Consider the following 60,948-nt stretch of genomic DNA (forward strand, 5'->3'; position numbering starts at 1 on the left):
TTACTTAAAAATATAAATTAGGATAACATGTCAAAACACTGCCAGGTAAAATGGAGGGAAATCCAAATACATTTTATAAGTATATTAGGAGCTAGAAGATAACGGCGGCTCGGTGGTTAGCACTGCAGCCTCACAGCGCCAGGGATCCGGGTTCGATTCCTGCCTTGGGTGACTGTCTGTGTGGAGTTTGCACATTCTCCCCATGGCTGCGTGGGTTTCCTCCGGGTGCTCCGGTTTCCTCCCACAGTCCAAAAATGTGCAGGATAGGTGGATTGGCTATGCCAAATTGCCCGTAGTGTTCAGCGGTGTTTGGGTTATAGGGGAATTGGTCTGGGTGGGATGCTTCAAGCGGTGGTGTGGACTTGTTGGGCCGAAGGGCCTGTTTCCACACTGTAGGTTACTTAATAAGACCCATTTGGGACATAGGTGGGGGTGTGTGTGCAGCGTTCGTATGTGAGTGTATTTTGAATCTGTATTCATTACTGAGAAGGACGATGTAGGTATAGACATCAGGAAGGGAGAATGTAACATACTTTATCAAATTAGCATTGAGAGGGAAGAGGCACTAGCAATCCAGCAGGCTTGATGTGGATAAATCCCCAGACCCAGATGAGATGTGCAGTGATTGTAATGAGGTCAGCCACATGGAACTCCTGGAACATGAGTTCCTGATTGGATCAGATTAACAGCCCCAATCAAGCAGCTCTAGCTGACAAATACAAATAGGAGAGTCAGACATCCTATTATCTGTGAGTCAGATCCTGTTCACCCTGAGATCTGAATCAGTGGTCAATGACTACTGACCACATGAAGAGTAGACTCGGTGACAGGATATGGGCCTCTGTGGACTTATATCAAGATGTATCCCAGGCTGCAGTGGGAGGCAAGGGAGGAGAATACAACGGCTCTGACATCAATTTTCAAATCCTATTTGCTACAGGATAAGTGCTGGCTGACTAGAGGGTAGGTCACATAGTACCATAATTACATAATAATTTTAGGGATAAACCAGGAAACTATAGGCCTGTGAGTCTAATACCAGTCAAAGGGAAATTAATGAAAACCATTCTGAGGGATGGAATAAATCTCCAGTTGGAGAGGCAAGGATTAATCAAAGACAGTCAGCATAGCTTTGTGAGTGAGAGATCATGTCGTTCAAATTTGACTGACCTTTTCAAGCAGTGGACTTGGATGTGTAGTTGGGGCCAGTGCAGTGCACATACTCTTCATGAATTTCAATAAGGCCCCATATGGGAGACTGGTCAGGAAGGCAATAGCCCATGAGATCCAAGGAAATTCGGATCTAAAACTGGCTTGTTGATGGGAGGTAGATGGTGATAACCAGTGTCCAATAGAATAATGCAGGGTTCAGTGCCGAGTCCTTTTGCTGTTCGTTGCACACATTAATGATCAAGACAAAAGTTTAGGAGGTATGGTCAGTAAGTTCACAGACATCTTGAAAATTAATATTGTGGAAAATAGAAAGGAGGAAAGCCTGCAACTGCACAACTGACTGGTCAGACAGCCTGAACAGGGGAAAATGGAATTCAACTCTGAAAGTGCAAGATGATGTATTATGGGAGGAATAACAGATCAAGAGAACATACATTGAATGGCATGACCCTAGGAGGGACTGACAGTCAGATTGACCTTGATGCACATGTCCATAGATCCTTGAAAGATAGGTAGATAAACTGGGAGAGGAGGCATATGGGATAGTTACCTCCATTATGGATTGAATACAAGAGCAGGTAAATTATGATGGACCTGGAGAGAGTGTCAGTTAGGTTACAGCTAGAGTCCTGATCATTGACATAAGAACAACATGATTGCACTAGAAAAGATGCAGAGGAGATTCACCAAGATGATGCCTGGGCTGAAACATTTTGGTTTCATTTCAAAAACTTTGACCTCCTGATATCTATTAGTAGATCAGAATGTAGTTAAATTGTTTTAAAATCTCAGCATAGATTGCAACCAAAGTTCCCAAAGGGTTAAATGTACAGCTCTTTAATCCAGAGGTATACTTTGTAGCAGATTAATGGTTCTTGATTCTTGGCTTCCCAGAGGCTCATCTATTTAATTATTCATCCACTGGGTCGCCAATGCACCCTCATTATTCAGTTACTACTGGAGTCCTGCCAATGTAAATGTAATTCAAATTCCCTTCAAACTGTCCTAAACTAGTACATCAGTACAAACATGAATGGATTCTGACATAACCAGCTTGCCAAGAAACATTGTATTTGACTTATGTTTTTGCCAACTGATGATAAAATTAAAACTGGCAAATTTGTAATATTCACAACTTGGCATCAGTTCAATAATGTATGCTTACAAAATAGTCTAAATTACTCAGTAAATTGTATGAATCGTTTTACTATTAGAGAACCCATTGCATAATGGAGGATTTAATGCTATTCAGACAATTCTACATACACAGCAAGAAGAGGAGGAATATTTTTTAATCAGGATCAGGAATCCTATTCCACTGCATGTGGTTGGTTTCATTGAAATGTTACACAATGAGAGTGAATGGAGGGCAATTTTCGATATTGAAATTCTCTACACTGAGAGTTATTGCTTTGATTGGTGTTTAATGTAATAGAAATTAAAATAGAGAAACAACTTAATCACTTATTTCCCGCCTTTGTTCACTTTTGCATCACTCTTTCCTCTGGGTCATGAGTTCGAGCCCCAAACCAGAACCAAGTTCAGACTCAAGACAATTATACCAGTACTAAGCCTACGTAAAGTGTGCAGGAAACCATGAGCAGTTTCTGCTGTACAGGTTGAGTTAAAATTAGTGTTGTCATATCTGAAGCTGTTTGGAAGGCTTTAGCCATGATGTGGCAATGCCAATGTTGGATTGGGGTGGGCAAAGTCAACATTAACACAACACCAGCTTACAGTCTAACAGAAATATTTAAAATCACAAGCTTTCGGAGTGCTGCTTCTTTGTCGTGGGACTTAAAATAAATCCATTAGACTCTAACTTGGTGTCGTGTGACTTTTGAAAATGCTTTAGAGTTGTGATAAAGTTGAAAAACAAGGTTTTTGCTTTTATTGATGAGGTGGCGATGACTTTCCTTTTCCATCTGCATCAACTCTCAGCACAGCGTGCACAGGGAATGCTATCCGAGAAAAAGCAGCTTACAGGGCCTGCGGCTACCTGTTGGTCAGAATAGCCAAAGCTATCAATCAAGTGTCAGCCTCTTTTTACATAATGTAGTTTCACTGGTTGACAAATGTTGTCTTCTTGTTTCAGCTTTCCAGTAAGGTTAAATACAAGGGCACAAAGGTCACAGTCCTGAGCAAAATATTGGGAGTCATTTGCAAGGGTCAAAAATTCCCTTTAATAATTCAGCAGCTGTGGTTGCATTAAATAGTCTTTGGATTTTATTTAAATATATGCTACTATTAACAGTGTTATATCCAGCTTTGAAAAATTCAGTGAATGAAGGGGTTAGCCAGTTATGTCAGCGTCTCTGTCCAGAAGTTGAATGACATTCACCCAGATAGCTGAGAATTTATGATACTTCATGTTCCATGTCTTCCATATTCCATTCTGTCTACTAGATTATGGTTTTGCAATAAGAAACAATATTTTTTGGAATACATTGATTCCAGTCTAACAGATTATAAACAAAACTGGTTGTGGCTGTTTTTTTTAAATTCACTCATGGGATGAAGGCATTGCTGGCTGGACCAGCAATTATTGCTCTTCCTTATTTGCCTTTGGGAAGGTGGTGGTGAGGTGCCTCCTTGAGGAACTTCAGTCCATTTGGAGTGGGTCATCCACCATGCCGTTAGGAAGAGAGAATTCCAGGATATTGACAATACTGTAGCTAAAATTATACATTTCCCAAATCAGAATGGTGAGTGGTTTGGAAGGGGACCTGCAGGTGGTTGTGTTCCCATGTATCTGCCACTTTTGTCCTTCTAGATGTAAGTGGTCATAGCTTTGGAAGGTGCTCTCTAAGGAGCCTTGGTTAATTTCTACAATACATCTGAAAGCGGGTACCCACTGCTGCAACTGTGCGCTGGAGGAGGAGGAAGTGGAGTTTTTTGGATGTGGTGCCAATCATGCAAGCTTCTCTGTCCCAAATGGTGTCAAGCTCCTTGAGTGTTGTTAGAGCCGCACATCCAAGCAAGTGGGGAGCATTTCATCTCACCCTTGATTTGTGCCTTGTTGATGATGGGCAGGCTTTGAAATGTCAGGTGAGTCATTCGCTGCAGTGTTCCTAGCCTCTGATCTGCTCTTGTAGCCACTGTATTTATATGACTAGCCCATTTCAATTTCTGGTCAATGTTAATGCCCAGGGTATTGAGAGTGATGATAACACCATTGAATGTCAAGGGGCAATGGCTAAATTGTCTCTTATTGGAGATGTTCATGATCTGGCATTTGTGTGGCTCAAATATTACTTGCCACTTTTCAGTTCCAAGTTTGGACATTGTCCAGGTTTTGCTGCATTTGCACATGAACCGTTTCAGTATCTGAGGAGTCATGAATGGTGCTGAACATTGTGCAATCACTGGCAAATTTCCCCACTTCTGATGGAGGGAATGTCACTGATGACACAGCTGAAGATGATCGGGCCAAGGACACTGCCCTAAGGAATTTCTGGAGCAGAGATGACAGGTCTTCAACAATCATTACCATCTTCCTTTGTGCCAGATATGACTCCAACAAGCAGAGATGTTTGCCCCGATTGCTTAATAGGATTGGATAATATGGAGCCAATGTGGCAAGTAGAAGATCAAACTGCCTATGGTATGCAGCCTGCATATTTTGTTCAGTTTTATTATAAAATCAGGGTTATCCAAATGTTTAGGGGCAGGAACACTGGACATGGCCTGTCCGTCCCTGAGGTGGCATGAAAAGCAAATAATGGGAAGAGGTGCCTCTGGAAACTCATCCTCTTCTCTTCTCGCCACTTCACTAATTGAGGGTGAGGAGGTCTATTTGGGATTTTTTCAACTCCCTGGCAATTAAGACCTTAAGTGATTAATTAATGTGACGTAAAATGACCACATCCCCAAACTTCTGCCTCGGGGGTAGAAGGATGCAGTCTCTAAGATCAGGACCTGCCTACTGGGTTTGGACATCCTCCAGTAGCCCCAACCTAGAGTCTTCTGGAGGCATGAATAATGGGTAATGAGGAAGCTTCTGATAGTCACACCACCCCTGCTTGTTTCTGAACTCCTGACATCTCCCTCCCTGCAACCCTCACCTCAGGAAGAGAAAGAAACTTACCCATCATTGGGGGTGGCATGCTTGGAAAAATTATGGGAAAATTCCAAACTCCAATTGTAACTATTGCAGCATCCAGCTATTTCTTAAATCAGTCCAGAATCCCAACATCACCCACGGTTCCTGAAACAATGTTTCCAGTTGTTGGTAATTTGTTGGATAAAGGAATAATTCTGAAAATTTGTTCTAAAATTGCTCTTCACAGTCAGAACCCATGTCCTCCTGTCCCAAAATTTTTGAAAACAATGCACATTATTATCCTATTAAGTATCTTCCTGTCAGAGATGGCACTTTCTTTGGACAATTTGCTGTAGCCTACTATATGTTCAAACACCAGCTCACAGCGATAACTATGGATGTCCATTGAAACGAGAGTTTTTTGATGGCACTTCATGCATTTCACAACTTGTACATTTACCCTTTGCTATGGAAAGTGCCAAGTGAGTAATGCATGAACATATTTAACCCCATTAAGGAATTGAGATTAACAATTGACTTTCTGCAAGCTCTGGAGCCTGGTCAATGACACCATTGGAACCTTGAGCCCTACAAATTAAGCATTGGTATTGGCACACCAGTGAACGGTGTGACTAAATATCAAGCTGCCTCAACTAGCTAACGAAGGCTTGAGAGCACAACATCCACTAACATCCACTCCAAACACCTCCACTGCTCAGCAGTAGCTGCGCACACTATCTGTAAGACACAATGCAGAAATTCACCAAAGGTTCTCAGACAGCACATTCTAAACCCACAACCATTTCCATCTAGAAGGACAACGGCAGCTACACAGGAATATTATGGCTCAGCGGTTAGCACTGCTGCCTCACAGCACCAGGAACCTGGGTTCAATTTCACCCTCAGGCGACTGTCGTGTGGAGTTTGCACGTTCTCCCTGTGTCTGCGTGGGTTCCTCTGGATACTCCAGTTTCCTCCTACTGTCTAAAAATGTGCAGATTAGGTGGATTGGCCAGGCTAAATTACCCATAGTAGGTGGATTATAAAGGGATGGGTCTGGGTGGGATGCTCCAATTGTCGGTGTGGACTTGTTGGACTGAAAGTCCTGTTTCCACATTGTAGGGACTGTTGAGGTCCCCTCAAAGCCACTTATCATCCTGACTTGGAAATATATTGCCATTCCTTCAGTATTGTTGGGTCAAAATCCTGGAATTCCCTCCCTAATAGCATTGAGGGTCAACTCACAGCAGGTGGATTGCAGCGGTTCAAGAAGGCAGCTCACCACCACCTTCTCAAGGGGAAAGTAGGGACAGACAATAAATGCTGGCCAGGCAGCAATGCCCATATGCCATAAATGAATTTTAAAAAAGGTGACACAGCTACTGTATCACTTTAAAAAGCTCTGGGAGCCATGAGGACACCAATGCTACTCACCGGAGATACTTGGCCATTTTTTTTCCCTGAATGTCACTGCTTCTGTAGAATTGATAGAATGTTTTAGGTAATTATATCGGGGCCTAGAGCTCCCCAAACCTGGGATACAAGTCCCAAGGTTGATACCATCATTTTTGCAGAGGGTGACTGTTGAGGTGCTGCAGAATTCTGGGTCCTTAGAACCAAATGGAAAAGTCACAAGCTATATGCGTCATCATCTTGATGCTCACAGATTGGTAACCAATTGTGCCGTGTCCGTTCTGCTATATCACAGCTGATAAATGAGGTATCAAAACAGATTTACAATGGATTAAAAATATGCTTTATGTACAACAAAACAGCAGAGTGGGTTGAGCCATTTTATGAGGTTGTGGGAATTTGCTGCGACTGAGCAGTAGTTATTATGCCATTGTAGAGAATTATTATCTTTCTCAGAAGTTAATTTCTTAATGTAAAAGTCCTCAAGCACAAGCCTTAATTATTTATTCATTGTCAACCAGAATATGAAATACAGTAATTTCTTTATTCAAAAACAGGCACACTCATATACCTTGAACACACACATACACAACACGCGTACACAGACATATGCACACATGCGCACACGTTTATCCAAAGGAACCAGGTTTATGCAATGCTAGGAGTAAGGCAAGATTAGCAGTAAATTTTCTCTGAGAGATGGGCAAGTAATCCTGCAGGAATGTACAGCAGGTTGGAAAATAGCACAATGACCAAAGGTAAATTAATATAGATCACAAGCTCGGAAGGGAAATCTTCATTAGGTACGACACCACAAAAACAGTACTTCAACCGGATATTCGAAGCTGTGCACAATAGACCAAACTAGATGGTAACGAAATTAAGGAGTTGGGAGAGAATAAGGTTCAGGATTTTCACTTGTGAAAAGAAATCATGTGGAAGAGATTCTTTAAATCTCAGGCTCCTAGTGGCAATAGATGAATTGAAACTCAACAATATCCCTGGGATTGTGCAGAATTTTCACTTAAATCTGGAGAATAATCATGGAAATTTCCAACTTTGGGAAGACCAACTCAGGAGAAAGTTCCGAAACGGAAAGTCTAATTTTCATTCTCCAAGTTTGGCTGCCAGTGTTAGAATATGGAACAATATTGGTCAGGAACAGGCCCTTCGGCCCACCATGTCTACGCCAACCATGATGCCATTCTAAACTAATCTCATCAACCTGCATATGGTCCATATCCCTCCATTCCCTGCCTGTTATGTCTCTGTCTAAATGCCTATTAAACACTGCCATTGTATCAGCTTCTACCACCTCCCGTGACGGCACGTTCCAGGCACTTACCATGCTCTGTGTAAAAAAAAACTTGCCTTGCACACTTCCCTTAAAAACTTTCCCCTCTAATCTTAAACCTATGACCTATGATGCCTAGCATTTGATATTTCCACCCTGGGAAGAAGACTGACTATGCACCGATCTAGGCCTCTCATAATTTTATATATTTCTATCAGATCACTCCTCAGCCTCTCCTTATAGTTAATACACTGTGATCCAGACAATATTCTAGTAAACCTCTTTTGCACTATCTCCTTAGCCTCCACATCCTTCCTACTGTGTGGCAACAAGAACTGCACACCAGGCTTGATGACAAAGTCAGGAGTTAGATCTGACTGCATCTCGCCCAGATCCCCCATCCACCCTATCCTTGTAACCCTGTATTTCTCTTGGCTAACTCACCATCCTTCACATACATGGACACTATAGGAAATTCAGTATTGCCAATCCACCCAAACCTGCACATCTCTGGACTGCGGGAGGAAACTGGAGCACCTGGAGGAAACCCATGCAGACACAGGGAGAATGTGCAAACTCGACACAATCAGCCAAGGGTAGAATGGAACCCGGGTCCCTGGTGCTGTGAGGATTGGACCAGGGGAAGAAGACTGAGTCAAGATAGGAAGAGATGAGTTTGTGGGCCATGAGCAGGCTACCTGGACAGTCCTGTTGGTGGATTTTTGACAGGAGGTAGAAACGAGCTGTGCAGGGCTGGGGGACTATTAGCTTAGAAGCAGAAGGGAGAGATCACTGGATGAAATGAGATCCGTAACTGTAGTGGATACAATGGCCTGATGTGCCATGTGCGTTTCCTTGAGAACTGTCGATGCGACATTAGTCACTTCAATTTCACTGCCCCTCTCAACAAATCCAACCTATCTCGCTCTGAACTGACTACACTCCATGCACTCAGATCTAACTTTGACCTTGTCATCAAGCCTGTCAAGAAGGGTGATGCTGTTATAGTCTAGCGTACTGACCTCTACATTGCAGAGGCTGAGCTCCAGCTCTCAAATACCTTCTCCTACCTTCCCCTAGACCATGACACCACCATGGCACGTCAAGCAGAAAAATAAAGAAATGTTTGAAAGTGAACACTCGCTCTCAAGGGCTAGCTTCTGTTTTCTAGTCTTCTTTGGTTCTGGGGTGCCCCATGAAACAAAATATAACATTACTTGGGCTTGTCATAGCTTTCCAAACTCCCCAAGTATTGCAAACACAGTATTTTAAATATAGTTACTATTGTTATATCGAGAAATGCAACTGCCACTTTATGCAGAGCAAGGATTCACAAACAAAACTGAAACATGTGACCGCCAATTATGATGCAAAATTGGCTAAAGGAGAAATTTGTAGTGTAGAAGAGGTGGGTTAGACCACAGAACAAAAATATCCACTCAGAACATCTAACTTCTCACACCACCCAGTGGCTACCATCAAGTATTGTCAATTTTTTTTTTTCAAATTGACTTACCCTTTTATTTGCTATGCTAGGTACCTTTTGACAGGTACAAATAGCTTTGAATCCACTTTCATCTCCCTTAATACCTCCATTTCTCTCAGTGCAGGGGAAAATAGCTCACAAGCAGAAAGAACAAACACATGGTGAGTTGCCTGACATTTGGTTCCTCACCCCCTTATGAGAACCTCAACCTGATTCTGTCTGCCCCGAGTGGAAGAATGACCAGGTCCAAGCTTTTGGACTGATGTTGGAGACTGCCCTTGACTTACTGTATCCCCTGAATGAAAGGTGTCTCCCTTGACTTGACTGAGGACTACTGGCAGCCAGGACAAGGTTTCTGTCAGCGTGTCCATGCTAAAAGGCAACGTCATACAACAGCACCATGACACGAGCAGCTCTAGCTGAGAGGTAAGATGCAAATAGGTAAAGCCAGGTAGACATGCTGTGAACGTCCATGTAAGCTCAGAGTGAGTGAGCACTAAGAGAACAAATGAACAGTTCTGAGATGCAATCTGGTCCAGTCTATGAGCTGGGTGCCTGTTCTTGTGCCCAAAGTGTCCCTACAGCAGCAGCGGAATGATCGGTGCTGGTGTGCTTCAAAGTGCAGCATTAAAGAGCAGAGCGCACACTAAGTGGATCAGAGATATTCCATGTCAGATCACAGCATCCTTGCAATGTGGGGTTTGTGCTGCCCATGGACTGTGCCTTGAGATATTGGTGCTGGGTATGCAAGATGATGGCCCACAGGGGCAAGCTGCAGGTACCAGGAACTTGCTCAGACTTTCACGTCAGAAACTCTTAGCATCTGGTTCCCTGCAGCAGACAGTAGGATAGAAAGCTGCATACTGATGAGACAAGATTTGGAGTAAATGAGGATGATAACAAGCAATAATTCGCATGAATAGGCACCTCACCTCTCCCTCATGAGAATCACATTTTCACTGAAGCATAGGAGGTTGAGGAGTGATTTTACAGAGGCTTATAACGTCATGAAGGGCATAGATAAGGTAAATGACAAGGTCTTTTCCCTGGGTTTGTGAGAGTTCCAAACTAGGGGGAATATTTTTAAGGTGAAAAGAGAACGATTTAGAAAGGATATGAGCGGCAACTTTTTTTTTACACAGGGCATGGTTTGTGGGTGGAATGAACTACCAGGAAAAGTAGTTGATGCAGGTGCAGTTACAATGTTTAAAAGACATTTGGAAAAGTACATGAATAGGAAAGGTTTGGAGGGATACGGGCCAAACACAGGCAAGTGAGACTAGTTTAGTTTGGCAATATGGTCAGTGTGATCTAGTTGGACCGAGGGGTCTGTATCCATGCTGAATGGCTCATTTGGAACTCTGTTGGAAAATGTAACTAATTGCTTCCAATGTCAAGGTTCTGCTAAATGTATCACTGTAACTCACTTCATTCAGACCCCTGTACATAAGCATCATGCTCTGAGTTTCTGTAGATATTTTAAAATGAAAATAGCCAACAAAATCAGAGTTAATCCAATAGAAAGTGAGTCCAGGAATTAATCAGGGTGAATAAGGTGATAGCAAATGAATTGAACAGGTATTGCTTCATTGTAAAGGATACAAGTGACATCATAGAATTGGCAATAAGACAGAACAGAAAGTGTGAGGTGGAAAGAAGTGGGAGAAACTCAGAAAAAACCAATTACCAGGAAAGTGGTGAGTACTAAGCGAATTGTTTAAGCACTGGGCTCAGAAGTGCCTGGGTCCTAAAGACTTCATGCTGTGATCTGAAAAGAAACGGCAAGACAGAAAGTTGATGAGATAATGGGAACTGCAGATGCTGGAGAATCCAAGACAACAAAATGTGAGGCTGGATGAACACAGCAGGCCAAGCAGCATCTCAGGAGCACAAAAGCTGACGTTTCGGGCCTGGACCCTTCATCAGAGAGGGGGATGGGGTGAGGGTTCTGGAATAAATAGGGAGAGAGGGGGAGGCGGACCGAAGATGGAGAGAAAAGAAGATAGGTGAAGAGGTAGGGAGGGGATAGGTCAGTCCAGGGAAGACGGACAGGTCAAGGAGGTGGGATGAAGTTGATGCGCTGGTTTTAATTTTCCAAAATTCCCTAAATTTAGGGAAGTTTCCAGTAGATTCCATTTTGCTTTTTTTTCCTTTATTCATTCACAGGATGAGGGCATCACTGGCCAGTCAATATTTATTGCCCACTGCTAATTGCCCAGAGGGCAATTAAGTCAACCACATTGCTGTGGGTCTGGAGTCACATGTAGGCCAGTCCAGGTAAGGATGGCAGTTTCTTGCCCTAAAGGACATTAGTGAACCAGATGGGTTTTTCCTGACAATCAACAGTGGTTTCATGGACATCATTAGACTCTTAATTCCAGGCTTTTACTGAATTCAAATTCCTCCATCTGCTGTGGCAGGATTCAGACCAAGGTCCCCAGAATGTTATCTGGGTCTTGGATTAGCCGTGCAGTGATAATACCAGTAGGCCATCGGCTGCCCAGAAAAAAGCATTTAAAAAGCAAAATTAACAACACATTTGTTAAACATCTTTAACACAATAAAACAATTCAGTATTTCATTGTTATAATAAGGCTGAGCCTCTAAAAAGTACAGCGTTATGGCAGGTATTTGACAGTCTGGACTAAAAGCTACATTAAGTGACAGTGTCTGAAGAAGGAGGGAGGCAAGGAGACCTGGGAGAGAACCTCCCAGGTTAAAGCCCAAATTGTCACACATAAATAATTTTTGTAAGTTCATGAACAGAAGCTATAAGACCACAACAGATAGGAGTGGAAGTAAGGCCATTCGGCCCATCAAGTCCACTCCGCCATTTAAATCATGGCTGATGGGCATTTCAACTCCACTTCCCTGCACTCTCCCCGTAGCCCTTGACTCCTTCTGCGATCAAGAATATGTCGATCTCTGCCTTGAAGGCATCCAACATCCCGGCCTCCACTGCGCTCTGCGGCAATGAATTCCATAAGCCCACCACTCTCTGGCTGAAGAAATGTCGTCTCATTTCAGTTTTAAATTTACTCCCTCTAATTTTAAGGCTGTGCCCACGGGTCCTAGTCTCCCTGCCTAACGGAAACAACTTCCTAGCATCCACCCCTTCTAAACCATACATTATCTTGTAAGTTTCTATTAGATCTCCCCTCAACCTTCTAAACTCTAATGAGTACAATCCCAGGATCCTTAGCCATTCATCATACGTTAAACCTACCATTCCAGGGATCATCCATGTGAATCTCCGCTGGACAAGCTCCAGGGCTAGTATGTCCTTCCTGAGGTGTGGGGTCCAAAATTGGACACAGTATTCTAAATGGGACCTAACTAGAGCTTTATAAGCCTCAGAAGCTATATTTTTCCTGAGATAATGCCGTCCAGTTACCTCATGACAATAAAAGCCCGTTTAAATGAAAACCTCACTTATCACCTCTTTAATGCTCCTGTGCACTTCATTTTATCAGTTCCTCAGCTTTTTTTTAAAACAACCATGGCCTTAACTTCATTGCTTCCAAACCAGAAATATTAATTTCCCGCTGTTTTTTGCACAACAGTCATCTTGATGTATATACATCTCAGTAGGGTGCACTCTCTGATCTAGCTCACTCCAGAACCTGGGAGTATTGGAAAGTCAGATAAACAAAAGTCTTTTGCAAATCCAAGGCTGCCATATAAATTTGGACTATCACTTGCGTTCGACCATAAAATGTAGGGGAAGTAGACCATTCAGTCCATCAAGTCTGCTCCACCATTCCATGAGATTTTGGGTGATCTGATAATCCACATCTTCACTTTCCTGCCTTTGCAACACACCACTTGATTTCCTTACTGAATAAAATGTTATCTCAGCCTTTAATATACTTATCGACCTAGCCTTGACAGCCCTCTTTGGTAAAGAATTCTACAGATTCACTGTACTCTGAGAGAACAAATCTCCCCCTCATCTCTGTCTTAAGTGGGTGACTTTGTAATCTGAGTTTATACATCCTGGTCCTCGACTCTCTCACAAGGAGAAACAACCGCTCTGCATCAATAATAAAATAAAGAGCTACGATGTTGGAGAACGTAAACAAAAACATAAATTTCTGAAGAAACTCAGTAGGTTTGGCAGCATCTGTGGAGAGAAAGCAAAGTTAACGTTTCAAGTCCAGCGACCAGTTCTGAAGAACAGTCATGACTCATTACTGGCCAGCAGGGTTTCACCAGCTATTTCTGTTTTTGTTTTGCTGTGCATCTACTCTGGCAAGCTCACTTATATGTTCCAGTAAGGTTGTCTTTCATTCTTTTAACTCCAATGAGCCAGACCCCAACCTACTCAATATGGCCTCATAAGAAAATTCCTTCATATCGAGAATGAACCTAGTGAATCTTTTCTGGATTGCCTCCAATGTTGTAAGATAGGGGTATCAAAACTGTTCACAGTATTCTAGGTGTGGTCCAACTAGCGCCTTGAGTCTTATTTTTATAATTAATTCCCTTTGGTATAAAAGCAAACATTCCATTTGCATTCCATATGACCTACCTGAACAAAACTTGGCTTGATAGATCACAGGTTTACCTTTTGAAGTTAGTTAACATGATAGTTAGTCACTGAAATATATTCACAAGATGTTCCAGATGTTCCTTAACATCAGAACATAAACAAAGTTAAAGATGACAGAAAGATCTTAACAATCAAAACAAAGTTTGAACCTAGTTCCCAATAACATCTAATATAGAGATTCAATCCCGAGAATATCTTTCTAATCTTAGTTTTTTTTTAAATCTTCACTTAACCAATCCAGCTTATTTCCCTTTTTGGTGATTCCTTCTTGCATTCACTGGCACAAACCTCTAATGGTCCTGATGGCCAAAACTTTCTTGGTTCTAACAATTTGAAGCTTCCTATTCAAAATCTCCAGGCTCGGAAGCTCCACAGACTACAAACCACTTCTGCTGGAGTTACTGTGATAATGGATTCTCCAGCATCTGCAGTTCCCAAGATAATAAAATGTGAGGCTGGATGAACACAGCAGGCCCAGCAGCATCACAGGAGCTACTGATTTCTCTGAACTGACATTTGATCCCTTGCTCCTGTGGTGGAGAGGTCCTTCCCAATTCAATGTTTAAAACACCAGGAGACGTAGAGAATTCCTCAAGGAGGTAAACTTTTATTCGCAAACAAAAGCTGTGACAATCAGAAAAATGGTTTCCCAACTGCCCCTGACTATGTGCAGCTCGCTACTTTTGTACTTTTCTAGTTGCTGTGCTTATCTGATGTCATTAGCATTACCAATCACATTAACTTGCTTTGTCTTTCTAAACTAATCACCTTCTGCCACAATGGTCTTCTACTTTAAACTATCACATCATGTCACCAGTGTATTTAACATAATGCTCATGTATCACGTGATTTGACTAACCTATCATATTATGCTACCATTATTTTCAGTCAGTGCTCATCTGTAACATGATCCTACGTATTGCTCCATTAGGCCTGTGCCAATCCATTGCTCATCTGTAACATGATTCTATATACTACTCCATTAATTTAATTACACACTTCATATCAATTTCCATAATCCAAGTAACAGTTCTATCTTCAGAACTGAACTCTGGGTTCACTTGAACTAAACCTTTGAGGTTTTTTTTATTCTGAAGTCAAAACTAAACTAATTACCTCAATATATTTACACTGCCAGTCATAAATCTAACAGTATAAACATTTTATCCACTAACATTACAGAAGTTCACCCAAGTACTCTAATGCAATCACAAGCTGTCTTGGAATTGATGTGTTTAGTTTTCTGTTCCAAATTGATTTTCTGTCTTTTTCAAAAACAAATTCACATAACACATAAGCACTTGCTTCTATTTTGAAGTCCAAATCCAAAATTATAAAATATTTTATACATTTCATTACAAGGCAAATAACTTCAAGAATTTTGATGAGGTATTTTTGAAATATTGTGAGGAATATTTTTATTCTTTCATTGGAATGAGTGTTGCAAAACATTTGTTGCTCATCCCTAATTGCCTTGAACTTTCTAGGCATTTAGAATGTAGAGGACATTTAAGAGTCAACCATACTGCTATGGATTTAGAATAACATGGAAGCTAGACTAGGTAAGGACAACAGATTGCCTTCCTTAAAGTTCATTAAAGAATTAAGTGGGTTTTTATAACAATTAATGATAGTTGAGGCACATTTTTCTCCTCTCTAGAATGCGGCAAGAGAGATGTTAAGAAGGTAAAATAATTGGACAGACTGGTCCTGGTGAGATACTCACCCATACTTACCAATTCACCAGTTGGACTAGAATGTCCCTGGATGACCTTCTCAAATGGCCACCAATTGTTTATCATTCAAGCACCTCAACTTGCCACCTCCCTGACCACCTGCCTTCCTTGTGGGCAGGTAGAAATGACATGCAAATTGATAATTAACATGCGTACCTCCATGCTTTCTTTTAAATAAAAATGGGAAAATCTTAGCCAGGGTCACTGAGATTAGGTATTAAAAACAATTAATTGAATTCAAATCACCCTGCCACAGTGGCAGATTTAAACCCATGTCCCCAGACTGGATCTCCAGATTACCAGTCCAGTGACATTACCCCTATACCCACCATCTCCCCACAAATACAACCAAAATATAATGCTTCCTGTCTTTGGACTTCTTTGAACTTAAAACCGGTGAGGTCGACAAAAATAGCAATTTATTGATTCACAGAGTTGTACAGCACAGAAACAGACCCATTGTTCCAACTCATCCTTGCCAAACAGATACCCTATATTAATCTAGTCCCATTTGTCTGCATTTGGTCCATATTCCTCTAAATCCTTCTTATTCATGTGCTCGACCAGGCACCTTTTACATGTTGTAATTGTACCCACCTCCACCACTTCCTCTGGCAGCGCATTCCATCCATGTATCACCCTCTGTGTGAAAATGTTGACTCTTAGGTCCCTTTTAGATCCTTCCCCTTTCACCTTAAACCTATAGCCTCTCGTTTTGGACTCCCCTCCCAAGGAAAAAAAGACTTTGGCTATTCATGCCCTATCCATGTCCCTCATGATTTTGCGCGTCAGCCTCCAATGCTCGTCAAGAAAAACCAGCCTATTCAGCCTATCCCAAAAACTCCACCCCTCCGATATCCTCGTAAATCTTTTCTGAACCATTTCAAGTTTAACTACATTTTTCCTACAGGGAGGAGACCAGAATTGAATACAATTATGTAAATGAGACTAAAGTTGTAATTATTAAATGACTTGCATATTGAAACAGCTTGACGCTTCAACAATGAATTACTTTTTGGAGTGTTGTGAATTTGTGCTGTGTCTGAGTGCGGCTGATGTCCTGTGTCCGCAACGTCCTGCAAACAACTGCAAGATGAGCAGAGGCACTCGAAGATGGATTTTGGAAAGTTGCAAACAATTCGCCAGTCCAAGAAACAATTACACCTGAAGATGACATTGTTTGCCAACAACATTGAGCCAACTGGAAGTGAAGATCATCGTGTTAAACCTGGCCATCCAATAAATGTTCAGTTTCCCATACAGGTACCATTATTCCGGGTCAGGATGCAGACGGTTAAATCATTCCCACCTCAAACATGCCTGGAATCAACACTGTTGAAGCTGAAGGTGCCAGTGACTGATTTTATGCATGTTATTTGTACCTATCCTCCGCTCACTGCAACTCACTACAGAAATAATCTTCATGCATTCAGGAGGTGTTGTTTTATGTCTCAGAACCGTGCAGAAATTACACACACAAAAGCTGGTGTCATATGTTTTAGTTACAGTGCTTTAAAATGTCTGCTCCATGCTTAAAGTTCTAACTTGTACAGTTTTATTTGTTTTTCTCCGAGTTCACATTCAAGCCCAAGTATCATAAGTACATGTCATAAACAGGCTCACATTATTTTAAAATAGAACCATTGGACCGTATCGGAGACTTTGATGTCTACAGTTTTGTTCATGAGTTCAGACACACTGTCAGTTCAAACATTTGCATTAGAGATTCATTTTGCAGTAGTTTATGAATAAATGAAAACTTTGTGTCCCAACTCATTGGCTGGCATATTGGTGGGGTAGTTGAAGGTCTGTCTAAGTAACAGATTATTTCCAATACATATTATAGGTAGGATTTCCAAACATTACATGAGTTACAGACTGTCTAAAACAGTGCAAGGTGAAATGTAGCCCAAATACATTAAATGGTAGTCCATGTCACTTCAGAAAGCAATTTTCTGCTCTAAGAAATCACTGCTAGCTAGGTAAATGCTCCACATAGATATTACCTTAAATAGATGTTATGGTTAAAATGCACTGGTGAACACCTTCTTACCTTGTAGCAATATTCAGACAAGTAGAGAACGCTGACATTGTGTTGGCTCAAGGTGTTATGCAGAGTAATCAAGGCTTGATTGATCTGTAGTTCTGCGGCTACCAGGAAGTAAAAGAAACGCAAAGTGTCACTTCTCCTTTCGTTGTGTTTCCATTTCCTTTCATCAGCATGTCATCCTTCAGCTGGAAGCTAGGGAAGACCAGTCTTAACCATGGATTCTTACAGCAGACAACATGCAAGATTCAAACATATCAAGGTGAAAGCTGTATTCATGTTCTCTTTGCCCTCAGTCTAAGGTGGCCCAGTTTTGTTTCATTATATAAAGATATTGAACTTTAATTCCCCAGTGTGATCTCAGCTATAAATTAAAATAGAATAATCAGGAGTAGACAACAGGTCTTTCAGTGTTCTTAAGAACAGAAGACATTTTCTTATCCCCACAACTGTAGAATGGGCAATAAGTAAGCTATATTTTACATTAGTGCATAAAGGAGTAGAAGGGAGTATGTGCAAGAGCAAAGAGTCAATATTACTTTGTGTTTTTTGTTATGCACTGTTTACAAGGGTGACCATTAGTTCACAGTCTGCTTGAAATCTTTCGAACTTAAAAATCTGCAACCTTCAAAATATTGCACAAGGCGGCGAACAGAATCTGCTGCATCAGGCAGAATTGACTCTTTGATACAATTACTAGTGGCTTAAAATGGAGACAGTAAATACATTTGAGCCATAACATTTCAAACACGTATAATTATTATTGCGACCATTATTCCTGTCTCCCTCAATGCTGACTCTACCTCTTCCATACTATGATTTCTTAACCCAAGGAATCGCGTCCCTTTCTCTGTTCCAACAATTCTCTGAACTCCAATAACAACTATATTATATAAAACAACTTTTAGCTTATACAGACGCAAATTATTTAAATGCATTGTCCCTTTAAATAGCCCATTACAAATCCATTCGAAAATCTCTTACACCAGCAATAATGGTAACCAAACCCATTGTGAGGCAGAAGGGAGCTGTTTCAGCCCTTAGTGTCAATAACATTCTCAAACCTAAATGTCAGGCTTTGCTCAGATGGTAAGCACTATCCCTTTAATATTGAGATAAGAAGCTCAAGCCGCATTAAACAGTCCAATGTAGTTCAATTGCTGTTCGATTTTTAAAAAAGCTACTTGACAAAAGATAACACATGATCTAATCTTTATTTACTCAATCTAACACTTATTTACAGCATGAAAAAGTATAAGGTCATATCTTCTAACTCAACCATACCATAGTTTAAATAGGCGCCAGTTTATATGCACAAGTGAAATAGCTACTGAGCAAGTCTACACCTCAAAAGTGGCTGTAAAACACAAACCTGAGGGGTCGAAGGTGCTGTTATTTATGTTCTAAAACTATCCATGGTCGATGTTAAAGATAAAATATTGGGGCATAATGTTTTCAAAGCAGCTACTTAGTGTGCAAGCATCTCAATAGATAATTCGAGGTATCCTGAGATTATGGAAATGTGCTATATAAATATAAATACTTTTTGTTTCTGGTTGTCAATAAGCTGGATGCACTGTTTCAGCTGCTAATTAATGCAACAATTATTTTTACCACCTACTTCAACAGTGTGCTTATCAGCAAATTTGAGAGTAGCAATGACAACATTTGTACTGTTCTTTGCTACAAAACAATGCATTTCACAGACAACCTTTACGCAAGAAGGGAAATGTAAAGTATGTTTAAATTACAGATTCAAAAAGTAAAAATCAACTATCATAGCCCATTTATCGTCCTCCAACTAACTATTTATTTTGATCTGTGGCTATTATTCCTTACATGTAGTTCATTCATCACTCCTGCTGATTTTTCTTCTTTGAGAGAAGTTTTATTAGACACTCTGTCTTTGTCAGTGTGCTTCTAATGAATTTTTACCATTTCTCCTGGAGGATTGCCAATGCTGCCCGCACAAGAATCAGTCCCTGATAATTTATTGGTGTCCTGTTACCCTAACGAGGTAAACTTTTTTTTTGCATTATGGCAGGTTAATGTTTAAGTCACATTTCACAAAAATTCAACTAGGTTCTAATCGCCTATCAGCAGCATACCACCGGAGACTTGACTCAACACCAAATCATGCTCAATCCCTGCAAGGTATAAAGACAGTAACTCATCAATAAACAACTGGCAGCAGTGGATTTGGGTTCTTCTCAATTATCACAAAATATGTGAGCATGTCATGATCCGCCTGAATGTGGAGTGATCACACACTAACATGGTTCAATTACTTAAGTGCTTGTCTCTCTGCAAAACAAAGATTTTCACACACATATATTCTAAGTAATATATTCTCTTCTCAGTTGACTAAGCCAACATGTTTTTTTCTAAGCAATCTTATAAACATTAGCTTTCAGCATTGTAGAAACTAAACAGCACACCTTGCAACATTTTGATGTTCAAGTTCAATGCCACATAACAGGCATATCCACCTTAATCCAGATAGACTAACAGGAGGCTGGAAGAACACAGCAAGCCAGGCAGCATGTGGAGGAATGGAGAAGTCAACGTTTTGGGTATTACCCTTCTTCAGGATTGGATATGGGGGTTGGAGGAGGTGCAGATAAGGGGGATGGTGATAGGGGTATGGTGGCATTAGGTAGACACTTTCCACTCCCAAACCCTCTCTGCCTTCTGCAAAGATCATTCCCTTTGCCACTTCTTAGTTCATGCCACATTCCCCACCAACCACTCCAACACCACCCACTCCCCGCCGACCCCCGTATCTTTCCCTGTAACCATAAAAGGTGCAACACCCTGCCCACATACCACATCCCTCGTCTCTATCCAGGGCCCTAAACAATCCTTCCAGGTGAGACAGTTTTCACCTGTATCACCTCCAGCCTAGTCTACCGCATCTGGTGCTCCCAATTTTGGTGAAACCAAACATAGACTCGGTGACTGTTTCACCGAGCATCTCTGCCTGGCCTGAAACGGCAAGCCTAACTTCCCAGGAACCGCCCATTTCAATCCACCCTCTTCCCCTCCGACATGTCCATCCTCAGCCTCCTCCAGTGTCGCAGTGAATCAGAGCTCAGATTAGAGGAACAACACCTTATCTTCCACCCGGCCACCCTTCAGCCCGGAAGACTTAATATTCATTCTCTAATTTCAAATAACCTTCCAACCCATCCCCAAGCCTCCTTTCCAGCCCCACTACCTCCTCTCTATTCCACATGCCAACTCTCCCTTCCAGCTACCAACCGGATTCAGCACTCCCATCAACCAACCATACCATGCCTACTACCAGTGTCCACCTATCACCACCATTCCGCTACCCTCTCACCTCCCCCCACCTTTATCTGCAGCTACCCCCACTCCCACATTCAATCCTGAAGAAGGATAATGACGAAAATGTTGACTTCTCTTTTCCTCCAGATGCTGCCTGGCTTGCTGTGTTTTTCCAGCATCTGCAGTTTGTCTCTACCTCAATCCAGGTACCCAGCTAAAATATAAACATAGTAATGGTTGTCTACAAAGGATTTGTGATTATGTTCATGTCTTTGGCTTTTATCCAGGAGAATTTCTGGTTGACAGGCCAGAGTTGCAATTTGAACATTACAATCAAATCACTGCATTCTAATTCACCATTTAGAACTCTGATGAATTTCTTACCTGAAGATGTTCCCTGGCTACATATCACCGTGACAAATGCCATAAGAACAACAGACCTTTTAGCCTCCATGTTTAACAAATGCATGAGGGTCTAAATTTTGCTCTATGCTTTAAGAGGCAAGAGCAGAGTTCAGAGATTATACATAGGAAAAGTAGATACATAGCTGCAGGTAAAACTTAAGGAAATTACTTTACACAAGTACAATAAAATAACTATTAAAATTAATAAAGGTCCAGTGGCCACACCTAGTCCATAAATAAAATGCAAATAACTAGTGGACAGGGTCTGCAGTCCTGACATTACAAATACTCCTTCCACCTATGACATGCGCTCCATCAAGAAAATGTTCAATTGGTTAATATTTCTATTGCCTGTAAATTGCCCAGAGTAAATTGATAAGCACAAGATGGTGTAGGTTGGTCGAGAACTTTGCTGCACAATGTTGCATACTGGACAGAAACAGAGACCACATCCCGACATGATGTTGTTAGGATGAGGTGAGGTTCACTTGGCGGTTGTTCCATCTCCCACACACAGCTCAGACATCCCCACCTTCTTCCTCAACAGAACTGTCCTCTCTACCGTAGTCGGCAACTGATAACAACCCGGTAAAACTTTGGTTTTATTTTTAAGCAAGGTTTAAGACTAAAACATCACGTTACTTAATTTGAACAACATCGCGACGTCAGTGACAGAGTGGCGTCACTGAGACGGACCACGTGATCGCATTCTAGAGGAAGCCATTAAGTGACGGACCCGGTCGGTGGGGGAAGCCGTTCAGTGACGTTCCAGGTCGGGGGGAAAGCCGTTAGGTGACAGACCCGGTCCCGGGTGGGAGAAGGCATTAAGTGAGGGCTGACGGGCCATGGAGTCGCTGGTAGATGAGCGGCGTCGTGACTGGCCGCAGGACACAGTCGGCTACAGGCTTTATGAGATTGGCGGCGAGGCTCTTCAGTCTGATCCCGATCCCCGGGCCCGGTTGGAGCAGCAGTTGGAGAAGATCGTCGGCAGCCTGGCCCCGCTCTGTGCCGGTTACATCTGGCACAATGAGGCCTTCAGGCTGCAATACACGCCGGCCCGGGGTGAGTACACGGCCCCCTCTGGTATCCACGCATGCCTTTCTTCCCGTGCAAGCCAGTTTGTGGCTCTGTGCCTGAGCACTTCTCGTTATATCATTGTTAGAAGTTATATCATTAAATCTGATATCAAATGGTGATAAATGTAATTAGGTCACGCTTAATGGTACAATTCCATACACGTGCTAGGATGCAGAGCCACAGAAATGTGAATTAGCGCAGTGTGTAGTTGGAGGAGCACAGCAGGCCAGGCAGGGGACTCGGAAAAAGGGTCTTTTTCTGAAGAAGGATCCCGTTCCGAAACGTCAGCTTTCCTGCTCCTCTGCTGCCTGGCCTGCTGTGCTCCTCCAACTCCACACTGTTATCTCAGACTCCAGCATCAACAGTTCTTACTATCTTTAAATGTGAATTATATTTATTATAAAATAAAGTTGCCATAGACCTACGGGACCATAGGGTGGTAGTGGTTTGAAGACAACAGATGTTGGAGATCGCAGTGGCTCAGGCAGCATCCATGGAGAGAGCAGCTAACGATTCGAGTCTCGATGACTCTTCAATGGAGCTGATGTGAAATGTGGACGGAGCTGCATTTGTGCTGTAGTTGGTTTAACCTGAGGTCACCATGCCCCATGCAAAGGGAGACATTGATATGAAGACTCCTTCGTTGTAAACTCAGCTAGTTAGGGAATTGAAGCTGTGCTGTTGGCATCGCTCAAGATAGCAAACAGCCATTTGTCCAACAGAGCTAACCAACATGAATGTCTGTAGAGGAGAGAGAGATAATGGGAACTGCAGATGCTGGAGAATTCCAAGATAATAAAATGTGAGGCTGGATGAACACAGCAGGCCAAGCAGCATCTCAGGAGCACAAAAGCTGACGTTTCGGGCCTAGACCCTTCATCAGAGAGGGGGATGGGGAGAGGGAACTGGAATAAATAGGGAGAGAGGGGGAGGTGGACTGAAGATGGAGAGAAAAGAAGATAGGTGGAGAGAGTATAGGTGGGGTCTGTACGCTCATTCACTGCCTTCAACACTTACTCCCTCTATCCACAGTGACAGCAGTACCAATGTGAATCATCTACAAGATGGACAGTATCAATCCATCTGTGCTCTCCCAATGGAACCTTCCAAACCCAGTATCTCTACTATCTGGAACCAGCGCAGTGATGAATGGTAGGGAGTCAGTTAGTTTAGCAAACCAGTAGTTTATGATGCAAAGTGAGCCAACAATGTAGGTACATTTTCAGTTTCAGCTGAGGTTGTCATTAGGTCCCAGTGGTTGGGCAATCTTATCTGAGGCATGGTGACCCTCAGGTTAATGTCACCAACAGCTCTCTCCCTCAGATGAGAGAGCACCTTACTATCCTCTGGGACTAAGATGACTTGGGAACATTGCCATTTGCAAGTTTTCTGAATTACAGTACCGTTAAGTCAAGATTGTAGAGCTTCTTCCCTAACAGCACTGTGAGAGAACTGCACAATATGGACTGCAGGTGTTCAAGGAGGCACCAACTTAGAGGGATAAGTAATAATCAGCTTTTACATCTCAAAAACATTTTCTAAAGATTCCCATAGGAAGTTAACTACAATAGAAATTCCTTCAGAATTTTCCATCTAAGCTGTCAAGTGAACAGTGTGTGGAGGTTTGGTGATGGGCGGGGACACTGTAGAGACATCACTCAATGAGAACGACCCCTGTTGTGGCAACAATCTGCGTGTCAAGCCTTTGAACATGTGATGGTTGTCTTGCTGCAGTTACTGCACAAGGAAGCTGGTGCTATCCATGGGATTACAGATGTTTTTAATTAACCTTTCAGACATGTTATGACCCGTCTGGTGCAAGTGGGTCTTGAACCTGGACTTTTTCACCCAGAGATAGGAATGTTACCACTATCCCACAAAAGCCCTAAAGTAAGTGATGACAAGTAAGTTAGGATGGCATGGTGGCTAGTGGTTAACACTGTTGCCTCACAGTGCCAGGGACCCAGGTTCGATTCCATCTTTGAACAAATGTCTGTGTGAAATTTGCACATTCTCCCTGTATCTGTATGTGTCTCATTGCTCCAGATGCTTTGGTTGCCACTTGCAGTCCAAAGATGTACAAGTTGAGTAGATTTGCCATGCTAAATTGCCCTGTAATGTCTAGGAATGTAGAGGCTAGGTGGCTTAGCTTTGATAAATGAGGAGTTACAGGGATAGGTTGGAGAGCTGCATTTGGGTGCGATGCTCTTTGATGGTTCAGCGTAGACAATGGCTGAATGGCCTCCACACTGTGGTGTCAAAGAGAGATGAAAATTCTGCCTCATTTTAGACAAATATACAACGGTACAGAGATGAAAGAAACTTATAATCTGAGCTCCTGAACTAAGCTTGTGTGACAGTGAATTGAACAATGTTCTGTCATTTGTAAATTCTTGTGATTATGCCTTTGCTATGACTTGTACTCTGATTTATCAGGAGTTGTTTTTGTTTTGAGTCTAAACCCTGCTGATCTAAGCCGATTTAATGTACCATTGCTTAAATTTTAAGAGGCTAATGCAAATCTTTTCTTTTTAGGAGATGTTCCGGCTCACGTTGGTGGTGTCACAAACTTTGGTGATAATGTGGATGACGAATGGTTGATTGTCTACCTCATTCAACAAATCACCAAAGAGTTCCCAAACTTAGTGGCAAGGTATAGAATTCCTTAGAATTAATTACTGTAAAATGAACTTTTTAAAAGTCACTACATTTCAAGTAGCTTCTGATGAGAAGGCAATTTAATATATCCAGCATTCATTTTTGTTTCAATCTAACATTCAATTTTTGTTTTTGTGTGTAGTGTTGATGATAATGATGGGGACTTCTTGTTGATTGAAGCTGCTGAGCACCTACCCAAATGGTTGAACCCTGACACTAGTGAAAACCGGGTAAGAAAGCCTCCACCCTTTTCCTCACCGCATTTCTCCCAAATGAAGCCAGTGAGTCATTGGATCGCCTAGCCCCTTACTGAACTTGCCATTCTTTGCCATTTGTGCATTCTGGTACCTATTCCAGAGCATAATCTTGTCCTTACTGGATAGCAACACTGAAATGCCAATACTAATTTCACCCACCTCCCCCAAGCCCTGGGATACTGGAATTAACTGTTGCATTCCTGTTTCAAGAGAATCACAGAAAGGGGCCATTCAGCCCATCACACCTGCACTAGCTGAATAAACAGGCCACCATTTTAAGCTTACTTCCCAGCACCTGGTCTGTAGCTTTGTAGATAACACCGCTTAAGGTGCAGATCCCAGTTCCTTTTAAATGAGTTATGAGTTTCTGCCTCAACCACCAAACCCAGCAGTGAATTCCAAATGCTAACATTTTTCTTCATGGCTCCCCTGATGCTTTTACCATTTGCCTTAAGCTTATACCCCCTGGTAACTGACCTCTCATCTCGGGGAAACAGGATCTATCCAAGTCCCTCATTATTTTGTAAACTTCAATTAAGTCATTTCTCTGCCTATGTGGTTTGAAGGAAGACAGGCTGAGCCTCTCCACTCTTCTCTCATAGTTGCAGTTTTCAAACCTGCAACATTCTTGTAAATTTCCTCTGTATGCTCCCTGGTTCAATTAATTACCTTCTCCTGCAATGTGACCAGAAATGTACACAAAACTAGCTATGTCACAATGTTTTTTTTAAACTAGTTCTAGCATTGCATTCCTGCTCTTATATTTAATACCTCTGCCAAGAAAGGAGAGTGGTCAGTGACAGATAGTAAGAACTGCTGATGCTGGAGTTTGAGCTAAGTGTGGAGCTGGAGGAACAGAGCGGGCCAGGCAGCATCAGAGGGGCAGGAAAGCTGATGTTTCAGGTTGGGACCATACTTCAGACTATCAAGAGTTGTCTTTACCAGCTTCTCTGCCTGTCCTGGCACCTCCAGTACATGTACACTGAGGTCTGTCACTTCCTCAAACCTGCTCAACACCATGCCATCGATTGTGTAATCCCATGCTTTTTTGCCCTCGCCAAATGCATAGCTTTGCACTCCTCCGGTTTGAACTCCATTTGCCACTTTTACAACCACTCAACCAAGCTTTTGATATCTTGCTGCAGGCAATGGCATCCCTCTTTGCTATCAACTATGACAATTTTTTTGTCATCTGCAGTTTTCACCAATGATGCCTCCTACGTGTAAATCTGAATCATTGATATATACCACAAACAACGAAAGACCCAGCACTGTTCCTTAAGGAACACGACTGGAAACTACCTTCAATTTGCAAAACTATTCACCCACTGTTGCCCTTTTTTTCCCATCACTGATCCAATTTTGGATTCAACTCAACACATTCCCCCTGTATTCTAAAGGCTTTTCTTTTAACAGACTGCCATGTGGAACCTTTCCAAGTGCCTTATTAAAATCTGTGTGCACAACACCCTCTGCCCTATGCTAACTGATCTTCCTTATTACTCCCTTAAAAGAAAATCAACTTAGGAGCAAAACTTAACAAAACTGTGCTGCCTACCCCTGGATAATCCGTGCCTCTCCAAGTAACAGCTAGTCCTATCTCTTAATATTGATTCCACTAATTTGCCCACCACTAAGGCCAGAATGATCAGTCTGTAATTACTTGGCCCATCCCTCAACCCTTTTTGAATAATGGTTCAACATTTGCAGACCCCCAGTCTTCCAGTACTTCGCCTGAATCTAGTGAGGATTGGAAAATGTTCCTCAGATTATACCCAATTTAGATAAAATTACTTTATCTACTATCAAAGAGTTCAGTCTGTCCAGTGCTTCCCTTCTTATTTTGGTTATTTTGCATATTTCACACCTCCTTTAATGGAATGTCTACACCACCCTTCTCCTTCAGCTAATAGAAACTTAATGATCATGTCTAGTGTTATTGCTTCTCCTTTTATTCCAGAACAATCTGTGCTTTTGGGCAATTTTTTCAAAATTAGAATTTGGGTCTGAAATAGTTCTGTAATGATCTTTACACAGAAAGGCAACCATTGCAGTTCTTTGGAATAATGTTTGTTTTGAACACATGTAACTTAAGAAGAGGAGATTTATCACAAAATACATGTAGTAAGTTCTCTTATTATTTGTCTTTCACTACCAGCTACTAGATTTAAAACAAAACAAAACAAAACAAAACACAGTTAACCCTACATAACAAGAGCCCCTCACATATTCATATTTGTGAACTGCTAAGATATGGGAGGAATAATTTTCCTGCTCAGTCTGGCTGTCCTGAATGAATTGAAGATATTTTTCTCATGGGGACAGGGTGTTACTTCATCGAATAACTCATTAAAAGCACCACAGAGTAACTTCAAAAACATCAATATGACTGTGATGCAAACATGACTCTGTTTTTGACAATGGATTTCTCCCTTTCAAATCTCTCCCAGACTAGAATTTTTATTACAGCTTGTGACGTGACTATTGTAAGAGGAATCTTTTATATTAAGAATCTGTCAACAACATAGAAATGAATGTTTTTTTAGATTTTAGGGCGGTTTTGTAGCAACATTCAAGAGGTATATCATCTTACGTTTGTTTCCACACTTTTTTTGACCTGTAGCAGTGCCTCGGATGTAAAGCTTTTAGTTGCATCAGTAGATTTTTATTCATGATTGTTTCCTGCAAATTGCAACATAACTGTACTATTTCTGCTGCTCTTTAGGTATATTTTTATCGTGGAGAGTTGCATATCATCCCAATCCCTCAGAACCCAGGGGAACTCTCTTGGTTACCAGTTAGCAATCCTACCATCTCTCAAGCCCTCAGTCTGCTCAACACTCATTCTGACAAATGTCTGGCAGTAGAATCCATTCGCAAAGCTATAAGGAGACGCATTCAAAGGTAATTAGAATTGGTTCTGAATCTTAGTTAAATCTTAGAACAATGAAAATGCGATTAGCCAATAAATTCTCGCTATCTCTCACTCCAAAAACTTCAGAAAACAAAAGCAACCTGTTGTAGAAATTCCATTTTTCTGACAGCAAAATCAGGCACATGTGGAGGCTGCCATGACCCTGCTGGAGACTGTCAAGCTTCCTCTATACAAGGGATATTCTGGCCTACGTGCTGATTCTGTTAATGTCTGGAATTTCTCACATTCTACAAGGTAGCTCCGCAAAAGTTCTTCCTTGTTCATTCTACAAATACTTTCCTGATCTTTGATCTTTTTTCCTAAATGATATAACAATCTTTGGATACTTTGCAACTCCTTTAAGCTTAGGTGATGCAAGACAACATATAGAATTAAGGCATTGAAATTCCATCAGCTAAGTAAGTGCACTTCCGCATTCCCGTGCCACCCCTTGAAGTGTTTACTGTTCTCCACAAGTGAATCCGGAGTCTCAGCTGAATATTTGAGTTTGGATTTGTAGCGGAGATTGGAATCTGAGCTGTACTGCTAACATAACTGAGATTCAGTGCATTCACCTTACTGTTGATTTCTTGCGTTCATTCAAGGAAGTTGGGAATCTGATTCAAATGCATGAAATAGTCAGTCCAGTTATGATGTGGCAGCTAGTTATTTAGGGAGTAATGAGAATTGCAGGCTTTCTATTAATTATGGTGTACTCATCAGATAACTGGTATGTTTGGCAGAAAATGACCACTGCACTTAACTTTTTTATTTAACAAATTAGGTGACACGACCTGGTATGAATACCCTCATGCTTCAAAATCTGCATGATCAGTGAATTTTCTTTTCTTTTAATTGTAATATCGCTAGTGTTAATTCTAACTGCTCACTTTTTTGTTTCTTTTTGATGGCATTCAATCAGTCCTGAATCAGCAATCTAGCAAAATACTGTAAGGTACTGTTGACTCTTGAATTGTTGGATGGCACATAATTCTGGACAATGTACTAGTCAGAGTTTGGGACAGGGTAATTGCGGCAAGAAAGCATCAATATTTGAAGCAGCTACTGAAAGGATCTACTGAGCAGTTAATCAATCATCTGGTTAATGTGCTGGTGAACACTTAACAACTGTCACATTATCAGTTGCCTACACTGCTGTTAGCTATGTGTTGATTTTCTTACTGAATTAGTCAGCGTAACCTGGTAGGTTGCAATAGTTTTTGGTTGAGTTGCATCCTTAAACTTTCAAGTTCCTTTCTTCAGTCTTGAGTGGTATTTCTTTGCCTTCCACAGTTACCCAGAAAAGATTTATGCTGATCGACATCGAGCTTACTGCTATGTTCCAGCAGGTATCGCTGCAGTGCTGAAACGTCGCCCTGATCTTTTGGCACCTGCTGTCCAAGCTTTCTATCTTCGCGATCCTGTTGACCTACGTGCTTGCCGCCCGTTTAAGCTCTTTCTCCCTGAGACTCGTGTGATGACTCTGGTAAGAGCCTTTTAATGTATCAGAAAATGTCACACCATTAGATTGAAGAAAAAGCAGATAACTAACAATGATGTGTGGCAGGTCAGGTGATTAGTCAGAACATTACAACCAGTAGAGAATGATCAACTGGTTAAAGAGGAAGAATAAATTAGAAAATGTAGGAACTGTCTGGTTCAAAAAGCAGTGGAGGTGAGATGTTTAAATATTTTTAAGGCAGAAGAATCAAAGTTATTGGGGTAAATGGCAATGAGGACTTCAAAATGAAAACAGATTAGCTATTGTCTTATTGATTGCAGAGCAGGCTGGAGGGGCCTTATGGCCTGTTCTCATTTCAGAAATTTTTATTTGAGTCATGGATATAAGCAGATGCAGTCAGTTAAGGAAAGAAGAAAGATATGCATCTATGTAGCATTTCTGATGACCACCAAATGTTCCAAAATACTTTACAGCCAATGAAGTTTGGACTCTATTGTACTGAAGAACATGTAACGCAGGGCTATCAGTTATATCTCTCATAGCTTGTACTTCTTGGGCCTAGGAAGCAATTATCAATTCATTAAAAGCACCACGAAGAGAAAGCATAATCAATGTGTATTTCTGAATGTATTACCCAAAGGAGAATTGGGTGTCAAAATGTCCTCTTGCATTTCATTTTAGGTGACATTTACAAAATGCTTGTACGCCCAGTTACAGCAGCAGCGGTTCACACCAGATAGACGGACTGGTTACACACTACCAGCACAGACCGACCAGCATTTCAAAGCACATGCACTGGGCACAAAGCTGGTAGGTAATGTGGAATATTGGTGTTTAAGGATTCCATGCTGCATCTGCTGAACATATATACTATATGTGCTGTACAAAAACAATTACAGTTTGACTGGCTTGCTATGGTGAGCAATCTAGTTACCAGGGTTAGAAACTGGTCAGAACGTACCTTGAATACTGTGACCAGTTGTAATCACTTAGGCACTTGTAACCACTTCAGACATTGAACTGGTTTGGAGAAGACCACAAGCCTTACAAGGAAAATCTGGAGAAACCTTATCTTTTAAATTTGGTAAGAAGCATCTGAGAGATTTCCTGACTAATCAGTTGGAAGTATTATCTTAACAGTAGTATTTGAGTTCAAGCTACCAAAAGGCAGATTTTGAACTGATATTGGGAAATGTTTCTTCATGGCAGGTGATCAGCACATGAACAGGTGAGAATAGTGACGGCAAAACCCTGAACAACTTCTAAGTGATGAATCAGTGGAGTAGTAGCATTAATGTGCTGCTCGATGAATGGAATTGGATTAATATTTGAAAATAAATAACACAAGATACAGGGAAATGGGACTAAAGGAGCGACCTACTTTTAAAGAGCTAGCACCAGCACAAATCTAAATCACAGTCATATGAATTCTTTAGGAAAACATCTATGATTCATTGCTAGATAAATTGAAGGTAAATTTTTTGATTATCAGTCCATAATAATTTTTTTCCTCGGTTTATTTTTTTCCTCAACCACCATATCCATTCTAAACTCCTTAGTTTTCCATTATTTCTTTTTGTCTTTTGAGAGCTTCCCAAGTTTACGGGTTTGTGCTTTAGTTTAGGTTAAACAATCAATGTGAGCTTGGATTAAAGCAATGTGCCTGAGAATACTCAGTCACAAGCCTTCTGTTAATATCAGCAGTAAATTCAAAATAAGTAATTTAAACATGCTGTTGTTAATGTTATTTAAATTCTTAATCAGCTGCCCCCCCTTCCCTTGCTGTTTGGTTAATTAGCTCTCCAGCAATCTATGCTTGAAGTACTAAAGTCTGTGAGATGGCAGAGAAAGTGATTGAGATCTGCTATGTGTAGAGAGCCAAAATCTCTTCCTGCCCAACTCTCATTGTGTTTTACAGCAATGCTTTATTTTTCCTTTTGTGCCATGTGTTTTGTGAATACTGATACTGCTAAACCCATTTTTATTGTTTATGCTGCAACTCATTCTCTACCTTTTTTAATATTCTAGGCCCATGGCTTTGAGATCCTGTGTTCCAAATATTCACAGCACTCTCCTAGCTTCAAGACACAAAGCAATATTTCCAGTGACCCACTCTGGGAAGGCTTTATAAGCAGTCTAAAGAAGAACGACTATTTCAGGGTAAGGCCAAGATTTGTTTTCAGTCTCTCTGGCATTTGTTCAATAATGATATTGCTGGAATACTACATATAAACTTGTTTGATTCAGTTGCAATTAATGTTTGTCAGTAGAGTTGTAACTTCACTTATCAGGTTTTAAGGATTTATGTGAATCTCTCCCACTGTTGAGATTGTATCTAAATTTTTTTTTGCCAGCTGGTATCCACTTTTTTCCTCTGTGAAGAAACAGGTAGATGAGCAAATTGTGTTGTGCAGGAATAGTATATGCGCTCAGTGTATGAAATACATGACGAGCTGACAGGTGTCAGGTGGTCAATGAAGTTTAAGTACAAAGTGACATTACCTTAAATTTTCAGCAGGGGGCAACACCTTACATTGCATAGTGAGCCTGGTGGAAATTTTCTGAACAGGTGGTTAATTTTGACTTTAAACAAGGATGTATGAAGTTTTCATGCTATCTGACCACTTCTGTCATCAGATATTAGTATCAATATGGTGTACAACTCACAATTATCAACTTAAATGCACTCAAACCTGGTGAAGTTAGCCTAGTTGGACTATATGGGATCCAGGGAAAGCTAGCCAATTGGATATAAAATTGGCTGGATGGTTGAAGACGGTGGTGGTAGAGGGTTATTATTCATATTGGAGGTCTGTGACCAGCTATATGGTCATAAGGATTGGTGCTTGGTCTGCTATTTGTCATTTTATATAAACGATTTGGATGAGAAGATGAGGGGCACGGTTAGTAAGTTTGCTGATGCCACCAAAATTGGCAATATCGTGAATTGGTGAAGAAGATTATCTAAGTGCATGGGATCTTGATCCAATGGGCTGAGGAATGGCATGTGCAGTTTAATTCAAATAAATGCCAAGTGTTGCATTTTGGTAAGACAAATCAGGGCAAGACTTAAACAGGTAATGGTAGGGCCCTGGGTTTGTTGTCGAGCAGATCTAGGTGCCGGGGTACGTAGTTCCTTGAAAGTGGCATCACAAGTAGACACAGTGGCGAGGAACGCATTTGGCATGCTTGTCTTGATCTGTTAGAGCATTGACTACAGGCGTTAGGATGTCATGTTATGGGCATACAAGACCCTGGTGAGGCCACATTTGGAGTACTCCATGCAATTCTTGTTGCCGTGCTGTAGGAAGGACATTATTAAACTGGAAAGGATGCTAAAAAGATTTACGAGGATGTTACCAAGACTGGAAGTTTTAAGGTATAAGGATAGGCTGGGACTATTTTCCCTGGAGCTTGAGGCTGAGGAGTGATTTTATAGAAGCTTATAAAATCATGAGGGGCATGGATAAGATGGGTAGTGGTCTTATCCTCAGGTAGGGCAGTCCAGAATTGGAGGGCATAGGTTTAAAATGAGAGGAGCAACTTTTTCACATCGAGGGTGCTATGTATATGGAACGAACTACCAGAGGAAATGGTAGAGTTGGTTACAGTTGCAGCATTTAAAAGATACTTGGACAGGTACATGGTTAAGGAAAGTTTAGAGGGGTATGGACCAAACGCAGGCAAATAGGACTAGTTCAGTTTCTGAAGCTTGCTCAGCATGGATGCATCAGACCAAAGGACCTGCTTCAGTGCTGTATGTCTCTGACTCTATAACAGAATGAAGTGTCTTTGACCCAATATCACCATAATGCCTAAAAAGCAGCAAAATCGGCTAAACAGAACTTGGAGACTTTCTGAGACTGTGAAAGGTATTATGTGTGCTAATCTTTCTTTTGTTATGATTATATTTAAACATTGTACCATTCTCTCAGAAGAGTAGCTGCGTATTTAATTGCATAATTTGTTTGGATTCTGGGTGATCGCATAGCAACTTGTACAATATTTTTAAACTCTTTTGTAACATCTCAAACTTTTTTAAAAATCGCATCAAAAGATCAAATGTCCATCCAATGATTGTTTTTCTCATTTTTTGGTAGCAAGTGACACATTGTACACTCTGTACATAGGATAGTAGAATAAATGCTTGAACTCTGCTCAAATGTGAACATTGGGACGTTAGCACTGGATTAAAGTGCTATATCTGAAAAAGTTAAACTGACTGTGAGGGTAACGATTGCGAATTTCGCTTGGTCATAGAGTCATACAGTGTGATCCAAGCCAAACTAAACTGTTCCCTCCTGCCAGCTCATGGTTCATAACCCCCCAAACTCTTCCTATTCATGTACGTACCTAAGTGTTCTTTAAACATAACTGCTTGCATCTGCCACTTAATCAGGAAGTTCATTCCACATGCAAACCACCTTTTGTATAAAAATTAGCCCCTTATGTCTTGTTTAAATCTCTATCCCGACATCTTAAACATGTGCCCCCTTGACTTCAGCACAGGTTCAGCTCCACTTTCCTACTTGCTCTCCATCTCCCTCAATTCCCTGAGACACCAAAGATCTGTCTAACTCCAGCATTGTATAAAATCCACCATGGGAACTCCTTAACTCTCTGTAGTTAAGAAATCCCAAAGATTCACAACTAAACATGCCCTTCCCATCTCAGACCTAAATACTACAAAGGAATAAAAGTAGACCACTCGGCTCCTCCAGCCTATTCTATAAGATCACAACTAATCTGATTCTAACGTCAGCTATACATTCTTGATTACCCCCAATAACCTTTGACAGTCACGAATCTATCAACCTCTGTCTTAACACGTTTATAAGTTTGCATCCACTGCCTTTTGAGGAAGGGAATTCCAAAGACTTTTAACCTTCTGAGAGTTAATCGAAAAAAATGACTGGCCTCTCGTCCTGAGAATGTGCCTTCTCCCAACCAACAGAAACATTGCCAGACCATCTCATCTTCTGTCTCAATGCAATTGCCCTCATCCTTCTAAACTCCAGAGAGTAGATGCGCGCGCACACAGTTAAACAAAAGCATACATACAAACATGTGCCAACAGATACATGTGCATGAACAGAATGCAACCTTACAAGGATGAATAGACATGCATATGTACACATGAACAGATACATAGGTATTCACATGTGAACAGATATGCAAGCACACGTGAACTACTATAGCCTCCTGCAAATACGCTTGCAAGTACATGTGTACAGAGAATGAGCAGACTCTTGAGACCTCATACACACGCATGCTGGTATGTACACTACACACAGAACATGCCCAGTCCTGGCATCCTCACCCTCATTGCAACACCTGCCATCACCCCCTGCCCTGTCCTGCCTTTTTTGTGCCAGGACCTCTCCGCTGTCTCCAGCTATGGCCCTCAAAGGCCCAGGGACATTGCGGAGTCACAGTATCTGGCAGGCGGGCTACCGTTGCAAAGGCCGGAGCTGTCCGGTTTAGTACCTGTGATGAAACTTAATCCACAGAATAGCCTTCGTGCTATAGGACTCTGATTCTTACTTTGTGCTCCATTCTCCTTATGAAGCCATAGAACCTGTGACCCATGAAAATCTTAGCCTCTGGACTGTACCACAAAGTAGTTGAGGCCAAAACATCACATCTTTTCAAGAAAGATTTAGAAATTGTTCTTAGGCTGAAAGAGTTAAAAAGATATGGGGAGAAAATGGGAAGAACAGAGTACTGAGTTGAGCACTCAGCCCATGATCATATTGAATGGCAGAGCAAGCTCAAATGGCATATTCCTGCTCCTGCTTTCTATATTTCTACATATAAGCATGCGTTGGATTTTAAGTCAAGTCATCACACATAGAAACTGAAAGAACTGCGGATGCTGTAAATCAGGAACCAAAATAAAGTTACTGGAAAAGCTCAGTAGATCTGGCAGCATCTGTGAAGGGAAAAAAAACAGTTAACGTTTCCGGTCCGATGACCCTTCCTTAACCTTCTAAAGAACGGTCACCGGACCAGAAACGTTAACTGTTTTTTCCTTCACAGATGCTCCCAGACCTGCTGAACTTTTCCAGCAACTTTGTTTTTCCGTTTCAATGAGATTAGTTCATTTCTGTAGAGAAATGAACTAAATCTCATTGAAACAGAAGATTGGCTGGCTAACAGGAAACTGACTGAAAGCCAGTTAGTAAAGATGTAATCAGCAGTGTGGCGCAGGGATCAGTGCTGGGACTTCAAATATTTACAATGTATACAAATGATTTGAATGAAGGTGCAGAAGATTTGCTCATGAGGCAGAAGTAGTTGAAAGGGCATAAAGAAACTACTAAAAGATATTAATACATTAAATTAATAGGCAATGATCTGGCAAATGAAGAGTGATATGGGAAAATGTGAAGTTGTCTATTTTAAAGGAAGAATGAAAAGGAATATTGTCTAAATGATTGCAGGTCTCTGAGATGCAGAGGGAGTTGCTTGTGCATTAATCACAAGCTGGTATGCAGGTATGGCCAGTAATTAGGGAAATTGATAGAATTTTGTTATTATTGCTGGATGAATTGAGCACAACAGTTCCACACGCCACTGGTGAAACCACATCTGGAGTACTATGTGTGTTATTGGACTCGTTATTTAAGAGATGATATAAATGTATTGGTAGCATTGCGGAGGCTTTCCAGAATAATACCTGGAGTGGATGGGTGGTCTTGTGTAAAGCTTGGACTAGTTTGGCTTGAATTCACTGTTATTCAAAAAAGAGAGAGAGATGATTTGGTTGAAAGGTTTAAGATTCTGATGGGCTTTGACAAGGTAGAAGTGACTGGGAGAATCTAGATTGAGGGGTCATGTTGCATGATAACTAATCAAACATTTATGACTGAGATGAGGTGAAGTTTCCTTTTAGGGTTGAGAGATTTTGGAACTGCCTTCCTGAAAAGGTGGTGGAAGCAGAGTCCTTGAATATTTTTAAGACTGAGGTAAATAAATTCATGTTAAGCAAGGGGTTGAAAGGTTATCAGGAGTAGGTAAGGATGTGAATTTGAGATTCTAGTCAGATCAGTTATGAACTTATTAAATGGTGGAGTAAGCTCAAGGGGCTGAATGGACTGTCCATGCTCCTTATTTTTGTATTCCAGAGTTATAGGTTTTAGACTCAGGATAAGAGGCCTTCCACATGGGACTGTACTGAGGGGAGGTTTCCTCACTGACACTGAATTTTTTTAGATATGATGGGAATAGGTTGAAAAAAGAAATTTTATGTAGAAGATCAGCAGTGGTGTTAATGAGTGATGTAGCAAGCTCAAGACCTTTTAGACCTGAATTCTTGTTTCTTATTGTTTGTCAAGCACTCAAAGTCCTCATCTGCAAGCTGCCTCTTAATAACATCATCTGTTTCACAGAGGTCGTCACTGGAGATCATCAGCTTCCTTGTATATGCTAACAGCGCTCCAGCTCTGTTTCTTTGTTGTCACTTGTCTTCATTGAACTGATTGTCTGATCAACAATAATTTCTTTCAGTTTAGCATTGCTAATACCAATGCTATGATCTTTTCTCCATTCGCTATAATATAATTTCCTTTTCCACTAATTCAGTTGTTCTTCTTGGCCGCTATCTAACCTGAGCCAGTCTGTTCACAACCTCAAAGTTGTGCACTGTGCTGAGTAGGTTTTCCAATCTATGTATATCTCCCTTATATCACACATCTCTACACTTACTTCAAAAACATATCCATTGCTTTTGCTATCAGCAAGCTTGAATATATGTGTGCGTTCCTGATCGGACTCCCATCCTACATCATTCATAAAGTTCCCATGCCCTTTACCCCATCTCTGGCCCTCGTTGGCCCCTTATCCCTAATGTTTCAACTTTTAAATTCTTTGCATTTAAGTTTGTTCGATTTAAGAGATGATGTAAATATACATGCATCTGTTTGTGCGGTCCCACTCAGCCTCCAATTTCCATTTTCTCGCTCTCGCTCTTTCTCTTCCCACCCGCCCCCCACCCTCTGCCCCCCTCAGGTGAAACAACATATTTATGAAGTCAGACAGGCAAGTCAGTAGCTCTAGAAAATGATAGGTGTGGGCATAATTGGCCAGATGTTCTGTTCTGTTCTGTAACTATTCTGTTCTCTCCCATCCTAAAATCCGCCTTTACAGCCAAGGCTTTGGTCTCTGTCCAAATACTGTTTCCTTTAGCTTTGTTTACGTCTGAAGGACACAGGAAAAATGCCCCTGCGTTAACAACACTGTCAATTCTGTAGAGCTTGGAATATACTTTGTCACCCGGCTGCACAAGAGCATTTAAGTAATAGTGTGAAGTAGATACCGTATTTTTTTACTGCTTTGCTGTTGCTCTTCCGATTCTTACCAGCAGATGACAGCAGTGAATTACATAAATGTTCAGCTGCCATTTCATGATGGGAGTTATGCATTAGAACCTTTTCATATTAAATTGTTTGCAGTACTGAAATATAGGTTTGGTCTTCTGCAGATCTTGGTAAACATAAGCCACAACACTCATATAATGTTTATAATAGACAGAAATTGTCTGAGATATTCTTAAAAGGTAAAATAAAAAGCGAGTATTAGTGGGAGTGTTAGAGATGACTGAAAGCATGGTTGAACAAGTAGGTTTTGAAGAAATGTTTAAAGGCAGTGGGAAAGGGGAGCAAAGGGAAAGTATTATTGAGCAAGGTTGCAGTGACTGAAGAATTTACTGCCATTCAGTACTACTGAGGGTTGCTGGATTCAAAGGACATCAAGGCCATGGATGGAAAGCTGAAGGAGTTCAGGTGGAACAAACCCATGCAGTGATGTGTGAATGACAAAATATTGAATTGACCTACCCAATTTACAGTCCATGCTAAAGCTTTATTTCTGTCATCAACAAATGACACAGTTGTTCTGTAATTAATGTGGTGGATATTTGTTGGGTTTGAATATCAAGCTATTGGAGGAAACACCCAATGTCTAAACAAATACCTGAACATACTTGAGGGGCTGAGTGGTCTAACCCATTGTGTTCCTTCCATAAAAGTTTCTGAATGTACATTCTCCTTGAATCTGCAAGGAATTTGACTGGTTCATTTCCCCGAGCAACCTTTATTCTTTCATTACAGCATCTTAGGAAGTTTTTGTTCAAGACAAGTTATTTAATATGTTAGCATTTATAAAGCACAGTTAAAGACCACATGTAACCTTCAAAGTTTTCTGCTGAGAAAGGTTGGCCAGGTAAATACGACTGACTGACTTTTTTTCAGCCAAAAGTACAAAAACTGGCAGAACACATTCTATCGCCCCAGATTGAATCGAAAAGGCAACAAATCGATAAAGCAAGGTGGCGTATTCATGTTGAATAGGCAGGCTTAATGCTCCAAACAGGTTGTGTTTGTGTCTGACAGGGAGAACTGGAGGGTTCTGCACGCTACAAAGACTTACTCCAAATGGCAGAGATTTACTTCCAGCATTCTGTTTCCAGGCCCACAAGGTAAAATGCAAGATAATGTGTTCTATGTTCTTACATTAACAAAATGAACTTAATCTGCTAACTCAATGCTGCAAACCAGGGACAAGAATAGAAATTGTTGGAAAAGCTTGGCAGATCCAGCAGCATCTGTGGAAAGAAATCAAAGTTAACGTTTCCTCAAAATGATCAATTCTTACTCCAAACCAGGAACTCTTTCAGTGTAAGTAGTTATGATACAAAGAATGATTCAAGTTGACAGTAGTAGACAGTACCTTTCAAAAGTTGATTGGGAGAGGCTATTTTCAGGCAAAGGGACAATTGGGAAGTGGAAAGCCTTTTAAAATGAGGTAAAGAGTTCAGAGACATTATGTTCCTGATAATGTGAAGGGCAAGGCCATTAGGTATAGGGAATGCTGGATGATTAGAGAAATTGAGGCTCTGGTCAAGAAAAAAGGAGAAGGCATATTGTCAGGTATAGACAGCTGGCATTGAGTCAATCCCGAGAGAGTATAATGGCAATAAGTGTATAGTCATAGGGAATCAGGAGCTTTGGAAGATAGACTTAGGGAGTCAGAAGGGATTCTATAAGTGCCTTAAGAGCAAAAGAGAAACTAGCGAGAGAATAGAGACCCTTAAAGATCAACATGGTTGTCCGTGTGGAACTACAGGAGATGAGTGAGATACTAACCGGCAATTTCACATCAGTATTTGCTGTGGAAAAGGACATGGAAGCTAGGGAACTTGGGGCAATAAATAGTGATGTCTTGAAAAGAGAACTGCCAGAGGAAATGGTGGAGGCTGGTACAATTACAACATTTAAAAGGCATTAGGAAGAGTTTAGAGGGATATGGGCCAAATCCTGGCAAATGGAACTAGGTCAGATTGGGATGTCTGGTTGGCACACACGGTTTGAAACAAAGGGCCTGTTTCTGTGCTGTATGACACTGTGACTCTAGCAGTTTACTGCGTATTCGAAAATAAGCTTCATTGTTTATATTAATTGCTTCTTGCCTATTTGGAGCGTCGTTTCTGAGCAGCTGTGTTTCCACATAGTTGTTTTACTGCTGTTGCTTATGTCTCACTACCTGGTGATGTCAGCTTTCTCCACAGTCACCATGAAGGCAAACATTTGAATTTAGGACTTGCTGTGTTCTGGGACAGTTGGGTCACTTGAACTTCTTTGAGATGGGACAAAAAAATTTCTGACTCTGTTGAAATTATAGGCAGAGCCATCTCTTTGGACCTCCCTGTATTTTGATGATTCCACCCACCATGGCACCTTTGCTACTTCTTTACACTGCTGGTCTTTTACTGACGTTCAAAGAGCCATCTAACGCAAACAGACAATACCTACGCAAGGCAAAATTGCTGACTTGGAGCTATGGCTTAAGTAAACTGCAATGATTAATTACTGTATTAAATACCTGTAAGAAGGATTAAATTTGCAGAATTATGAACTGCATGTTCCTTATGCTGGCAAATCTTGTCCAACTGCATTAACTGCGGAAGAGTCCTGAGGGAATAAAGCATTAATTTAAAAACTGCCATATGTATCAATACAGCAACATTTGTTTAGCACTCTTCAATGTAATTAAAATAACTTTTTTGAGGCTTTACAGTGCTGTAAAGTGACCAAGCAGAAAATTGTGGTTAAGGAAATGTTAGCAATGAAGGAAGAGTGGACCAATGTGTTTGAGAGAGCAACCCCTGAGAAATGCTGACTGTGGAGGGGAGGGTGTGTTCAGTGTTCAATTTTTGATGGAGTTGGTGGAAGATGATCCATTCCATGTGGAGACTGCTGGAGTGAAAAATGAGGACAAGGGGACACGCCCTGTCTGTCATTGTTCTGGAGAAAGGGGAAGAGATGTAGGAAGAAGTGTAGGAAATGGGTTGATCATGGCTGAGGGCCTTGTCAACCAGGGTGGGGTTGGGGTTTTGGGGAAATTCCAATTGAGGAGAATGGATAACATCAGGCACTGTGGGTAAGAATGCACCATGGATGTGATGCTGATGGAGAATCTAGAAGACAGAATAGAATCCTTGCATGAAGCAAGCTTTCAGGAAATTTAGTCGAGATAAGTCAGTTGGTGGAAATTCATGGCCAACCTATTGGCAGAAATGGAAACCAAGAAGTAAGGCAAGGTAGGGAATAGTCAGAGGTGGGCCAGGCAAAGGTGAGAGAAAAATGAAAAAGGAAGCAAAATTGGTCAGTTTTACCATTTTCCTACGAGATCTGGGAACTGATGATATCATTGAACCGCCAGAGAAACAGTCATGGGAATGGGCTCAAGTAGTACCAGTACAAGGAATGTTTTACATATTCCACAAAGAGATGGACATAACTGAGACCCTTGTGGGTACCAGTTGCCACAGCTTTCTTTTAGAGAAAGTGAGATGAGTTAAAGGAGAAGTTGTTCAAAGTGAGAATGAGCTCATTTCATGACGGAGGGTGGTGTTGGCAAAGGAAACTGTTCAGGTCTCCCTTCAAGAAAGAAGCAGAGTGTCTTCAGCCCATCCCGATAGGGGGCAGACCTGTAAAACAATTGCATGTCCATGGTGGTGAGATGACTGAGGCCAATAAATTGGAAATTGTGGAACTGATGTAAAGTGTCAGAAGAATCATGAATATAAGTAAAAAGAGATTGAACAAGGGGAGAAAGAATAGAATCGAGATAGGAAGAAATAAGTTTTGGTCAGGGGCAGGCTGAAACAGTGGGTCTCCCAGGGCAGTCCTATTTGTGGATTTTGGGATGTAGGGGTTGGAGGAGTGTGAGGTGGGAAGCTGTGGACAGGAGATCACCAGAGGACATAAGATCAGTGACATTCTTGGAAACAACAGCTTGATGTTCAACACTAAGGTTATAATCTGGGAAAGATAGGTGTCTGAGTTGGCTCTCAGCCTGTGCAAGGCAGATGTTGTTGTCTGGCATGCCAACATCACCCTTTTATAAGCAGGTTTGACAACAAAGGCGGAGTTAGACTGGAGAGAATAGAGTTCAGCAAGTTCAGACAGACAGGTTAGATTGGGTGAAGTGAGTATCGAAATAAAGGCGGCCAATGTGATGAATCTTGATGAAGAGATAAAGTGCAAGAGGACAGATGGAGGGAGTGGGTGCTTTATTTTTCTCTCCCAGATGCTGCCAGACCTGGTGAGGTTTTCCAGCAATTTCTATATTTGTTTGTGATTTACAGCAGTTCTTTTCGTTTTTATTTTGGAGTTATAGTACTAATGATAGAACATTTCTAACTTCTGTGCACTTTAACTGGCACCTATCTAATGTATTAATTGCTTCTAAATAATTGGTGGTATTTTTCTTTTAAAGTCACACTCGCTCTTTCTGGTCTCCTCAGTTCACCTGCCTTAAGCCCAGGGCAACAGATCCTGCAGCTTTTGCAATCTCTGTCCTACAGTGTGGAAGAACTACAGAAGGAAGGGGACAACCTCCCTCCAGAGGATGGTGAGTATTATTGATTAACGGTGCCTAAGAAGCTCCATAGTACAGACCACAGACTGAATCTAAAATCTAAGCTTTAATGAATTGCACAGGATTACAGTGAAACAACAATGTCAGGAGTTAAGACACAAGGTCAATGTTCAAGCCCCAGTGTTACTGATTCAGTCACAAGACTGATCCTCAGATCTGAGTTATGAGAAAGGGTTAGAAAAACCTGAAGGGGGCTTAATAGAGGTGTACAAAATAATGATAATCAAATAAAAGGCAAATCTAAAACATTGGTTCAAATTACATCGCTGTTAGGACATGCACATCGGTTCTAAACTACTAAGACTGTTGTCGGAAGATTATTTCCACAGATTGATCAACGTGTGGTATTGGCTAGGGATATTTTAGTAAAGGCAGAAACCCTGGAATTTTTTTAAAAGCTGTAAGTTATGATAGGAGATAACTCTGGATAGGTTAGAATGTGCAAAGCGGCCTTTTCTCAACTGCATACATTACTGTACATTCTTCGTGATCAGATCTTGTAAGGCAAGATGTTGGTGAATGAAATAAAAAGTTCGCAGCAGTGGTGCTGTTAATTTAAGGAATCTGATACAAAAGGAAAACGTTGTGGATGATGTAAATTTGAAATGAGTCAGTTTGTCCCACCAAAGACCTGACTACTTCAGTAGCTAGTAACACGTTCACACACTTCCCCCATTTCAACCTGCTCAGTTCTTCTGTTAACACGTTTAGGATATAAATGCTAGCAAAATACCTGCAGCCAAGGGATTTGATATTGTTTCACCGTGATGGTTTTTTAACCTTTCCTGATATCAATGGCAAGATTTGCAGTGATGTTCCATGGAAGCACGTCCTGTCTGGGGGGGGGGGGCTCATTCATATCTGTTGTCTCGCCTTTTTGATTTCTTTACCTACCTAGATGACGGCTGGTTGGATATTTCACCTGAGGAGCTGGATCAGATGCTGGAGGAGGCTTCTGGAAGGAAACTGTTGAATTCTGCCAGACTGGAGGAGGGACTGGATTATGATCTCAATGACGTCACAAAGACTATGAAGGCATTTGTCTCAAAAGTGTCCTCTCATGAAGGTGCAGAGATACCACGGTATGGGACATAAGAATTACTTGTATACTCTTTAAAAACTCAAGCATGGATGCATGTTGAGCACATAACATGCATGAGAATCAAATTTCTAGAATTGACCCAGGGTAACCATGTAACATCATCAACCATTCAGACCATTCAGGAAGATTTGAAGTAAATGTTTAGCTCCTACGACATTTCTTCTTTCAGACTGCATTTTCTCACTGTCCTCAAAAGGCTAACCCTCTGATCTAGCAATGTGCCTATTCAGCGGACATTTATCAATTCCAGAAGTCCTTCCTCCACACCCTTTGCCAAACACCGCTTTGTTTGTGCTCTTGAACATGCATTGATTTCTCCCCATTCCACATCCTCCCTCCGAGGCCCTCTCCAAGTACTCAGCTTCCATTTCTTTATCCCTTCCAGGTAAAAATCTTGGTCCTCCAGTTTTGATTCCACAACTTGCCCCAAGTTCTGTTAAATGTACTGTTTACCTATGAATTCAAAGTATTCTATGAAAATAAGAACAGAAATGAATGTAACATGGATCCTGAATTAATTATCTCTACACTCATTCTAATTTTATAAAAGACACACTTGACCTCACTCTTCATATACAAAGTGTCAGGTAGTCAACCAGTAAATACTAAAGTGTTACGTGTCCACTGAGTAAAAGCTTCAGATGTCCAATCTTACTGAATTATAACTGAGTTTGTTGTAATGTTTATCAAAAGTGACTACTAAATCAAGATTATAGCTGAAGTCCATTAATAATGCATTATAAAATCGTTGTTATTGTGACTCCCTGTTTGTGATGAGGCCACACCATAATTTAAATTTTCTCAATCTCTCTATCAGATCTTCGGCTACTGGCCAAGTTGAGTTTGACATGAACTCCTTCACAGGTGCTTTGGAAAGGATCCTAGGTAGGAGTCTGCCCTGTACAATATGGGGAGCATCATTTTCACCTGAGACATTTGAGGCTACATCTGCATATTTGAGTGGTTTCATGTCTGAAATAAGAGACCGTTTAATCAAAACGGAATATTAACCTATCCTTTCACACTCCTGAAAGGCCTTGCTATTTCTCCTCTTTTTATATAGTCTTCCTTCCAACTGAGGTCCTCATGCTACTTTGTCAACCATGTTGGCAGTGGGCACATTTGTCTTGCAGTTCACTCACCTCTGAATCACAGCGTACCACATTCAAATCCCACTCCAGGACTTGAGGGAAAATGTCAAGACTGAAATTTCAGTGCAGTAAGAGTGCTGCTCTGACAGAGATGCTGTCTGTTCAAAGAGATGTTACGCTGTGTCTGCACATTCATGTGGGTGTGTGTTCTTTATATTAAAACAATCCCATGGCATAATTTTGAAGGAGGATGGGATCCCTTGGCCACTTTTATCCCTCAAATCACAAGCCAAGTTATGTGGTTGCTATCACTTTGCTTTTTTGATGGCGGCAGGAGGGAACCATTTCAGTGTACTATTGGCTGTTGTATTTCCTACACCACAATAGTGACTGTGATTCCAAAAATAATAATCTTCCTGTGTGAAGCATTTTGAGATATGCAATGGTTATGAAAAATGCCACATTAATACACATTGTTTTATTGGACTGTTCTCTGGTCTTGACTACAGGGGTAGAATCAGATGAGCTCGATTCAGATGATCTTGATGAGGAAGAAGATTATGATTTATTGCACTGTGACACAGAATCTGACACACAAGAGGGTAAATCAGAAGAGGATATGTCTGCCACAGAGACACTTGAGAACATCCGAGACTACATGAAGCAAATGGATCAGGAGCTGGCAAGAACCCAAATTGGCAAAAGCTTTACTAAAATCACTGACAAGGTATCTTGGCTGCAAAGTGGCCAATCCATTCATAGTTGAATTTTTGCAAAGGGGGAACAAGGTTCCTTTTGGCCTGCTGCCGACACTAGGCCAGTGCACTTGGCTCACTGTCATTTTAACAGTCTTAGCAGCCCAGCTGACTGACTTTCCAGGCATCAGGGTAGGTCCATTCTGTGTCCTTTTCTTGTTGCAAAGGGTGAATTGAATCTCAGGCTGTACAGGTCGATAGATTGTTACAATTCCGTTATCCCCTGTGCTTCTTGGAAACCCATGGCATCCTTGTTCCCCACACCATTGCTCCATTATTAGTCAATTCTCCAGAACTTTTGTCACCACCACCAACCCTGCCCCCATCTCCCCACCACAAGCCTTCTGACTTGTCACTTCAAACAATTTCTAAATCTTCCTGATTTTGTATCAACTTTTCTTTAAAGCCAGCATTTCAATACCCCTCTGTCTTTCCTTTTTCTCTTCGACTGGTGACTTTCCCCATTAATGTACTGCAAGGTATCTTGGCCAGTTTGAGGAATGTATTAAAATATAGTATTAAATACACAGATTTCTCAATAATACTATGAGCTATCTGTTCATGAGCTAAGGTCAGTTTCTGGGCCACATGAATGCGGGGTTTCTCCACTCAGCTACCTTGCAATTACCAGCCATAAGGATAAATTCCTTTGTGTCGACTATTTGAAGTTCTGTGTTTCACACCCTTTCCATAACCAAATCCCCATTCTAAAGAGTAGGACCAATTCCAATTCCTGTTCATCACAAATGGTCTTTTTTTTTTAGCTTCAACCCACATGTGGTCCAACCTCACCTTAGCTGACGCTCAATGCATGGAGTTAATGGCATCATCTCCAAAATAAAGGTCATTGACTCTGTCACCACTAAATTCTTCTTAAACCTGGCTTGCTATAACCTTTTTCCTGATTGAGCCCTTGTTCCTCCCATTTAGTCTTTTTACCGTCTCCATCTCTTCCACGAACATCTCCATTTGCATGCTGCTGGTAACTGTAGAATAATTCTGACATCACTCTAGATAGTCCCTGTTGAGAGACCTTCGAATTTAATACTATGAGCTGTTAACCCCACGATACTGATAAATCCTAAATGTTACCTCGGTTGTTTATTGAATTGATGCGACTTTTATTTTTAACCTAAATGGAGAGTGAATGCATAAACCCTAACAGCACAGAAATTTCTTCTAGCCAGGATGATTCTAATTGGAATCTTACAGTAACAGATTTATTGTACCAGATGCTGTAGCTGCAAGCTCAGTACAAATACATCATTAAACGCAAATTTTGTGTTGTCTCACGCCAATGTATCGTTGACACTTAGTGCAGCTTTCTACTTGAAAACTTTGCAGGGTGGCTCAGATGAACTTGATGTATCTGAAGAAGCAGAGGGTGAATCGGGTGAAGAGGATTTCAAGGTTCTGCCTGTCGATGTGGACTTGAATCTGGTGGAGAACCTATTGGAGTCATACAGCTCACAAGCTGGCTTAGCTGGACCTGCCTCTAACATCTTGCAGAGTATGGGAATCCGACTACCAGATAACCAGGACAAGTGAAACCTCTGGTACCACTGCAATGATGCCATTTTAGACTCTGCTTTCTGATTCTTTATTGCTGCTACAGCACTACTGTTTCATAATGACTGGCAGGCAATTGCCGTTAAGGCTGACTGTGGCTGTAGATTGCAATCAGCATTCACCAGTGAACTAGAAACCTCAAATTCTTTGAAAGGAAACTATGGACTAATGCTGCAATCTATGAGAATTTCTCTCCATATTTCAAAGTTTTGTAGAAACTATTTTTGTATTTGTAAATAAATGCAATATCAGAACTTCTGAAATGATGACATGAAGAACAGAGCCATTTCATGAAACTCTCCAACATTGCACAGTAATTCAGAAAAAAATGACTTGCTGTAGAAGTCATCAATGTGTAAGTTGATTTGAGCAAGAATTCGAGTGCTGCAGTAGCCCTAAATAGCAATGAGGTAAATAGGTGACCAATTTGGTTATCCTGGTTGAATGTAGATTTGGATTAAACTGAACAGATTTTGAATATACCATCTCCTTGAAAGAGTAGAATCTTCAGTGTGCTCGCTATCTGAACATTACACTGAGATTCAGACTTCAATTTGAAGGTGATTATTTAGAACAATATAGTGCAGAACAGGCCCTTTGGCCCTCGATGTTGTGCCGACCCGTGAACTAGTCTAAGCACATCCCCCTACACTATCCCATCATCATCCATCTGCTTATCCAAGGACTGTTTATATGCCCCTAATGTGGCTGAGTTAACTACATCGGCAGGCAGGGCATTCCACGCCCTTACCACTCTCTGAGTAAAGAACCTGCCTCTGACATCTGTCTTAAATCTATCACCGCTCAGTTTGTACTATGCCCCCCTCATACAAGCTGAAGTCATCATCCTCGGAAAAAGACTCTCACTGTCCACCCTATCTAATCCTATGTCTCTATTAAATCCCCTGTTAGCCTCCTTCTCTCCAATGAGAACACACCCAAGTCCCTCAGCCTTTCTTCATAAGGCCTTCGCTCTCAACCAGGCAACATCCTGGTAAATCTCCTCTGCACCTTTTCCAATGTTTTCACATCCTTCCTGTAATGGGGCGACCAGAACTGCATGCAGTATTCCAAATGAGGCCGCACTACAGTTTTGTACAATTGCAGCATGACATCACGGCCCCGGAACTCAATCCCTCTACCAATAAAACCTAACACACCATATGCCACCTTAACAGCACTATCAACCTGGGTGGCAACTTTCAGGGATCTATGTACATGGACACCAAGATCCCTCTGCACATCCACACTACTAAGAATCTTTCCATTGACCCAGTATTCTGCCTTCCTATTATTCTTCCCAAAGTGACTCACCTCACATTTATCCACATTGAACTCCATTTGCCACCTTTCAGCCCAATTCTGCAGTTTACCAAGTCTCCCTGCAACCTGCAACATTCTTCCACACTGTCCACCACTCCACCGACTTTAGTGACATCTGCAAACTTACTAACCCATCCACCTATGTCTGCGTCCATGTCATTTATAAAAATGACAAACAGCAGTGGTTCCAAAACAGATCCTTGAGGCACACCACTAGTAACTGGACTCCAGGCTGAATATTTTCCATCAACCACCACTCGTTGCCTTCTTACAGAAAGCCGTTTCTAATCCAAACTGCTAAATCTCCCTCAATCCTGTGCCTCTGCATTTTCTCCAATAGCCTACCATGTGGAACCTTATCAAAAGTTTTACTGACGTTCATGTACACCATGTCAACTGCCCTTCCCTCATCCACATGCTTGGTCACCTGCTCCAAAAACTCAGTGAGGTTTGTGAGACACGACCTGCCCTTGGTGAACCCACGTTGACTATCTCCAATCAAATTGTTGCTTGCTAGATGATTATAAATTCTATCTTTACACTACAGTCAGGTATTGGCAGTCAGTTTGCTAAATAAACAGTGTGCTGGAGAAACTCGGCAGGTCTGGCAGCATCTGTGCAGAGAGAAACAGTTAACAATTTGAGTCTCGTATTGGGCTCAATGCTAACTGTTTCTGCTGCCAAACCTACTGTGTCTTTACAGCACATTTGATGCTGGAGATTTGAAATAAAAACACAGTATTTTGGGTGGCATGTTGGCACAGTGGGGATTAGCACTACTACCTCAGAACACAAGGGACCCAGGTTCAACTCCAGCCTTGGGTGGCTATCAGTGTGGAATTTACATGCTGCCCCCGTGTCTGCATGGATTTCTGTCACGTTCCTCCAGCTTCCCCCCGCAATAGTTCAAAGATGTACAGGCTAAGTGGTCTGGCTGTGCTAAATTGTCCAGAGATGTGAATGCTAGTTGGATCAGCCGTGGGAAATGCAGGAGTATGGGGAGAGGGTGTTTAGGGTGAGTCAGGGTGGGCTGTTGTTTGGAGCATCAGCGCAGACTCTATGTTCTGAATGGCCTGTTTCTGTGACTCTATGATTTGTGCTTTTACATTATTACATATTGGGTCTGAGGTAAATGTATCACACGACACCTTTGCAGGTGAGTTACATTTTTATTCAGCAATTTACAGTTTGTGTAGTACGTCTGCAACATCACAATGCTGCTGAATTATTTCCCATAATTTCTCTGCATGTGCAGGTCTTGAGGACAATGTGGTAACAGATTACTCAGAAAAAGGATTAAGGTGCAAAAACAGAAAATCTCAACGGGTCTGGCAGCATCTTCTTCTAAAGAAAGATCACTGGACTGAAACATTGACTCTGCTTTCTCTCCACAGATGCTGCTGGATCTGCTGAGTTTTTTACAGCAATCCCTGTTTTTATTTGTGACTTCCAGCATCACCAGTTGTTGTGTTTTTGTTTTTATGAAAGGAGTTAAGCGGCTGATAAACCAAGACAGTGAAATACAGCACAAAAACAGACCCTTTGGGCCAACCAGTCCATGCCGACCCTAATCCCAAACTAAACTCGTCCCACCTGCCTGCCCCTGGCCCATATCCCTCCAAATGTTTTCTATTCAGGTAGAGGTAAAAATGCAAGTATTTCCACTACATTTGGATTTATTTAAAAGCAAATAACATTTTCAACAATCGCTCTTTGCAACAATAAATGACAAAAACTTGCATTTAAGGTACAAAGGCTGAGTTCAGTACAGTTCTAAAGATATTTACTTTATTAACTTTGTCCCTTTTCAAACTACCCTTTCAGTACTGAAGGGAAGATGCGACTATTTCTATGCACAAAGCTAAAATGGTGGGAGTTAATTTGGAAGATGTTTTTCTCTGATGGTTCATTTTTAATCCTATTCCTATTTAATTAAGACTTCCTGACCCAGAATGTCACAGGTTCAGGCTGATTTTAGTGCAAGTTTTGCGATCAGTCTTGGTACGTTTTAAGGAAAAATCTGGAAGATTTGCAAATGCAAATGTCAATGGCATATTGTGCCCAAGACAACGGTGGCTCAGTGGCTAGCATTTGCCCCATCTGAAACAGAGGGTTGTGTTCAAGTCCCACTCCAGAAACCTGAGGGCAAAAATCTAGGGCTGTGACTTTAGTACAGTGCTGGGACAGTGCTGCAACATGCAGTCTCTCAACTGAGTCATTAAACTAATCCCCATCTCTCGGGTAAACAGGCAAGATCACCTCGCACTCTTGAAGAGCATTAGGGCTGTTCTGCATGGTTTTTTGGCCAAATGTATCCATTAATCAACATTTCACAAAGTGGAATATCTGGTCATTTATCGTGATTGTGGGAGGTTTGTGCATAAACTTGCCTGGTTTCCTAAATACAACAAAATGTATCCCATTAGCTTGATCTTGTCAAAACTGCGATGTGAACGCAAGACTTTAAGGCCATATGAGCAGCTTTACACCATTCAATAGTGAGGTTTGTACAGTGCATGGATAGTTGAACATGATACTGGAGAACTGTAGTCATGGAAATAGCAATATATCAACCTCCTTGGATAAATCAAAAGGAAAATATTCCTGTGTTTTTTTTGTGTATATATAATGAGCAGTTTTCAGATTGTGTTGCACATCACTTCTTTCTTTCTTCCTGTATTCGGCTCCCACGCTTCTTTGTATATATAAATACTTACTCCACTGATACTGATGAGAAGGCTGGTGAGAAGTGGGAGTGAAAAAGTCCATTCTTGTGTGGAAATGTTTCTTAGCATCAGTAGGTCTGTCTTTGCGACCTCAAAAATGTTCATCGTCAAGGCTGAACTCAGCAAGGTGCACAGAAGAACAAGAAAATTCAGCAAACACCCAAACAGCAGCACCAAGGAGAAGAAGCCCAAAAAGATCAGACTGGACCAGCTGCCCGATGAGATGATCTGAGGAGTATCAGGATGGAGAAAGCAGTAAAGCAACAGCAGCGGACAGCTATTAATGCTACAAGTGTAGTAGACATCCACCACTGACTTCTTGTGGTCTTCACAGATTTCCTGGATCAATATGAGGTAAGTGCTCTTGAACACGAGGTTTAATACTCCATATGCATACACAAGAGCTTCATCATTGAAGTTCTGAGACCCTAAGCAGGAACAAATTAGAACAATTCACATTTAGAAAGCTGAATAAAGTAAATAGTTACTTTTCCTTTACCCTTTCACATTCCTCAAAACAAATCCATTTTTCAACCAAATTCTGAGTTGACAGTTGTCAGTGGCAGTGCGCATTTGGGTCATACTAAGAATGCAGTGAAGGCAAATGTAAAATGCTGAAAATTTTTAGGTAATTGGGTGACCCATAGTCTGTGAACAGTACTGACATAACTAAGATTGAGCTTGATAAGAACTTAAGATTCTTGGTCATGCTACTAATTGTGACCTACTAATGTTGGGCAGCTGCCAACAAAGCTAATTAAATGTTAACCAGAGCAATTCAAGCTGGAGGAAGTCGTGATCGAATTACGTAGTGCTGTGATATATCATCATCTTGAGAATGTGACTGGGACTGGATACATTCCTTTTGTGGAAAGGAGATGTAGAGAAGGGCCACCTTTGATCTCAACCGTCAGAGTAAATGGAGAAGCCAGGACTCTAGCTTTATGATGAGGTGATCTTCCAATAAAGAACTCAACTTCTCAACCTCTCCCCTCACCTGAGGTACGGTGACTCTCAGGTTAAACCACCACCAGTCGTCTGTCTCTAACAAGTCAGTAACTTTATGGTCCTGTAGGACTATGGCACCCTCACCTCTATTTTACTGAAGGTTATATTTCTCAGGAAATTGGTGGATATATACACTTTATGTTGGTGTTGACAACAACTGAAAGAATATATAAGGTATGCAGGCAAAAACAGAACTGAGAAGGTGCTCCTTTTGCACAGAGTGATTGGTCCAGAAACATCAGGGGCATGGGCTTTCGAATAAAAGACAACCCATAGACCAATAAATTGGATGCTGCAATGGGTAGTCTTGAGGGTGTGTTGGGTGCTCAATCTGGATGGCTGAACAAAGGCAAACCAATTAGCCTTCCTCATCCATAATTATGTTGTTATCAATAATTCTTGATATCCCACACAGCTGTATTTTTGACAATATCCTCTTATTGATCGATTTTCCACATTTTTTGGGACGGAGAAGCTAGGCTACTGTGGAATACCCTCAGTGAGACAGGCTTCATTGTTACACATCTTGCTAAAAGAGGGTTCAGTATCCTTTCAAATCACTGGCATGAGACAAAGGGAGGTTTGGTATTTGCCACAAAGGACAGAATATTATCCCTTTTATTGTCCTCAACTGGTCAAACAGACCAGTGGAATTTAACCCACATGGTTGATGATTAGCAATATTTTTTGGGTTACCATTATTAAAACTGGGAAGATGTAACTTTAGGTCCAAAGGCAATTTTAAGCAGATATTTAAAAAATTATAAATGCTGGTTGACATTTGTCAATTTGTTTACCAGTTCTTTTACAAACCTGATGAGAGAGATCATTGCTAAATTGTAACAGACTTAAATGTTAATGTGTCTTCTCCCTTGCAATGTGCTCTTTATTTGCCAGTACTTTTTGTTCGAATTTCACTTTTTCACAATACTTAGAAAATGCCCTTTAAAGATTAAAGATACTCCATAGCATGAGTGATGAGTGATTAATCAATGAAAAGGCAAGTTCTAGCAGATGCTTGAGGGAGAGGAGTGTTGGTGTTATGGAAGGGCACTCCTGTATACAATGGCAGAAAGACCAAAACCTTATTACTGAAAATGGGATGGAATAAAAAGGGAACATAACTGACTCAAAAGCACAGACTGTAGAGTGTGGCTAGAAAATGATGTAGAGGTAGAATGTAAATTAGATGGTCATTTTTGAAATTACAGATTTGTATTTTTAGAAGTTTTATGTAGCAAAAGCTAATTTGCAATGAATAACTTTGAAATACAGTGGTATACAAAGCTAGCTCATTTAGGATAGCTTATTCTTCAGTAAATCTTACCTGCAAGAACTGAACACAAAGTGACCAGCAGCACCAAGAAAGTAGTGTTGGAGGATGTTCTTTTCTTCAAGTTGAATATTTCCATCAATGCCAAGGTGGCCAAGGGTGTAAACTGTCTGATGAAATTGAAACCTATGGAGTTGGAGCTGGTCACAGCCCACAGGGTTAGAAGTGAATGAAAACTAAAACAAATAGAAGGAAGCAGGAAAGTCTCTCCACTCTCCAACGAGTAAGGCTGGATCTTTAACAGTCTGGCTTGGCTCAACAATTGCAACACCACAATGGTCAACAGAGCCTAACAAAACAAAGCACAATGAAACAGTACTGTGCCAAGGAACTTGTATTTACGTGCACAGAAAGTGTGAGAATTTTACATGCAATAGATTCCTTAAAAATGCAATGACTGTGAAGCACATTAAGTGGCTGTTTAATGCAGAGCAAGATCCGACAGATGACAATTAGATTAGTTGACGGCTTATCTTAGTGTTGTTTGAGGAAGGAAAATGGGACATGTCATTAGGATGTTAGATTTTTTTTCTTGAACCTGTTTAGAGATGCTATTGTCCACCTCTTGAGCAGGTTGGACTTGTCGGCAGGCCTCTTGGCTCAGAGGTAGGGACAGTACCACTGCACCACAAGAATTCTGCACAAAGAGGCTAACTGCTGCTCAATTAATGTTTTTGACTTCCCATTAAAAGGCATTGAAGCATTGGTTTTCACTCTTCTCAGTTTAACTCCATACCGCACTGAACCAGTCACTCATTTTGTGAAGACTTAATTCTATAATGGAGGTCAAACCTCATTACTGCACCACTTAGGAAAATGTTTACTAAAGAACCACCATTCCTCTGAATCAAAATAGCATTCAAGTTTTTTTACAGTCATCTAGCACCGAGAGACCCTTTAGTCCAACTTATCCATGCTGACCAAGTTGCCCAAACTAAATTAATCCCGTTTGCCTGCGTTTGCCCCTTTGAAATGTTTCCCATTTGTGCACCTGTCTTGTAAATTTGTAACTCTACCTGATGTTCATTCCACATATGAACGATCCTCTGTGTGAAAATATTGTTCCTCAAGTCCCTTCTAAATTTTTCTCCTCTCACCTCAAATACATGCCCTCTACTTTTGAATTCCCCAAACCTAGGTAAAAGACATTTGCTATTCATCTTACTCATCTCAATTTTATAAACCTCTGTAAGGTCACCCCTCAAACTTCTACACTCCAGTGAAAGAAATGCCAGCCTCTCTGGCCTCTCCTTAAACACAAACCCTCCAGTCCTGGCAATATCCTGATAATCTTTTCAGTCCCTCTCCAGCCTAATATACTTCCTACAGCAGGGTGACCAGAATTAGCCACAGTACTCCAAAAGAGGCCTCACCAACAATCTGTACAACCATACTAGGATGTCTTAATTCCTACAGTCAATGATCTGAGTATTGAAGGCAAGTATGCTAAGCACCTTCTTAACCAACCTGTCTACGTGTGGCATAACTTTCAAAGAACAATGTGCAGAAAACCCTGGATCTCTCAGTTTGCCAACACTACCCAGCAGATTCAGACATGTGGCTATCTCTGTAAGTAAGATGTGCTTCTTAGGGACCTCCTTGGGTTCAAGGATGACTTAGTTCCACTGAAAATCAATGGGTTCTGAGCTGGCCAGTAAGTCCAACGCATCATCCGCAGACTCTGCCACACCTGGGGCAGCTGGCGCTTGCCAGCTTGGGTTGTGTGCTTCTTTCAAAGACCCCAACCTCACCTCTGCACATTCTCTCAGTGTGCTTGCTGCCTCCTGAATGAGCCTGGTCTATTTATGTTGGTCACACATCAGTGCAGCCAAGGAACTGGGGGTAACATTCGATTTCTTCAGTGCTGTCTTCAGAACATCCCAAAAGTGCTGCTGCTATCCTCCTAGGAGTTTCCTGCCACAAGCCAGCCCCTGGATAGAGCAACCCATTCTCAGCACCATATAGCACTACTTACACAATTGGCACACAAACATGTGAAGGCGTGTAAGAGCCAGGAGCCCTGTCACTGGCTTCTCTGGTCATGGTACAGAGGAACCTCACACACCACCACGAATTATTTTCACCACATTGCCTCCAGCAGGTTGAAGAAATCTTCCCAAAGGCATTAGGCGATGGGGCAATAAACTCTGGCCTTGCCAAAGACTCCAAATCATAGCAGTGGGTAAAAGGAAAGCTAAAAGCCAAAACAAAATAAAGCTGCCACCAACATCAAGATACAAGCAGGGACGTTCTTCCCGGACTGTAAAAGATGATGAAGGCATGAATCTACCAACCATTGTAAAAAAAAAGCTTGACCTATTTATCCCCATTAACCCATTATTAGGTCAATAGAAGTCCCACGATAACGACCAGAGGGTAAAAATTCAGGACTATGGAGTAAAAAGCAAGGCAGTAGAATTAATCCGGACACCCTATCGAAAAGCCGGAGCAGGTATAGCAGGCAGCATGTGCTTTACAGTTTGGTGATACTCTATTAAGGAGGAGGGATATAGAATTCAGTCCCAATTCTTATCAGTAATGACAGCAGAGATGAAACTACAGGTCACAGAATGCAGTTCCCCTGGCTCTCCTAACCTGGCAGAGGGCGATGAAAGCAGGGAAGCTGAAGCGGTACTGGTTGACGAAGACACCATTGAAGAACTCGGAGCAGCCGGAGCACAAGGTGTAAACAGCCCAGGGGCCCAACAACCAACAGCCGCACAGGAGCCAGCTGCCAGCAGAGTTCTGTACAGGGACTGCCGCTACCATCCTGGGGAAGACCAATTGGTGTGCAATTAAAAATTAACTTCAAACTCATTTATAATGCAGCAGCAAAGCGGCAGCCTGCACTATCCGCACAGAACTTTAACCCCACTGCAGTCAACAATCTACAGGATACCGATCAACACTTGATAAGAAATAAGAAAAAATGCTCAAAAGTACCCAATTCTGTCAAAACCAATTAACACCGAGTGTGGTCTTGTCACAAAGCTATAAATACTTGAAAGAAAGGGGAAGAATTTAATTTTATATCGTGCCTTTAACAACTTCAGTAGGTCACAATTTGTCTATCCTTTTGGCCGTTTCTACATGACATCAGTAACCACATTTTGTTTGGTGTGAAGCACTTAGTAATACACAAATGCAGGCTCATGCTTGGTTCAGATGCTGACGAGTCTGCTTTGTACATGCAGAACCTTCTTAATTTCCATGGGGGAATGTGGCATTGATAGGCCTGTAGTAAAAATGAGTTTGGATTGTAATTTAACTATCACTTTATATTGTTTTCATAAGCTGGAGAGTTTAATAACAAAATTCAATACTTTTAGCATAAGATATAGATAACTTGGTTCAGTTGAATCTCTTAATGAATATAAAGAGTGTAGGAGCACTCTTAAGAAAGAAATCCAGAAGGCAAAGAGGAGATATTAAATATCATTGGCAGATAAGGTTAGGGATAATCCAAAGAGATTCTACAAATACATTAAGAGCAAGAGGATAACTAGAGAGAGGTTTAGGCCCCGGATCAAGGGCAGCTCTGGACAGTGGTTTCCAGAGCTGGTGGCCATAGAGATCCACAGGTCAATCTGACTGCAGGACAGACCTGTGTTAGATATATTGGAGAGTCTGAATAAAGTCAGTATTAAGCCATGCTTCAAGTCAATCTCCTTGGACTTCTTAAGCTTATCCAGAGTTTATTATTGAGGCTGTAATTAATAGGGCAGAACTCCACTATGTTTGGGCGAACATGAAATAATAAAAAAACTGCATTAAAACATGTAGCCCATTTGGTGGCGTCTGTGGAGAAAGCAAAACAGTTAATGTTTCAAGTTGATAATCTTTCTTCAGAGCTGGAAGTACCTAAAGATTTATACAGAGATAACGGGAACTGCAGATGCTAGAGAATTCAAGATAACCAAGCGTGAAGCTGGATGAACACAGCAGGCCAAGCAGCATCTCAGGAGCACAAAAGCTGACGTTTCGGGCCTAGACCCTTCATCAGAGAGGGCCCGAAACGTCAGCTTTTGTGCTCCTGAGATGCTGCTTGGTCTGCTGTGTTCATCCAGCTCCACACTTGGTTATCTAGAGATTTATACACCCTTTTTTTCCCCAGCATTGAGTTTAATTATAAACAATCTTTACTGACCTGCGAGATAAGCTGTGTTTTTCTTTTCTGATCTTTCCAGATGCTGCCAGAATAATTCTGTGCTTCTGACCTTTCCTATTTTAGTTTTCCGATATCTAGTCATTTGTTTTTATTGAGTGCACAGAACTCAAAATAAAATGAAAAGTGCTGGAAATACTCAGCAGATCGAGCAGCATTGGCATAAAGAAAGAACAAATTAATGTTTCAGTTCAATGAACTTTTGTTATTAGATTAATAGTTTTTACAAAATATGAGACCACGGCAAAAAGATCAAGGAAAGTGTTTGATAAGGTAGAAGGTAGGAGAGATTAAATTGCACAAATGATGATGAATGTGTGGTAATTAGAGATGATAATGAGACAAGAAAACATAAGACAAGTCCACAGGAGCTTTGAAACAAACAAAAACGAATTGCTAGAGAAACTCAGTAGGTCTGGCGGCATCTGCAGAGAGAAAACAGAGTTAACATTTTGAGTCCAGTGACTCTGCTTCAGAACTAACAGGTGTAACTGGATACATCAGAATATGCAGAGCTTAGCCTTACCTGGGAGTGTTAAATGATGAGATAAAAAAATGTGCTGCTTACAAACCACTACAGCGAGATCAACAATTACATTATGGGACACACTTTGGGAACTCCGTTGTAGAAAGGGCACTGGGACCGAAGGAAATCTGTGAGGTTTTTTTTTAGAAAAATACTTTGATGGATATGATTATCATTGGTACTTTTTGCCCAACTTAATTGGTCATTTCCAAGAACAGTTAATGGTCTGAATGCTGGTGTGGATCTAAAGTCACATGTAAGCCAGTCTGGGTAAAGATGGCAGATTTCCTTCACAAAATGACATTAGTGAGTCAGGTGTTTCTTCCCCCATTGATGGGAGTTGATAATAGTTACCATATTACCATTGTTGAGGGTGGCATTCAATTTCAGATTTATTAATCGAATTCTACGTGAAACCTTTAACTCCATCAGACCAGGACTCCAGCTCACTCATGGAGTAACTAAATCACCAACTCTTCCATATGTTACTTGGGAAGAAAAAATATGGTTACAATGTGAAGTTTCACAACGAGATGTAGTGAAAGAAGAACCTAATTGGTGTTTGAAATTCTGAAAGTAATGGACTATGTGAATACTGCAGTGAATGATTATTTACATTGGTTAGTCAATTGGTAAAGAGGATGCAAAAAGCAGCTTTAAGATTGTGAGATAAGTTCATTGAAACCAAAACTAATTTTCAGCAGTACAATGTAATTTAACTTGGTATTGGTGATTTATGTTCCATCCAGATTGCAACAATACTGATTATACCACTATAGCTATTGATTTTGGGACTGAAAATCGAAAATTAAAGTCAAATAATGGCTGTACAGCCTAAGTCATTGAATTGAATAATATCCCATTGCAGTACCAGTGATTTATTATAGATTTGTAGTTGGCTCATCATATTCATGCCAAAGCTTTGCAAGAGCAACTTAGCCAGTCCCACTCTGCTGCCCTTTCCCTGTTGCTTTGCCATTGGCTTTCTCTTCAGGTAACTATCTGGTTCCCTTTGTGATTATGTCTTCCTCCACCAGAATCTCAGGCACTGCCTTCCTGCTCATAACCACTCACTGCACAAGATCACAATATACTGAAGCAGAAGCAGGCCATTTGCATCTGCTCTGCCATTCCATGAGGTCATAATTGATCTGATAATCTTCAATTCTGCCTTTCCTACCTTAGCCCCATAACTTTGGATTTCCCTGTGGATTAAACAAGCTATTCCCTTCGTTAACAAAAGTGTGGAGCTGGATGAACACAGCAGGCCAAGCAGCATCTCAGGAGCACAAAAGCTGACATTTCGGGCCTAGACCCTAGAATAGGAGAAGGGTCTAGGCCCGAAACGTCAGCTTTTGTGCTCCTGAGATGCTGCTTGGCCTGCTGTGTTCATCCAGCTCAATAGTTTTGTTATCTTGGATTCTCCAACATCTGCAGTTCCCATTATCACTGATACAATTTTATTCCCTTCATTACTGTTGCTTATTTTCCCAATGGTTTTAGATCAGTATCCTCTGGTTATTCATATTTCTGTGTCCCCATATTCTTTGTCCAGTGCCCTCAAGATTAAATATATTATAACATTTCAAGCCAGGCAACATCAGAAGAGCACAAAAGTTGACATTTCGGGTTGGGACCCTTCTTCAAAAATTTCTGAAATGTCAACATTTCTGAAGAAGGGTCCTGATCTGAAATGTCAACTCTCCTGCCCCTCTGATGCTGCCTGGCCTGCTGTGTTCCTCCAGCTGCACACTGTTATCTCAGGCTCCAGCATCTTCAGTTCTTACTATCTCTGATTACATTTCAAGCCACTGTCTTTTGTTTTCGGCATCTTTCATATTTTCTATTTATATCCACTTCCTTGTAAAGTACTTAAAGCTATACATGAGAAGCACGATAGGAATGTGAGCGAAGGCCAAAATTGCTGGAGAAATTCAGCAAGTCTGGCAGCATCTGTGGAGAGAAAGCAGAGTTAACATTTAGAGTCCAGTAATCTTTTTTTCAGATCTTCAGCATCCACAGTTCTTTGCGTAATTGTAGGAGTATAAGCTGTCGATATTCTCATGGCAGTGGTAAAAAAAATCAAATTTTAACTTAAATGGAAATCTGAAACAAAAACTGAAAGTGCTGGAGAGGTCTGGCAGCGTGCGTGGAGAGAAAGAAGAGTTAACGTTTGAAGTCCAGTGACCCTTCTTCACAACCAATGACAGTCAGGAAACAAGTTATCTGACACTTTTGAGGGATCTTGGCCAATCGAGGCTTTGCTTCCTTCTATGCAGTCACTTCTTCCTGTAGTGTCCAAGCTGCTGAAACAACGAGCTTTTGCTTCACAGTTAAGCTCACTGGAGTAGACTGCAGTTTGATATTTGGAAGGCTTTACAAAATGGGGTAATTGGCCCAAATGCAAAGCAGGCTGTTGCCTGCAGGTGAGAAAATGGGCAGGTGATCCCAGTCAGTAATCACAAACATCTCTAAGTCACAATGAATCTGCATGGTCAACTTTACAATGCTTTGCACATAATTAAATCACTGCCTGTGTATCACAGAATCGTTATGGCGCAGACGGAAGCCATTCTGTCCACTGACATACCCTAGCTCTATTAC

The 60,948-nt window shown here is 41.2% G+C and overlaps 2 protein-coding genes across 2 annotated transcripts; one reads left to right on the plus strand and one right to left on the minus strand.

Moving 5' to 3' along the window:
* Positions 1 to 22,161: 22,161 nt before the first annotated feature.
* ecd (ecdysoneless homolog (Drosophila)) lies at positions 22,162 to 47,529 on the plus strand. Its single transcript, XM_048563607.2, has 13 exons — positions 22,162 to 22,498; positions 25,049 to 25,166; positions 25,314 to 25,401; positions 28,154 to 28,332; positions 29,636 to 29,828; positions 30,486 to 30,614; positions 31,833 to 31,964; positions 39,197 to 39,282; positions 42,613 to 42,719; positions 43,645 to 43,828; positions 44,666 to 44,733; positions 45,449 to 45,666; positions 47,039 to 47,529. Exons 1-13 carry the CDS (start codon positions 22,282 to 22,284, stop codon positions 47,240 to 47,242), a joined length of 1,923 nt encoding a protein of 640 aa, XP_048419564.1. The 5' UTR covers positions 22,162 to 22,281; the 3' UTR covers positions 47,243 to 47,529.
* Positions 47,530 to 49,864: 2,335 nt separating this feature from the next.
* On the minus strand, positions 49,865 to 56,422 carry si:ch211-248a14.8 (uncharacterized). Its single transcript, XM_048563279.2, has 3 exons — positions 56,249 to 56,422; positions 53,648 to 53,942; positions 49,865 to 51,740 (listed from the first exon to the last, which is right to left on the minus strand). Exons 1-3 carry the CDS (start codon positions 56,420 to 56,422, stop codon positions 51,226 to 51,228), a joined length of 984 nt encoding a protein of 327 aa, XP_048419236.1. The 3' UTR covers positions 49,865 to 51,225.
* Positions 56,423 to 60,948: the final 4,526 nt, after the last annotated feature.

This window comes from Stegostoma tigrinum, chromosome 37 (genome assembly GCF_030684315.1).
Source record: "Stegostoma tigrinum isolate sSteTig4 chromosome 37, sSteTig4.hap1, whole genome shotgun sequence".
NCBI lineage: Eukaryota > Metazoa > Chordata > Chondrichthyes > Orectolobiformes > Stegostomatidae > Stegostoma > Stegostoma tigrinum.

Excerpts from the sequence above, each read along its gene's own strand:
- ecd (XM_048563607.2), top strand. The coding sequence starts at position 22,282 with ATGGAGTCGCTGGTAGATGAGCGGCGTCGTGACTGGCCGCAGGACACA. Across the intron at positions 28,333-29,635 it reads ATAAGGAGACGCATTCAAAG|TTACCCAGAAAAGATTTATG; the intron begins GTAATTAGAATT and ends TGCCTTCCACAG. Across the intron at positions 29,829-30,485 it reads AGACTCGTGTGATGACTCTG|GTGACATTTACAAAATGCTT; the intron begins GTAAGAGCCTTT and ends ATTTCATTTTAG.
- si:ch211-248a14.8 (XM_048563279.2), bottom strand. The coding sequence starts at position 56,422 with ATGGTAGCGGCAGTCCCTGTACAGAACTCTGCTGGCAGCTGGCTCCTG. Across the intron at positions 53,943-56,248 it reads CTTTCATCGCCCTCTGCCAG|GCTCTGTTGACCATTGTGGT; the intron begins GTTAGGAGAGCC and ends TTGTTTTGTTAG. Across the intron at positions 51,741-53,647 it reads TTTGTGTTCAGTTCTTGCAG|GGTCTCAGAACTTCAATGAT; the intron begins GTAAGATTTACT and ends GTTCCTGCTTAG.